Here is a 72,089-nt window from a genome sequence, read left to right on the forward strand (position 1 = left end):
TTTACAAGAGTACTGCTTACACCTGCAGTCACTGAAGAAGGATTTTCAGGATTGGTTCAAGGTTTTCAATGCTCTGGAAGTTCTGGACCGGGTAATTAACCCTTTCTTTGCAAGGTGGACAAACAGGAAGAGATCTTGCAAGAAGAAATGATCGAAATTCAGAATGAAGAAGAACAAGAAATACTTTTCAAAATTGTTGGCTTTTGTGGTTTGTGGCTACACTGTCATATGAAGTTTTCTGGTCTTTGGAGAAGAGCCAAACTGCTCTTTATTGCATTTCCATCCTCCCACCTTGTTGAAAGAGGCTTCAGTGCAGTGAACCACGTACTCTCTAAAACAGAAACCACTTGGACATTGTTACACATGGGGACTTAAAGCATTTGCTGTCACAACTTGAACCTGACATTCCAACCCTTGCAAAAAACCGTCAAGCTTAAGGATCACATTGATATTGAATCGACTGTACAGCACACAGGTACTATGAAAGCTAGGTTTAGAGGCAAATAAAAATTTAAATCAGAATCATTTCTTTCATGTTAGCATATAGTAGACATGTTTTAAAACTAAGGGGGTGCCGGAAAGTATTTGTGCCTAAGACGGGTGTTGGCAAATATGAAGATGCTTTAGGAGGGTGTTGGGCTAAAAAGGGTTGGGAAACATTGCTCTTAACTTTTCCTGTCAATGTACCCGCCATCCAGAGAATAATCTTCTCGCTGCTGCCATTGGGAAGGAGGTATGTGAGCCTCAGCTCCCACACCACCACGTTCAGGAATAGTTGTTACTCTTCAACCATCAGGCTGCTGAACCAGAATGAATAACTTCACTCACCTCAACACTGAACTGATTCAACCACATAGTGGACTTTCTTTAAAAGACTCTACAACTCATGCTCTCAGTGTCATTTATTATAATTTGTTTTTTTTTGTATTTGCACAGTTTGTCTTCTCTTGCACTATGGTTACTCTCAGACCTTGTATGTTGTTTTTCATTGATTCTATTATATTTTTCCTTCTGCTGGACCGTGTCCTCTCCAGGATGCAACCTTGGCTGGGAAGATTTGGAGAACTGGCTGTTGCCCATGCAGCGGGTTCCCCCTCTCCACGTCACTGATGTCGTCCAAGGGAAGGGCAGGTGCTGATACAGCTTGGCACCAGTGTCAGCGCAGAGGTTGCCAGAGCGAAGTTGTAAACAACATCAAACTGCCCTAGGAACTCTGGCTCCAGAGTTCTTCCTTGGGGCTTACTCCCAAAGCCTTTCCCATGGGTTGGTTTGGCCGCAAGGCAGCGGAGGTTTAATATCAGAGTTTTGCTTCTCCTAGGCGGGCTGCCGTCCAAGGCTGACGAGCCCCACCTGTCCAAAGCACTCACACATACACACAGTGGATTCCAGTTAATTGGACCATTCAACCACCGGATAACCAGGGCAACAGCTTATTTGGGCCAACTCTTAAAAACAAAAACTAATCAGGAAAATATCTACGATCCCCTTATTTGGGAGATTTAATTAGGACAGGTGACTGTTGCTGACCTCTCTCTAACTTGTGTCATCAGGTAAATTTGTAAGGCCATTAGACACTACACTGTACTCACAAGGAACAGTTTTTAAAGAGAGTGTTCATGTTCAAAAAACAGTGACATTTGTCACTGCTAGCTGGCTATAAGTAAGCACTCACACAATTCAGAACCTGTTTTGCTCACTGTGGTTTCCTGCATTCAGCCTTGGAAATTCCAGATACGGCTGGGAGGGATAAATGAACAATTTCTCTAATTCAACAAGTTCGGAACTACAAGGTATTTGAAGGTACCAACCATCACCTTGAATGTTACCTTTGGTCAATCAGCTCTCAGCTCTGCCTCCAAGTAGCTGTTTGCATGGTATGCTGTGATGACAGGTGGTCTGGACCAGGTTGGGGGGAGCTGGTGTATCTCATTCTAGCATGTCTGATGGACTGGGTGGCGATCTCTGCAGTGAGATCCAACAGCCTGGAAGGCAGTTCTGCAGCACTATGTGGAGTGTGAAAGGCACGACAATATGCACTTTAAATTTACTTTGAACATTGAACTGTCCAAATGTCTCTTAAACATTGTACATGTACCCGCATCTATCACTTCTATCTAGCAGTCTATTCCATATACCTACTGAGGTGGCAGGTGTTAGGTGAGACCAGGTGAGGGGGGAAGGTGGGTGGGTGAGTGACACTAAGAAGCCTTACAAGGAAAATATTGTCAGGAAGGTATATTTAAAAGAATATTTTTAACTATTGTCCATAGTCCCCAGAATGTCACTGATGATTACAGGCACCATCTTGAAAAAGAACTTTAATTGATTCTGTGATGGTTATAATTCTTAAAATTTATTGAGTATGCCTGCAAGAAATGAATCTCAGAGTTGTATATGGTGACATGTACATACTGTGATAATAACATTTGCTTTGAACTTTTCTATCATGTATCTGGGAGCATCAATGAATATTATGCAATGGTATAATTCTGCAGGCGTGGATAGATTGTGTTTAATCATGTGGTATCTGAACAGGAGAAGGAGAAACAAGAGAAAATCTGCAGATGCTGGTAATCCAGAGCAACACATAAAATGCTGGAGGAGCTCAGCAGGCCAGGCAGCATCTATGGAAAAGAGTCAACAGTTGATATTTTGGACCGAGACCCTGAATCAGGTTTATTATCACTGATATATGTTGTGAAATTGTTTGTTTTCTGGCAGTACAGAATGAGGTATTTAAAAATTAACTATAGTTAATGATGATAAATATAAAAAATAAATTGTTCGAAAGAGGAATAGAGAGGTAATGTTCAGCGGCCATTCAGAAATCTGATAGTGGAGAGGACAAAGCTGTTCCTAAAACATTGACTGTTTGTCTTCAGACTCCTGATGGTAGAAATGGGAAGAGGACATGGTTGGAATGGCAAGTCCTTCATGATGGATGTTATCTTTTTGAGGCACCGCCTTTAGAAGATGTCCTCAATGGTGGGGACGGTTGTGCCTCTGATGGAGCTGGCTGAATTTACAACCCTTTGCATTCTTTTGATACCCTGTGCACTGCAGCCTCCATACCAGACAGCGAGGAAGCCAGTCAGTATGCTCTCCAGGGTACATCTGCAGAAAATTGAGAATGTCTTTGGCTACACACTAAATCATTTGACTGTGTCTCACAACCAAACTTCCACTCCTGCTTCCAATGTCGATTCATATATGTAGCTACCATATACAATTGTGCACAGCAAAAGTTTGGAAGATGAATCCTTTGTCCATGCTGAGTTATCAGCAGCACGGTAACATCGTAGTTAGTAGAACACTATTACAGAAGCAGTGACCAGAATCCAATTCCACCAATATCTGGAAGAGGTTTGTACGTTCTCTCCATGACTTGTGTAGGTTTCCTCTGGGTGCTCCAGTTCCCCACCCACCCATCTACATTCCAGATAAGCAAAGTTAAGATCAGTGAGCTGTGGGCATGCTATGGGCTGTCTCCAGCACAACCCTTGGACTGTGTTGGTTGTCGATGCAAAACAACAAATTTCACTGTACGTTTCAACGTACGTGAGACAATTAACGCTAAACTTTTTCCCTCTCATAACGTTCTTAAGTAATATGATTCAGCTTCTCAATAAATAAACTTAAGAAATAGTAACAATAGTTGCACTGGAAGGGCCTGGAAGGGCCTGTTTTCTACCTCAAAATAAAATTTAAAAAAGATCTTCGTTAGGGTAAGTACAGGAACAATTAATATCAAAGGAAACACACACAAAATGCTTGAGGAACTCAGCAGGTTGGGCAGCATCTATAGAAGAGTACACAGTTCATGTTTTGAGTCGAAACCTTTATTCAGGACTGAGCAGGAAGGGAGAAGACACCAGGACAAAAAGGTGGGGGGAGGGGAAGGCAGCTAGTTGGAAGGTGATAGGTGAAGCCTGGTGGGTGGGAAAGATCGAGGGCTGGAGAAGAAAGAATCTGATAGAAGCGGAGAGTGGACAATAAGAGAAAGTGAAGGAGGAGGGGACCCAGGGGGAAGTAAGAGGCAGGTGAGAAGAAGTGAAAGATCAGAGTGGGGAATAGAGGAAGAGGGGTAGGAATTTTGTTCACCAGTAGGAGAAATCAATATTCTTTGCCGTCAGGTTGGAGGGTACCCAGATGGAATATGAAGTGGTGCTCCTCCACCCTGAGGGTGGCCTCATGTTGGCACTAGGAGGCCATGGATCAACATGTCGGAACTGACCTGCTGAGTTCCTCTAGCATCTTGTGTGTATTGCTCTGTATTTCTAGCATCTGCAGACTTCCCCGTATTTGAAATTAATATCACCCTCAGTCCCTCTAGTTCAGAATAGAAAAAAAAACAAAAATGAACAACCTGATTCACTATCTCACTGGCAGTACAATTTAAGAAAAGTATGCATATAGTCAAAAGATTGTGGATTCAACCCTGCTGCAAAGAATTGGTACACAGCTGACATTTCACTGTGTGGCATTGAACTTGAGATGCTGCAGTGAGGATGCTGTCCTGGTCTGGTGGATATAAAAGATACCAGGGTGCTATTCAAAGAGGAGCAGGGGAAATCTCCTTGCCAACGTTTATCTCTCACACAACATCAAAAATGTCTATCATCAGAAATAAGTTGTTCATTTATTTCACTGCGGGTTCCAGGAACTTGCCATGCATAAATTAGCCGCTGTGCTTCCTCCGTTACAGCAGCGACTACACAACGAAAGTACTTCATTGTCTTTGCAGAGCTTTGGGTCATCCTGCGACTCTGAAAGACTCTTTATAAAATACAAGTTCCTTCCTTCCCTTAAGGGATATGCATGCATGTGGGACTCCCTGTCCAGGATTGCCTGAGTCTCATTAACTCTCCGCCAACTGATCTCCAGTTAAAACAAATGCTCTCATTTCACTCAGTGGCCACTTTATTAGGTACAGGAGTGTGCCTAATAAAGTGGCCACAGGACAGCAAGCCAACGTGGTTTTCTGCCGTTTAGCCCATTCACTTGAAGATTCAACAGGTTGTGCGTCAGAGGCGTTCTTCTGCATACCACTGTTGTAACGTGTGGTTAATTGAGTTGCTGGTGTCTTCCTGTCAGCTTGAACCAGCCTAGCCATTCTCCTTCAACGTATCAAGACAATATCAAGACAGTATCAAGACAATTTCACCCGCTGAACTTCCACTCACAGGATATATTTCGGTTTTTGCACCATTCTCTGTTAAATCTAGGGACGAATGCATGTGAATAACCCGGGAGATCAGCAGTTTCTGAGATACTCAAACCAACCTGTCTGGCGCTAACAACAATTCCACGATCAAGGTAATTTAGATCACATTTCTTCCCCATTCTGACGTTTGGTCTGAACACCAACTGAACCTCTTGATGATGTCCGCATGCTTTTACGCAATGAGGTGCTGCCATGTGATTGACTGATTAAATATTTACATTAACGAGGTGTAAAGTGGCCACTGAGTGATTATGTTACTAACCACTAGCCTAAGATTTATTTTCTTGTAAATAAAGAAATACAATAAAATTTATGAAACAATCTATGCATAAACAGACAAAGCCAGAAAAGACAAACAAAGAATAAATAATACCCAAGAACATGATTGGTAAAGTCTTTGAAAGTGGGTCTGAAGGCTGTAAAATCAGTTCAGAGTTGACGTGAGTGAAATAATGCCTGATGGTTGAAGGGTCATAACTGTTCCTGAACCTGGTGCTGTGGGACTTAGGCTCCTGTACCTTCCTCCTAATGGTAGTAGCCAGACGAGAGCATGGCCTGGGGGGGGGGGGGCCTTGATAATGAATGCTGCTTTTCTTGTGGCAGTGCTCCTTGTGAATGTGCACAGTGTTGGGGAGCACTTTGCCTTTGATGAACTGGGCTGTATCCACCACTTTCTGTAGACGAGGAGTTCTAAACCTTTCTTATGGTCCAATACCATTAAACAATGGGTCCAACCAAGGATGACAGGTTAGGAACCTGTTCTAGACGGTAGTGTAGCAGAGGTCAAGTTGGTTGGGTCCTCTGGTGCTGCAGGTGATGTGCTGATGGTGCTTGGATCTATTCCCCTTTGCCCAGTCCACTGATTGCTGATCCATAGATTTCATGATCTTAACTTGATTTGCCACAAGGCTCCAATTCAAACAGACCCCCACTCTAAAGGACTGTGGACAGTCAATGTGTGCAGAATCCTCACACCGTAAGACATAGGAGCAGAATTAGACCATTCAGCCCATCGAATCTGCTCCACCATTTCATCGTGGCTAATTTATTATTAGCTTTAAGCACATCCAATGACCTGGCCTCCACAAACATCTGTGGCAATGAATTCCACAGATTCACCACCCCTTATCTAAAGAAATTCCACCTAACTGCTGTGCTAAAGAGACATCCTTCTATTCCGAGTCTGTGCCTTTTGGTTCCAGACTCCCCCACTATTGACAACATCCTCTCCACATCCACTCTATCAAGGCCCCAAATGAAGACAGACTCCTAAAACCAATCCAGCTGATCAGGCCATTAATATACAAGTTGGAAGTGTGAACCCACCTCCCCACTACCACTGAATGTCAATGACTGAACACTCCCCTCAAAGACCAGATCAAACCTTCAATGGCTGAACAAAGCTAAGGTCCCAATGTTGACCTGGGTGTTCCAAATGCTTCTGGCCCACCTCCCGCCACACACCCTCACCCCTTGCCGACTTCACCCACCCCATTCAGGACTTGTTAATGAGAGAGGCTAGAGGAGGATGGCCGGACTGGTTCCAGCTGACAGGACGGTGACAGGAGCTCAAATAAGAGTGGTGTACGGAAGAGTATCTCTAAATGGGGATTTGTACAGCAGCAGAAAACCACAACCATACACTCAGTGGCCACTTTCTTAGGTTCAGGAGATACCTACTATTGTGGTTTCTATGACCCCCCCTTTTCAGCTCACTTTCCTCCTTACGAACACTCTTTAAGATTTAATTCTTAGCAACCATTTTGTCAGCTGCTCCAACACTTGCAGAGCATATTTGCTTGATAATGTTCCTACAAAGCTTTGAAGACACCAGCTACAAGATGCTATTATGCGGTTTTGTTCTATGCCATGTTGTTATGCAATGCATCACATTTTCTTTTGCTGGGGCTTCACATTGTAACATACAGAATAAATTGAAGGAAGTAAAATATAGTCTTTCCCTCAGAAGTGCTGAAGTCAGCTCACAGGAAGTTGATTAGTTGCCAGGCCACCAAGACTCTTTTTAACACCTGAAAAACAACATCTCTCCCATATGCTCCAGGAAATGGGTGGGTCCTGCCCTTCTACTTCACACCAGTTATTATGGCTTCTAATTATTAACAACTCAGTGCCACTTTAATAAGTTCAATGAGAAAGAAACCAAAAAACCTTGAATGAATTAGAAAAAAGTGAAATTGTGGGTGATATTAACAGCTAATTAAATCCCACTTGTGATTTTTTTTTGTAGTCTTATCTTTTAGGATTCATTCAGTTCCTAAGCCAATTTTGTGATATATTCTGTTCCCCACTAGGTAACAGCATCTCAGCAACAGCAAAATCCAGCTGCTAGTCATGCGTTTAATAGCGTTATGACACTTTGTCATAGCGCACATGTGACCCAAGGCTACAGACAGGAGACCACCTTTCATTTACCCCTGTGTTTCCAGGCAACAAGGGATGCCATTGCTGAGATTTAAAAGTTACTGAGCTGTTGTTCCTGCTGTACACCTGTGCAGCTGGATTTTAAAGGTCTAAGGTCATTGAGAATAGTGTCAACAATTCAGATGTCAGATCATTATCAGCAAACTAGCGTACAAAACACATCCTGTATACTGACAGCAAGAGGTTACGACTAGTTTTGGACTCCTGATTCTATAAGCAAAGGTCAGACAAGTTAATCTGGCCGCAGCAATGCCCTTATCACTTTACAATACGAGTTTATCATCCTGGCATGTGATCATGACACTGTGACATGTTCTAACTCTAAATATTGACTGGTATCTCAACTCTGGACTTCTGATCCCAAGACTCGAGTTCAAATCCCACCTTAGCAGCTGAGAGATTTAGATTCAGTTCAATAAACTCTGGAACAAAATACAAGGTCTTGGTAAGGTTGACACATGACTGAATTACCATACAGATTCATTTGCTATCGTCAACACAAGAGATTCTGCAGATGCTGGAAATCCAGAGCAGCACACACAAAATGCTGAAGGAACTCAGCAGGTCAGGCAGCATCTACGGAGAGGAATAAAGAGTTCACATTTTAGGCCTAGACCCTTGAACTGCTATGTGGGACACCAGGCTTCTCAGCTGACAAAACAGGGTTCAGCAGTGACATCCACATGCTTCTGCAAATGAACATAAATAAATATAAGACAATTTAGCTGTGGTGAACTATGTGCCTGTCTGGACACGCCCCCTTCTGACTGCTCCTGTGGCTCCTCCCACAGGCCCCTGTATAAAGGCGATCGAGGTCTGCCTCATTCTCCAGGATGTAATATGATGGTCACTCACTGCTGGTTCCTTCTTCAGTCAATAAAAGCCGATATCTCGCCTTACGTCTCAGAGTGAGTTATTGATGGTGCATCAATTTTATTGACTGGACGTTTTAAAACATGGAAACCGTTTTACGTCCGGAAAGGTTGGATTTGGACCCTCAAGACCCTGAAGCAGCTCTTGCTTTTGAACTCTGGCTCGCATGCTTCCAATCATACTTGGAGGAGGTTCGTGTGACTGACGCTGCCGTTATGTACAGAATTCTCCTCTCGAGGGTCACCCCAAAAGTTTATTCCATTATCCGGGACCTGCCGACCTACGAAGGGGCACTGGACGCCCTCAAAAGACAGTACCTGCGGCCGGTGAACACCGTCTACGCAAGACATCGTTTAGCTACGCGCCGACAGCGGCCTGGAGAATCGAGCGCTGAGTTTCTCTGAGCACTACAGACACTCGTCCGAGCTTGTGACTGCAAGACGCTCACGGCAGAACAGCATGCGGAGCTGCTGGTGCGAGACGCCTTTGTGACGGGACTGAGGTCAGTGTACGTGTGCCAGCGACTGCTGGAAAATGCCGACCTTACCTTACGCTCGGCAATCGAGATGGCCAACGCTCTGGAAGCTGCGCTGCACTACGCCGACGCTGTCCAGTCGCGCGATTCCCTGCCGGTTCCGTGGACGCCTCAGACCCCGCCAACGCCGGCTCCCGCGAGCGAAATCGCCGCTGCCAGTCAAGATTCCACGAGCTCCCCGAACCCGACCACGGCGGTGGCCTGTCAGAAGCCTGTGCTTTGTTATTTCTGTGGCCACAAAAAGCACCCTTGTAAACGCTGTCCAGCGCGAGAAATGATCTGCTCCAGCTGCGGAAAGCGGGGCCATTTCGCCAAGGTCTGTAAGTCTAAACTGCGAGCGGCGTGCAGCGCTGCGGGTGAAACGTGGGGGCCGCCATCTTGCATGCCCGGATGTGGGCGGCCATCTTTGTCGGCGTCAGCATGCCCCACCCCGACGGTGATTCAATTCTGGCCACTGTGACCCTCGACCAAAACGCCCCACACCCGCTTGCAAGGTCCATGATGGACATCCGGGTGGAGGGGCACAGGACTAGATGCCTGTTTGACACCGGCAGCACTGAGAGTTTTATTCACCCGGACACAGTGCAACACTGCGGACTCGCAACACGGCCAGTAAGTCAGAAGATCCATTTGGTTTCTGGGTCGCATTCCACAGACATCCGGGGGGGGGGGGTTGTGTAGCGACATTGGTGGTGCAAGGCACAGAATACCGGAACTTTGCACTACTGGTCATGCCTCAACTGTGCTATTGGGGCTGGACTTCCAGAGCCATCTTGAAAGTGTGACTATGGTATATGACGGGCCCCTCCCACCACTCACTGTCCGGAATCCTCAGTTCTGTGGGACCTCATCATCACTGACCACACACAGCGACACACACATCCCATCCAACACGACAGCTGCGCTACCGACACCACTTGCAGTCTCTCCACTCTCGAGGTCCCTCCCCCGCCGCTGTTTGCCAACCTGACCCCGACTGTAAACCGGTGCAGTGGCTGCTCAGGGAGGGGATCATTGAGCCAAGCACAAGCCCTTGGAGGGCCCAGGTGGTCGGATGGCGGCCCCACCCCCCCTCACAAACTCCTATTCTCTTTTCCCAGGAAGTCTGTCACTCTACCAGTTTGGCTGACGTCCCCAGGGCCAGTGCTGCTCCGCAAACATGTGAGGAGCAATAAATACTCCCCGCTGGTCGAGAGGGTTCACCTTCTGCATGGTCTTACCTGATGGGCGGGAGGACACGGTCTCCATCCGCGACCTGGCGCCCGCAGGTGCAGCAGACCACTACCCTGAACACTCTCTGGTAACTATGAACCCTGTACCCGAGGTGACACCGTGCTCACCAGGCCCTACATGGACTCCTCATGACACTTCTATACCAGGTGCCTCGCACATGCATGAGCTGGAACCAGCACAACCTCCGTCTCCTGTGCAATCACCAATGTCGCCGGCATCAGCACAATCACAGCCGGTGCTACGTAGATCGCAGCGACAGATTCGACCACCTGATAGACTTGACCTGTACGAAACTTCGCCACATGGGGACTCTTTCAAACAAAGGGGGGGTGAATGTGGTGAACTATGTGCCTGTCTGGACACGCCCCCTGCTGACTGCTCCTGTGGCTCCTCCCACAGACCCCGGTATAAAGGCGATCGAAGTCTGATCCTCTGCCTCATTCTCCAGGATGTAATATGATGGACACTCACTGCTGGTTCCTTCTTCAGTCAATACAATAAAAGCCGATATCTCGCCTTACGTCTCAGAGTGAGTTATTGATGGTGCATCATTAGCATAAGGAGAAAGCTAGTGACAGTGTCCAATGTTGTGCAGACTCTAATGCTAGCCCCTTGAAAACAAAAGGACATCCATCAAAATACTGACTGGCATTAATACAGTTCTTTCAAAGTGACAAAACACCTCAAGGTTTCTCACAAATATGCAATGATATAAAACTTAACAAAGAACAAAGAATGGAAGAATGGACATAGAAATTAAGTTTTAAGAACAACATTGAAGAAAGTTGAAGTGGAAAAGAAGTTTAGGAAGGTAATTCTTAAATAGCCATTTCCAGTATGACCACATGTTAATAGCAATCTCTTGTAGATAAAATTAATTATTTGTGCTGGAATCTAATTTCACATAGGTCTTTTGAAGGATGAAAACAAATTGATTCAAAGTGAACCCCAATACGTTATTATTCTCATGTCAAAATGATTATTACATTGTTTTTTTTCTCTGTGCATATTGACCCGCAAGTCCATATGATATAGGAGCAGAATTGGGCCATTTGGCCCATCGAGCCTGTTCTGCCTTTTCATCACGGCTGATTTATTTTTTCTCTCGGCCCCATTCTCCTGCCATCTCCATGTATCCCTTCATGTCCTGACCAAGAATCTACAAACCTCTGTCTTAACGATACGTAAAGATTTGGCCTCCATAGCCACCTGTGACAATGAATTCCACAGATTCAGTACTCGCTGGCTAAAGAAATTCCCACTCATCTCTGTTCTAAAAGTATGAGCCTCTATTCTGAAGCTGTGTCCTCTGGTCCTAGACTCTTCCAGCATACGAAACATCCTCTCCACACACACTCTATCAAGGCCTTTCAACATTTAGTAGGTTTCAATTAGGTCACCTCTTTTTTCTGAATTCTAGTGAATACAGGGCCACAGCCATCAAACACTTTTAATATGACAACCCGTTCAATCTTGGAATCATTTTTTTGAACCTCCTTTGAACACTTGTCAGCACATCCTTAAAACTGCTCACAATATTCCAGCTGTGGCCTCAGCTGTGCTTTATAAAGCCTCAACGTTGCATCTTTGCTTTTATACTCTAGTCCTCTTGAATTGTAAGCTAACATTGCATTTGCCTTCCTCACCACGGACTCAACCTGCAAATTAGCCTTGAGTGAATCCTGCACAAGGATTCACTCAAGTACCTTCGTGCCTCAGATTTTTAAATTTTCTCTCCCTTTAGAAAATAGTCAGCCCTTTAATTTCTTCGACCAAAGTGCATGACCATACACTTCCCAGCACTGTATTTTTTTTGCCACTTCCTTGCCCATTCTCCTGATCTGTCGGGTGCATTAAAAGCATAGAATCAGAATCAGGTTTATTATCACCAGCATGTGACGTGAAATTTATTTACTTACCAGTGGCAATTCAATATAATACATAATCTAGCAGAGAGAAAATAATAACAATAAACAAGTAAATCAATTACATATTTTGAATAGATTTAAAAAACGTTCAAAAACAGAAATACTGTAAGTTTTAAAAAAAAAGTGAGATGGTGTCCAAAGATTTAATATGTATTTAGGAATTGGATGGCAGAGAGGAAGAAGCTGTTTCTGAATCACTGAGTGTGTGCCTTCAGGCTTCTGTACCTCCTACCTGATGGTAACAGTGAGAAAAGGGCATGCCCTGGGTGCTGGAGGTCCTTAATGATGGACGCTGCCTTTCTGAGACACTGCTCCCTGAAGATGTCCTGGGTACTTTGTAGGCTAGTACCCAAGATGGAACTGACTAGATTTACAACCTTTTGCAGCTTCTTTTGGTCCTGTGCAGTAGCCCTCCATACCAGACAGTGATGCAGCCTGTCAGAATGCTCTCCATGGTGCGACTATAGAAGTTTTTGAGTGTATTTGTTGACATGCCAAATCTCTTCAAACTCCTAATGAAGTATAGCTGCTGTCTTGCCTTCTTTATAACTACATCGAAATGTTGAGACCAGGTTAGATGCTCAGAGATCTTGACACCCAGGAACTTGAAGCTGCTCACTCTCATTGGGTGTTTGTAGACTTTTATGTTAATGGGTTATTTCAGGTTTCTTGTTTTGTAGCTGCCTTTAAGGAGATAGATAAATCTCAAGGTTGTATAATTTATACATACTTTGATAATAAATGTACTTTGAACATTTAGAGTAAGCTATAGGTCATTGGCTGACATTTCATAAAGTCATAACATATAGGAGCAGAATTAGGCCATTTTGCCCATCGAGTCTGCTGCACCATTCAATCATGGCTGATTTATTATTATTCTCCCTCTCAACCTATTTTTCCTGTATTTTTCCAATAACATTTGACAGCTTAACTAATCAAGAACTTATCAACCTCCACTTTAAATATACCCAAACTGACATCAAGGGGGTGCCACAGTAGCGTAGTGGTTAGCACAATGTTACTATATGGTTCGGGGTGTGAGAGTTTGGAGTTCAGTTCCGGCGTCCTCTGTAAGAAAGTGTATACGTTCTTCCCCTGTGCATATGGGTTTCCTCGTGTTGCTCGGGGCACTCCCGCAGTCCAAAGATGTACCGATTAGTCATTGTAAATTGTCCTGAGATTACACTAGGGGCTATAAAAACAAGAATGGTTAGGATGGGAAATGGCTTCTTCCCTCAGGCCTTTAGGCTTCTGAACTCCCTGCTGCATCACATTCGAAGTGTCAATGAATGTGTCATTTAATTTATGCACTTTAGTTTGTTTATTTAGGTGTGATCCATCTGCCGATTTCATTCTTACTTTTATTAGTTATTTTGTGTTATGTATACTACAGTGTTATATACCCTGGTTCGGAGAAATGTTGTCTTGTTTGACGGTATACACACATATATTTAAATGATAATAAACTTGACTTGCTGGGTCGGAAGGGACTACTCTAAATAAAGGCGATGCATCTCTAAATATAAATAAATAAACCCATAGATTTCCCCTGCAGAATTTTTCATACGGTATTGCATTAGGGAAAGGGAAGCATTCCTGGAATGTAGTGAGAAAAGGAGGCACTTTTAGAGTGCTCCTGTTTGATGAGATATTAATTCAACCCTCTGCCTATCCTCTAAACTCAATACAAACATTCCCATCACACTGTCTCATAGAAAAAAGGACTTCTCCATGGTGTCCTGGTATTTTTAACATTATAACATTGAAAAGATTTCTAAAATGTTTTGCTGGCCGAGAAGCAATTGGGGATATGCTTAGGCAGTGAAAGACAGTAGCAATGATATTGGAAAAAAATACGTATACTTAATCAAAGCTTTCAGAGAAAACTACTGTGCAATATTCACACATACTAATATGTGTGAAGTTTCCTAAAGTGTAAATGAAACCCAGTTGCAATATGTTTGATGACACTTTAAAAACATATAATCTGCTACATTCTTTCCTTTGCTGTATGAACATCATTCTCAAAAGTCTTGAAAGTACCTTTCAACCTTTATCCTGGCCAGGATTTATCCCTATGCTGGTCTAGGATTACTTTGGGTATGATGATTTTTAAATTAACAGATACATGATAAATACACAACGTTAAAAGAAAGTGAATGTATGGGAAAAACATTCTGCATTTTCATGGCGTTTTTCACGTCCCTTTCGCGAGGTGCCACACAGATGTGTTACAACTATTTAAGTACTTTTGAAATGTAATCTCTGTTGTAAGGCAGAAAAACAGAGGCTAATTTGCAAGTTACCACTGACGTCAATGTGACGTTGACAAAATCATTTGCTTTAGTGATGTCGATCGAGGGAAAAGTATTGGTCAAGGCAATAGTGATAACTCTAATATAGTCACTCGGGAATAAATCTCCTGGAAATAGTTAACTTTGTGAAACATCTGGCCAGAAATGAATCCATGACTTATGGTTTTACCAGTCACTGGAAATCAATTTCATCAAATCAAATCAATTCCATCTGTTGGCTTCACTCATTGAGTGAAGAATCTGATGATACCTGTCCTACAATTGTCCCTTAATTATTTGTACATTTTATCTTCCCATCCCTTTGCTTCCTTTCAAATTCAGGTCTATTTATCCCATGTACATCAAAACATACCGTACAATGCTGCTGAGTCCCTCCAGCATTCTCGGTAAAAGGCAGTGTTTGCGTAAATGACCAGCACACTCAGGTATGTATAGGGGCAGCCTGCAAGTGTCGCCACATATTCCAGCAACACTTCATCCACAGAACAACACAGCAGGAACAACAACAAAATGGCAGAGCAGTGGAGGAGTAGGGGTGTTTGGTGAGTCCTGAAAGGCTGTTGGCAGAATGTGAAAATTCTTTGCGTGCGTGCGTGTGTGTGTGTGTGTGTGTGTGTGTGTGTGTGTGTGTGTGTGTGTGTGTGTGTGTGTGTGTGTGTGTGTGTGTGTGTGTGCGTGCGAACATACACGTGAACAAAGTGTACTAGGGTAACAGTGTCCAACGTTTGTTTGAACTAATCCTATGGCGAAGAGCCAGGTTCCCATCTGTCCTGGCCCACCGTGCCATTGGCCATGGCGTAGTGGTTCTGCAGCAGCTAATTCATGTCAAAAGAAATCACACACAGGCACATCTCACCCCACAAAATGAAGTTTGAGCTCTGGAATAGAACATAGAACACTACAGCACAGTACAGGCCCTTCGGCCCACAATCTTGTGCTGACCTTTTAACATATGCAAAAATCAATCTAACCCTTCCCTCTTACATAGGCCTCAATTTTTCTATCATCCATGTGCCTGTCTAAGAGTTTCTTAAATTTGCACTACCACCACCCCGGTAGTGCATTCCACGTAACTGCTACTCACTGTATATAAACCTTACCTCTCACATGCCCAACACCTTCCTCAAATCATTTTAAAATTATGCCCCCTCGTTTTAGCCATTTCTGCCCTGGGGAACAGTCTCAGGCTGTCCACTCCTTCAGTGCCTCTTATCATCTTGTACACTTCTGTCAAGTCAGCTTTCACCCTCCTTTGCTGCAAAGAGAAAAGCCCCAGCTCGTTGAACCTACTCGTATGAGATATAATCTCTAGTCCAGGCAGCATCCTAGTAAATTTCCTCTACAACCTCGCTAAAGCTTCCACATGCTTTATATAATGGGGAGACTAGAGCTGTGCACAATTTTCCAAGGGCTCTTGTGGTGATCTTGTGGTATCCCTCAGCAGCAACTGATCTGAATTGTCAAACTAGCCAGAGAACTCAGCTGCTTCAAGCATTACGTTGCAATCCTTACTGAAAGAAATTAGGCTGAGATTGTGCTGGTACACCTGTTCCTGGACGGACCACCAGAAGGGGGGAAATGCTGCCTTTGTAGCACTGGCTCATCAAGGAGAATAGTTTGGTGTCACAGACGTCCACAAGGGGGCAAGTAAATGTCTCATCACCATCCTGCTCAGTAACAGAACCAAAATAGAATTCTTGAAGCCATTCAGCATGGAAATGGGCTCTACCACACATCAAGGCCACACTGGTGATCAGGCAACATCCATTTAATCTAATTCTACAGTCATCTCCCTTTTCCCTTCGTTTTCTGTCAAGTCCACCAAAATGTTACCATTCATCTACACCAGGATTCCCAACCTTGATTCCCCTTGATATAATAAAAGCTGTGAATCCCTGACCTACACATTAGGGACAATTTAGTGTGGCCAATTGATGGATCAATCTGCTCACCTTTGGGGTGTGGAAGCTGAAACACCCAGATGGTCACAGGGAGAACCTCTGAACTCCACATGGACAGCAGCTGAAGTCAGGGTAGAACTTAGGTTGCTGGGACTGCAAGGGACACCCTACATTAACAAATAACTGACCCAGATCCCAACTGGAGACAAAATGATCCATCTTGGTGACTTGAGTACCAAAATCAGAAGGAGTGCAAACCTGTGGTCTTCAAATCATCCTCGATTCCAAGGAAGCGCCAAAGAAATAGTCTTTGACGTGATAGGGGTTGCACATCTGAGGAGTACTACAAAAGATATCTTGGCAAGGTGTTGCAGTGAATGGGGACGACAACCTACGCCTTCTTTATGGGCAAAGAAGGTGGGGGGGGGGGTAAATAATTCCAATGGAATCCTGGGTTTTTGCAAGGTGATTGGAGGAAAGCATAGGGGGCCTGCCAGAGGTAGGTTTTTCTTTCACAAAGTGTGGTAAATGTGTGGAATGCACTGCCAGGGGCAGTGATAGAAGCAGGTACATTTGTGAGATTTTAGGCACATGGATGAAAGAAAAATGAAGGACCATGTAGGAGGGCAGTGTCAGATTGATCTTGGAGTAGGTTTAGCGGTTGGCATAACATCGTGGGCTGAAGGGCCCATATGATGCTGTAGTGTTCTGTGTTCTATGAACGGATTCTCAGCTGGACCAGCCACATAATTACCACGGTTACAAGAGTAGATCAGATATATATCCTGCAATGAGTGACTCATCTCCTGCCGCCACAATGACATTCCATCGTTTACAAGGAGTGTGATGTAATGCTCTTCACACGTCTGGATGAGTGCAGCTCCCACAGGACTTAAGGTGCTCACTATCATCCGGGACAGGCAGCCTGCATAATTAATACCTTGACTATCACACTAAACCATTGTCCAGGAATGGAAAAGTCTACAGAGAATGATGGACACAGCCCAGTCCCTCACCACTGCCCTCCCCACCACTGAGCACATTTACAAAGGGTGCTCACACAAGAGAGCAGCATCCAGCAAATAGAACCCTCACCATCCAGGTCATGCTCTCTTCTCACCACTACGTACCACACCACCAGGCTCAGCAACAGTTATTACCCTGCAACCACCAGGCTCCTGAACCAGCATGGATAATTTCATTCACCTCAATTCCGAACTGATTCAACAACCTAATGGACTTCCTTTAAAGGACTCTACAACTCATGCTCTCAGCATTATTCATATATTTGCACAATTTACCTTCTTTTGCACATTGGTTGTTCATCAGTCTTGACATATAGCTTTTTATAAATTCTGTTGTATTCATTTTCCTGTAAGTACCTGTAAGAAAATCACTGTAGTGCGATCACGCAAGTCGAGTATGATGTGCTTCTAAGGGGTTATCTATTGGTGGATCCTCAAGTGGCTGTAGATCCCAATCCTGAATCCACATACTAGGGATGTTACGATGGATTACCTTCATGGAGAAAGCCTGTGTGAGACTTTGTTTAACGTGGGGAGGCTGATGCATAGTCAAACACCACACAGTCCTTGGCAGAGAGGACCAGGGTCCAGTGGCTTGGAATGCAAGACACTTGCGACCCTTCACTGCTTCAACCTCCTCCGCCTTCACTGCCATTGTGATGCATCATCATCTTCTGCCACCTCCACCGTTGTAGGTGACTCTATTAAGTGGTAAACTCTAGATGCCAAACAGCACACAAAATGCTGGTGGAGCACAGCAGGCCAGGCAGCATCTATAAAGAGAAGCACTGTCGACGTTTCGGGCCGAGACCCTTCGAAGGGTTGGCCCGAAACGTCGACAGTGCTTCTCCCTATAGATGCTGCCTGGCTTGTTGTGTTCCACCAGCATTTTGTGTGTGTTGTTTGAATTTCCAGCATCTGCAGATTTCCTCGCGTTATCTCTAGATGCCATCACTCCTGGGATCTCCGGAACTCAGAACCCTCTCCTCCTCAAGTTGCTGATCCTTGAAGAAGGAATCTCAGTACAGTATATGTTAACATTTATGTTCTTTGATAATAATTTTACCTTGGCTTTGACTAAACATTCATTTTCCCTATCACTGATGCACCAAATACACTAATTATTGTTTAGAATCACTGCCTGATCATCTCAAAGTTCAAAGTAAATTATCAAAGTACATATATGTCACTAAAAACAGTAAAACCCTGAGATTCATTTTCCTGCGGCATCCTACAGAACAGTAACTATAACAGGATCAACGAAAGATCAACCAGAGTGCAGAAGGCAACAAACTGTGCAAATGCAAATATAAACAAATAGCAATAAATACCAAGAGCATGAGATAATGAGATAAAGACTCCTTAAAGTGAGATCATTGTTTGCAGTGAGTGTAGTTATCCCCTTTTATTCAAGAGCCTGATGGTTGAGGTCAGTAACTCTTCTTGAAACTGCTGCTACAAGTCCTGAGGCTCGTACCTTCTACCTGATGGTAGCAGCGAGAAACGAGCATGGTCTGGGGTGGTGGAGGTCTACTGGGTGGTGGGATTCATACTAGTATTGTTAGAGTGCCATGCTATGGAAGGTGGATAAGGCTTTAAACTGAAGAAGTGCTTATTCTGATTTACAACATACAGAAGTAGTTACACATTAAGAGTCCTCCAACTCCTCAATTCAAACATCTACCACATACAGCAAACACTGTTCCTGGAAGTTTCCTTTCAAATTCATGCAGCAGAAACATCACAGTCCCTTCATCGCTCAGCCAGGCCTCTGGAACTCCCTACCCAACATTATTGGGGGAATATCTTCACCAGAAACACCACAGTGATTCATGAGGGCAGCCCCAGCCCCACTCTCGGCTCAGGAGTATTTTGGAACAGGAACAAGGATGGCTTTCCCAATTACACCTGGATCCCAGAAACTAAATGAATACAGAAAAGTTTCCTGATACCAATAGATCTCGGCCTTCCAGGTTTGCACGTATAGAAAGATGAATGGACTATGCTGAGAAAAATCATTCAACTAGACATACCAGAGATTAAATGTTAACACAAGCAAAGATGGAAGGCCTTGATTTTTTTTTGATTTTCTGGGTTTGAAGGCCATTTCTCGGTTAAAATATTAAATTTTGAACAGCACATTTAGAATGGTAAATTAGTCTGGCTGGTGGATATCCGTCCCTCCAAAGCTGGAAACTGTACCTTAGTGCTCTGCTGTGCAGAGGTACCTTTGGAGGGCCATCACTGATGTGTCCGGAGCACAATGTCTAACTTGCATTCAGCGACATCTCTGCAAGCAGCTAGCTAAATAACTAGTGAAAGTGTTCGGAATGATGAACCCTGCTGAGACAACAGGAAGCACTTTGAATGGCATCGTCCGGTGTAAAGACATTCACCTGAATAAGCAGATGTTCCTATCGTCAACTGAACAGCTTCTGTAAAAGCTAACACGGTGCCAGCCCGCCAACAATGGCACTCTAAATTGGGCAGAGGAAGTTTTTAGCCTGAGACCGGTGAATCCATGGAATTCATTGCCACAGGTGGCTGTAGAGGCCAAATCACTGGGTATATTTAAAGCAGAGATTGACGGGTGCTGAATTAGTAAGGGCGTAAAAGGTTATGGGGAGAAGGCAAGAGAGCGGGGTTGATAGGGATAATACATGTACTTTGATAATAAATTTACTTTGAACTTTAAATCAGCCATGTTCGAATGGCGGAGCATGCTCCATGGGCCAAATAGCCAAATTCTTCTCCTATATCTTATGATGTTGAGCGAGTAATAATATTAGTTGGAATAATCCCCTTGCTCTTAAGTGATACGACGAGTTCGTTTACTTCCATGCGAGAGATCAGACAAAATCTCACTCCCTCAAAATAAAATGATGATTTTCAGTGATCACCTGGTACAATGCCAGCCTGGATTACTGTGCTCAGGTCTGCACAGATTTCTGAATGAGACGACCATCAGTGAATTGTGAGTGCACAGACGGAAGTCATTGAGTCAATCCTAGCAATCCGCTCATTCCTCATCGCCTTGCAAGTTAGTTTTTTCAAATACCTGTCCAATTGATTGTTTTTAACCATGTCTGTTGTCAGAGATTGTAACAATTCTCTGCATTTAAAAAAATCCCTTCATATGTTCTCCGTACGTTTTTTTTAAATGTTAACTCTTTCCCCTCCCAATTTTCTCTTTCGCTCTTTCTACCAAAGTTACAACTGGCTAAAACACAAAATTCACCTCGGCTGGAACAAAAACTGTTCAGTGAATGAAAACGGTCTGATCCAAGTCATTGCTGCTGAGTACAAGAATGGTGTATTTGTTGTTATTGGACGGTATATCACCTCTCCTCCCATCCCTCGTGTTTGTATAGTCCCCGATTCTTCCGGGCTGTGAAAAAAAAGATTGACAGCGACAGCACGCTAACAATAAACAGCGGCGATCGATACATGGCGACTCTTATCGGTTGGAAAAGCGCACAAGACCAATCGAAAGAAAGAGAGAGGAACTCCCAAGAACCGCTCGCCAACCTCCTTGCTCAAGTTTCACGGTGAGTGTCTCGAGTTCAGAAATTCTTAAAGCAATCCTTCCCTTACAGTGAGCGGGGCGGTAGATCGGTCATCTCCTGATCTCAGCCACTTTTAAAAGAAACGGCGCTGGAATTGATAGCACTTAGTACAAAGTTAATGTTAAAATCTAATCTGTACAGAACAGGAAAATATGCGTGCAAACTTCGTCTTTCAAACGTGCCGTTGTAAGTTTAGTGATATTTAGGTTGTATTTGTGCGTGAAAAATATGAATCCTCACCCTCCCTCCCTCCCCTCACACACAAGTTATGCATGTTCAACTCGTAAACCAAATTTTCTTTGCTGCGTACGCTCGCCAACACTTTTTCCTCTTGTTTTGGCAACCGCCAAGTCGGAAATAAAACAAAATAAAGATTGTGAGCGTTCTAATTTATCTTCTCTATAAACATCCGGATCCGATTTAATGGTTATGCAACATTATCATTCCGTCCTGTTACTTTAAACGTACTGTTAAATATAATTTTATTCTTCCTCGCTGTAAACTAAGACGCGTTTATTTTCTTTTAAATATGAAGAGACAATTTAACTCGAGGGATCTATAACGAAAACAAGAGTAGAAATATCAAAATATTGTTTTAATTCAAACCATGTTAATTGGTAAATGATTTTGCAGTATTCAGTCAGAGAAAATGATACGGTGTTCCATTCACAGCCTTGGTTTGGGCGTTCTGTTTTTTTTACTTTCAACTAGGGCTGTTATAACAAGTGAAAATGGCATTTAGCAGTTCCTAAGATTTTATTTCTGCATTTTAAAAGTTTGGACTTTGACCCGTGGATAAACATCGCAGCCCGTTTAAACGGATCCCTTTTTTCCTCTTCCTTTCTGCCTCTGTATGCAGGGGAGGAGTCGGGGTGGGGGTGCGGCGAAGAGCAGACAGTAGGATACTTTAGAGAAAATTACAATAATTTCCGTTCTGTGGTTTACTTACAAATGAACACATCCTGTCCTTTTGTGAGGCTCGGGGCGCCTGCCAGGCGGGCCGTCTGTATCAAGCGCTGCTTAAAGAAAGAATTCAGCTTACCCCTCCCAACACAGACAAACTCAGCCCATTCAGCTTCACTCTCCCGCACTGCTACCTAAATATTGGCCCCCGATCCCACAGTCTGTATTCTGACCTGTTCAAATAGACAGCGCAGACTTTTTTCTTAATAAATTAATTTACGTCGTCTAACTGGATTTTTTTTGGCCTTTTCTGAGTTGTTGCTCACCCTATTTATTCTTAAACGCGTTAGAATTCGAATATGTTAATCATTGTTTACTCTCTCCGATTGTTAAACAATCGCAAGCGCTTATTGTTCCTCCCGCCCCCAGCTCTTTGACGTGTTGAGAGATTGGGTCAAATTCCAATATATCTCTCCCTTTGCATTCGCACCAAACTTTATGTTTGCTAACTGAAAATATATTGATACATCAAAACATTTGAAGACATTCTGAAAGGGTGGAGATTACCAACCCGGCCATAACTTGACTCAGTAAGATATCCACTTTTGTCTTCAGCACACTCCACTCCCTAGTGAATGCCCTGATCTTGACTTGCATTTGCAAACAGTTGAAATGTAAAGCCCTTTACATGAAAAGGCTGATCCGGTCCTTTTAACCGGGGCAGGAGTCTATCGCGTTTTAAAATCACATTCCCTTTCTGCCGCACCGGATTCCAGGATTTTTTTTATCACAGCCTTTTTGGGGACTGGTTTACAGCATTGCCTGATCTTGTTGTTTATAATCAGGACCCTAGTTTATGGCGACCGTGTAAATCAAATCTCATTTTTTATGACATGGGATTCTGAAATTTTTATTAGTGTTTTGGACTCCAGTTGTGTCCCCAAAGCCTTGACTGTGATCAACAGTGATAGGCTCCGGTAACACATTTATAAAATGCACAGGTTGTGGGGTTTGTTCTTGGAAAATACACCTTTCAGAGTCGTTTGGACCACATTTTCATAGCAGGCTTCCAATGAAGGTCAAATCTTTAAACTTGTTTAAATTCTTGGTTACCATTCTAAATTAAAGAAACCATTATTGCCAAGGCAGTGTTGGGAGTGTGGTAATGTTAATGTAGTGATGGTCCAGTTAATGTATAAATATTAAACTTTAGAGGAAAGAAGTAATAAATGCCTTTTTATTCACTTATTGGACTTGTTTCTACAGCTCTGCCGTGGCTCCCCTGATTGGGAAAATGCCATGTAGTAGAGCTTTTATAGCGTTGTGAAGCCTTCCACAATCTTCTTGTCTGGTATAACCCCTTGTAAACTGACTGCTCCACATTGACTCTCTGCCATCCAACAGCTCCTCCACCTGCTCAATACCCCAGCTGCTCACCCAGAGCAACACACCACAAAATGCTCAGCAAGGGAGTCGGCCTGAACCGCTGACTCTTATTTTTTTTCATTTCCATGGATGCAGCCTGACCTGCTGACTTCCTCCAGCATTTTGTGTGTGTGGCTTTGGGTATCCCCCACCTGCAGAGTTTTATGATTTGCTGCCTATTTACAGAGCTGTGCAAAAGTCTTAGGTATATATATGTGTGTGTGTGTGTGTGTGTGTGTGTGTGTGTGTGTGTGTGTGTGTGTGTGTGTGTGTGTGTGTGTGTGTGTGTGCGCACTGCTGCAAGAAAGCAATATCTATCATCAGGAACCCCCACTGCTAGGCTATACTCTCTCCTGGTAGCTGCCATTGGGAAGAGGGTAGAGGAGCCTTGTGTACCAGACCTCCAGGTTCAGGAAGTTGTCATAGATAACTTCACTCACCTCAACTCTGAACTGATTCCACAAACAATGGACTCACCTTCAGAGACTCTACAACTCATGTTATCAGTATTATTTCTTTACTTGTTTATTATTATATTTTGTATCTGCAGTTTGTTTTCTTTTGCACGTTAGTTGTTTGTCAGTCTTTGTGTGTAGCTTTTCATTGATTCTATTGTATTTCTTTGTTCTTTTATGAATGCCAGGGTGTATATGGTGACATGCATACCTTGTAAATAAATTTAATTTGAACCCATAGAGATCAAAATATGGTTTTGTCAAAGTAAATTTGTTATCAAAATACATATGTAAGAATTTACTACCTTGAGTTTCACTTTCTTGCAAGTATTTACAGGAAAATACATACATTTTATGAAAAATGGTTCAAACTGAGCGTGCCTGTTACACCAGGAAAAACATGGTTGAGTTCCAAGAATTGCCTTGGTTCTGTTGAAATCTCATCCAAAATCTTTCTAATGTGCCAAGATAGAGTCAGAGAGTCATAGAAAAGTACAGCACAGAACCAGGCCCTTTGGCCCAACTAGTCTGTGCTGAGCCATTTAAACTGCCTAATCCCATCGACCTGCATCGGGACCATAGCCCTCCATTACTTCATATACTTGATATATATAATTTGGAGAATCAAATGAAACTTTTAACACTGTTTGTATTTTACAATTTTCTAGACTCCCTATTAAAAAGCAGAACCTTTGCAAAACCAGTCATATGCAGTCCCTACGCTAATCATAGGGACCTTCAGTGCCCTTGCAAAGAGCACAGTGAAAAATATGTTATACTGCTTGACGACTGGGCGAGTGGGTTATGTAAAGGAAGTAGCAAGCCACATGTATTCCATCTTTATTCTATCAACTGTGGTGACTCTGTGGAATTCTGCGCCCCAGATGGTTGTGAAGGCCAAGTCATTGGCTATATTTAAAGCAGAGATTGATCAGTAAGGAGGTCAAAGGTTACAGAAATAAGGCAGGAGAATGGAGTTGAGATGGATCAGCCAGTGATAGAATGGTGGAGCAGACTCGATGGACCGAATGGCATAGTTCTGCCCTTTGTCCTGTGGTTTTATGGTCTAATGGATCTCTCTTCAAATCTTTCAAATGTGTGTAATTTGACCCTCCTGATATGTCTGCAAGTTGGATCACTGCCATTTACCCCATTAATGCTAACAGGTTAAAAAAAAACATTGTTAATAGTTATTATGATAAATCTGACAGCCATTCACACAACTGAAGAAACACTTGAAGTCATTTCCGCAGTGGTAACCTGTTTATTGTTAGGGGGTGAAGAACACTGGGATTTTGCTGGGGCATGTACATTGAAGACATAAGCAGTAATAATTACTGCACTGTCCTGGCATTCCACTGGAATCAAACAGCCACTGTGTTAGTGGCAAACTCCAACTTATGTTCATAGTACCAGAAGATATCAGAGGAGTTTAAAAAATGTTTTAAAGTTGTAACTAAACATTATGCTGTGTTTTGTGTGGACTTTCAATTGACTTTACAATTGATTTTCAGCATTATGAGAGTTACACAGTTTTGGACTCTTATAGGGGGCTTTCAATCTTTAAGTTCACAAGTCTCCCAGTACTTCCTACTGCAGAGCTGGATGTCCTTTACTTGATATGCGAAGCCCTGCAGTTTTTCAACACAGTTGTTAACAACACTATTTTGAATAGTAAACAAAGGAAAGAGCTCCTATTTATTAAATGGGGTGGTGTGGTCAGAATAATGCCATTTTGGAGTCAAGAACCCGTGTTGAACTCCTGCCACTGTCTGTAAGGAGTATTCCCGTTCACCCTGTGACTGTGGTGATTTTCTCTGGATGCTCCCCTTTCCTCTCGCATTTCGAGGACGTGTGGGTTAGGTTTAGTGAGTTGATGGCATGCTGTTTTGACAAATAGCACGATCGCTTTACAGCGGCAGTGATCATTGATTGGGGTCTGATTTCCGCCACTGTCTGTGAGGGGTCTGTACACTCTCCCCACGACCGCATGGGCTTCCTCTGGGTGCTGCAGTTCCCTCCCACATTCCAAAGGTCACAGGTATGTAGATTAGTTGGTCACATAGGTAGAGTTGGGGGCACAGACTTGATGGACCCATCACCATGCTGTATCTTTAAATAAATTTAAATAAGTAAATGGTTCAGGGTCTGTTCAGATTTCTGAATGGACTATGAACCCATGACCACTGTCTCAAGTTTTACACTGGCCTTATTTATTATCCTTTATAGTTCTTATTACAACATATATACATATTTTTATGTATTGCACTGTATTGCTGCCGCAAAGCAACAAATTTCACAACTTATGTCTGTGATAATAAGCCCGATTCTGATTCACAATCGTGCAACGTTCAGAAGCACTTCAAAGCAAGTACCTTTGAAGCTCATTTGGTATTGTGTGGCAGCAAAAGATGCAGCAATTTGTATAGAGCAAGTTCCTACAAATAGTAGTGGGACAAATGCCTAGTTAATCTGATAAAGTACGACAAAAATATGACTGTTTTTGGGTGTGTCCAAGAATCATGTGTCTAACTGCCGGAGTATTTTATTATCTGCTCAATGCTACACCCCTCCATATTATTAACTTGATACCTTTCTGACTCTGTGTCAGAAACTCTATTCCCCGTATTTTAGTAACATTCGATATTGCCCTAATTTACAAGCATTTAAAGCATTTAGTTTATGTGTTCTCTTTTCCAAAGAGTATTATCAATCCCTGTTGATCTGTATTTAATTGTATCCAACTATTTCTGTAATAGCTTCAGCAAGTAATTCATTAAAGGCAGAATTGACTTCATAGTTTCCTGTTATCTGGTTAATAGAATTTAGTATTAATTTGGGCAGTTCTCTAAAGTTTCACAAACTTTATTTTAATGCTGCTTTTTGGCTCTGGAGGATACTGCGAAATTGAATACTTTTCCGTTCTTGGCATGCTAGGTTACCATCAATTACTGTCAGTTCAGATTATAGTGTGGACAGATGTTAAATAAATCTCTCTTTATGTCTCTCCCAACAACGCTCCTCCACCTCGGTCTCAGAAATGTACTCCTTCGCCCTGCACATCCTTTTCTGTACAATATTTCACTGAAACTGTTATTTTGGTTGCCTTGAGCTCTGGGCTCTTCTGTATTCTGGCTCAATTTGCAATCGAATTAGGGCTGGACCAATGGATTTAGATTAGGTACCTCAGATAGTGGAGAAAGAAAGTGGGAGATGGTGGTGGGGTTCCCACACTGGTCCGTCTTTTAGCTCAGGCCCCAAAGTGAAGAGAGTGCTAGGGTGTTACTTTAGCAATGTCTGTTGTTTAAAGCATCTGCAAAGTAAAGAGCAAAATTTTAACTTAATTCAGCATGTTTTGTTTGTAGTGTGGGAGCAACACAAGCACAGGAATAATGGACCAAATGGTTCTTTGCTTCTGTTGATATTTATTGGGGGGTGGGGGGGGGGGGAGAGAGAGAGAGTGAGAGTGTGTGTGTGTGTGTGTGTGTGTGACCACGTGGCTGGAGATAATCATAAAAGAGGTGAACTGAAGTTAAGAGCAGCTGCCTTCAAACAGTAAATATCTTTATGGCATTATAGTACTGTATTAATAATTAAGATATGAAATTCTGTCTGTGGAAAATTGAATGGGTTCATCATTTCATGTTACCTTAGCAGAAAATTTCACAATTCATGCAAGAGTGCAGATGCTTCCTTGACTGTACAAAGTTCCATCTCAGGCAACAAAAAAAAACTCCTGCTCTCAAGATGTTCTACTCTGTTTTCCTAATTATAGATCCTTAACTTCAAAGATCGCGGTGTCATAGTGACATCTAGGCAAAAGCTAATGCTTCCCAAATGTGCTTTATACACAAAACCTCTTCTGTGGCAGTCGGCAAACAGGTTAACGTCTTTTTTCTTCTCTCACCAATTTTCTTTTCCAATTTCCTTCCTTCCTCTGTTGCCTGGAGGCATCTGTGTCTTGCTCTGATGCGATTCCAAAGGTAACAGGCATCTTCCACATCACACCCAGAAAGGGATTATTCATGGTGCTCAGCACTCCTGTTTCTAAGAGAAAGGTGCTAATGTACAGTTTATCTAGAAGAATATCACTAGCTGGTTACAGATGGTGGCCTACTTTACTGTGGTTGATATGATATACATGTATTTTTCACTGAGGATGACTGGAGAGTACCCTGGACATTTTCCTTGTGTCCGGGGTCCTTTGAGGACCACTATTATCAACAAGACTGGTTTCAATACTGAGGGAAACATCACCTGGTCCGACTGTTCCCTTTTGGACAAGATGTAAAACTGGCTGGCAAACTAATCAAGTCAACTCAGTCCCAAAGCTGCCCTGACCATTTGGGCATGTGTTAAAACAGACCGTGAATATCCCAAGCCATTACTCAAAAAAATAAAGTCCAAGTTTTGTCCAATATCTTTTTCTCTTAGCCAATGCCAGACAAGAATTATCGCCACTGATACAAAACATTTGCTTTACTTGCAACAAAGCAATTCACACTGTGCATCTATATTACAACTGCAACACACTATATCTGAGAGGCAGGATATGCTCATAATTTTAATGAAATACGTATGACCAGTTGTGTTTAGATAGGACTATGTGGATATATATTGTCAATGAGCAGAGCACGTATCTGGTATTATTATCTCCAGCATCAGTGAAATAATATCAAGATAGTATATTTGTTCTTTGTGGGAGTTTTCTTCCTTCACAGCAGTTTTCGGTACATCACAATTTAGGGACATTCTGAAGTTTGATAATTGAAGTTTCTCTTTTGACATGAATAGTTTCTATTCAGAAGAAGCAAGATGCACGCCCAATTTTACGATCACTGTGAGTCGTCTAATCATAGTTAGTTAGCATAGTAATAGGTCCTTTGGTCTACTGATTACCGTCAAGTGTCCAACTAAAAGCTTACAGTAATTTCATATTTTGCTCCCTGTATCCCTCTTCCTAGGTTTTATCACATATTTCCATACTAGAGGCAATTTACCCTAAAAGGACCACCAAGTTCAAATTTCAGAGTAAATTTATTATCAAAGTGCGTATATGTCACCATATGCAACCCTGAGATACATTTTCATCTGGGCACACTCAGCAAATCTATAGAATAGTAACGTTAACAGGATCAATGAAAGATCAACCAGAGTGCAGAAGACAACAAACTGTGCAAATGTAAATATAAATAGCAATAAGTAACGAGAACATGAAATAACATAGAAACAAGCAAAACCTACAGCACAGTACAGGCAGTTCATCCCACAAAGCTGTGCCAAACATGTCCTTACCTTAGAAATTTCCTAGGGTTACCCATAGCACTTTATTTTTCTAACTCCATGTACCTATCGAGGAATCTCTTAAAAGACCCTATTGTATCCTCCCCCACCACTGTCGCCAGCAGCCCATTCCACACATTCAGCAGTCTCTGCATAAGAAACTTACCCATGACATCTTCTCTGTACCTACTTCCAAGCACCTTAAAACTGTGCGGCCTTGCGCTAGACATTTCATCCCTGGGAAAAAGCCTCTACCTATCCACATGATCAATGTCTCTCATCATCTTATACACCTCGATCTGGTCACCTCTCATCCTCTGTCCCTCCAAGGAGAAAAGGACAAGTTCACTCAACCTATTCTCATAAGGCATGCTCCCGAATCCAGGCAACATCCTTGTAACTCTCCTCTGCACTCTTTCTATGGTTTCCACATCCTCCCTGTAGTGAGGCAACCAGAACTGAGCACAGTACACCAGGGTCCTATATAGCTGCAACATTACCTCTCAGCTCCTAAACTCATTCCCACGATTGATGAAGGCCTATGCACCGTATGCCTTCTTAAACACAGAGTCAACTTGCGCAGCAGCTTTGAGCGTCCTATGGACTCGGACACCAAGATTCCTCTGATCGTCCACACTACCAAGAGTCTTACCATTAATACTAAATTCTGCCAACATACTTGACCTACCAAAATGAACCACCTCACACATAACAAGATATAGGAGTCCTTAAAGTGAGATCATTGGTTTTGGGAACTTCTTAAATGGATGAGCAAGTGAGTGTAGTTATTCCCTTTGTTCAAGAGCCAGATGGGTGAAGTGTAGTAACTGTTCTTGCACCTGGTGGTGTGAGTCCTGAGGCTCTTGTACCTTCTCTCTGATGGCAGCATCAAGAAAAGAGCATGGTCTGGGTGGTGTGGATCGCTGCTGATGGCTGCTGCTTTCCTACAACAGTGTTTCATATAGATGTGCTCAGTGGTTGGAAGGGCTTTACCCATGATGTACTGCACCAAATCTACTACCTTTTCGAGGATTTTCCCTTCCAAGGCACTGGTGCTTCCATACCAGGATGTGATGCAACCAGTCAACATACTCTCCATTGTAAGAACATGAAAAGATCACCAAGGGAGCAATAGAGGTCAGTATTGAACCTTTGCCTATGGATCTATGATGCAGCAGATCTACTAACTCTGCCTCGGTGCAGAATTATGGCCTATCAAATAAGTTTTTACTGGTCTTCAGTAATACCTAGAAAGCACTGGTGTGGGAGTTGTAGTCTAATTGGCCATTACAGATTGACACCAGTGTGTACAGTACTATGCAAAAGTCTTGGGCATATATATATATACTTTGGGAATGGAGAGGGTGTAGTGCCATGGCAGGGGTGTGGTAGTGACTGAGGAGTGTGCTTCAGGAGCAGGAAATGGTGCACATCTAGACACTTCCATCATTGAGACACCAGGCAAGGTCACTTGATTCAAAACAGTTGGTTTATTGATCAGTACAGAATGTCTCTCTGGTGCTTCCCACTCCCTCCCCACTTTCCCAACCATTATTTGCCTCTCCCTGCCCCCTTCTCATTCTCAGTCCACAATAGAGACCCATTTCAGAATCAGGTTTATCATCACTCACACGTGTCATGAAATTTATTTTGTTTTATTTTGTGGCCTGTTTCCATGCCAGTAGATTGTCTTATCACTTGTATGAAAAATGTTCACAAGATTTTGGTTTCAGTGGAGTCGTTCAAAGAAAAGTAAATTAAAGGGAAAATGGATATATTGCAAATATTTATGCATTTTCTGATTGAAAATTAGGATCCCTGATCAGAGATTTGCATTTCTTGCCAAGCTGGCTTTGAAATGTTGAAGCAGAACAGTGGCATGCACCCAGGTTGTGTCCGAAGTGGAATGGCCTAAGGTTGATTTTGATGTTCTGCAGGCTCTACTTATTTCAACTCATGACACTGCCTTTCAGGTTTAAGTATATAGTGTAGAATTACTAATCTTGGCTGGAACATTTCATGGCAAACTGATCTATGACTGTACATTGAAACGGAAATATTGCTCAGGAGAATGAAACTCAATTGAAGACCAGTTGGAATTTGGACTCTTATCTGTGTTAACATGTGATCTAAGGTGTTGATTGAACTTATCGCAACCATGCCCTTGCACATGGGCAGCAAATTCAGAAATCAGATTGCAAGGGGACTTGGGACTCCTCGTGCAGGATTCCCTAAAGGTTAATTTGCAGGTTGAGTCAGTGGTAAGGAAAGCAAATGCAGTGTTAGCGTTTGTTTCAAGAGGGCTAGAATATGAAAAAAGAACTGCACTTGGAGTACTGTGAGCAGTTTTGGGCCCCTTATCTGAGAAAGCACGTGCTGACCTTGAAGAGGAAGGATGGAGGTTCACAAGAATGATCCCAGGAGTGAATGGGTTAAAGTATAAGGAGCATTTGATGGAAGGGTCTGTACTCATTGGAGTTTAGAAGAACGAGGAGCGATCTCACTGAAACCTATCAAATATTGAGACACCGAGATAGAGTGGACAGGATAGATAGAGACCTCGAAGGTCAGGATGCTTCCTATAGTAGAGGAAATCTAGGACAAGAGGGCACAGTCACAGAGTACAAGGATGTTGCTTTAGAACAGACATGAGGAGGAATTCGTAGAATTCATTGCCACAGATGGTAGTAGAAGCTAAGATATTGGATATATTTAAAGCAAAAGTTGGAAGATTCTTGATTAATAAGGGTGTCATCAAAGGTTACAGGGAAAAGGCAGAAGAATAGGATTGAGAGGAGTAATAAATTGGCCACGATGAAATGGTGCAGCAGACTTGATGGGCTGAATGACCTAATTCTGTTCCTATGTCTTATGGTCCCACTGAATTTGCGGAGAAATGGTAAGTATTTTTTACATCTTTTCGGAATATCAAATTCAGTCCGATAATTACATCAAAATGTTGGATTGGCTCGGAGGTAGAACCAGAGAAAGGAAGCAGAAATTCTCTATCACCTATTCCACAGGATTCAAACCCAATTTTAAAAGACAAATGTGCTTGAAACACAACTGTTGCAGATAGAATCACTTGTGCTGCAGTTACACCGTGAACAATCTGCCACTTCAAAAAATATTTCTAATTAAATGGGTGCTTTCAATTGATGCCAAGTGGTGTGAGCAGCCCTGCTGTATGGCACGGAGATGGCATTGTTTGATGTGGGTGGGCTGAGCGAGCACAGTCTGCACACTCCCGCCCACCTGCATCCTCATTCTGTAGCTCCTGTTCGAGGCACAGAAGCAGTAGGCTCCCAGTGGCATCTGTCATTAGAGCTGATGTGTGGAGAGGTACGGTTGTGTGGATTACAGGGTGCATAAAGGTAAAAATGCTTTCATGTATAATACCTGCTGCAGAGATGGATTAGTAATTGCTTATTATGTGATGCTCTTTAAATACAAATGTGAAAAATATGTTTTTTATATGCCTATTGGTGCTCATAAACAATGACTGAATTTTTCTTTATTTTAAACTTAATAACAAGGAACACTGTGAGGAGACTTGTAAATCTTGCAGGCATTTACACTACCTAAGGGACCTGAGAGGATACTGAAGGATAAACTTTGGAACTTTAATCATTTCATTCTGTGAGTTTCTAAGGCACCTAAGGAAGAAATTAATGGCTTTTGAAACTTACATGTTATTACTCTGGAAATTTATTATAATGTAAACTATAAATCTTAATTTGTAGCTTAATATGGCAGTGAAATAGTTTTGGCAAAATTCTGAAAATATATTGAAAATATATAGTTTAAAAAGCGCAGCTTGATACTAAATGTATGCTGGAGTATCTTAAATGCTAATATTGGTAAACTTGTGCTGAACTTGTCCATCTTAGATTACTAAATTGAGGTCTGATTGTAATACAGTGCAAAACTTTAACCTTTAAATACCACTGCAATTCTTTTACTTTTTACTTTTTACCAGCTTTTTATACTTTGTCCACAGTGAGTTTTGCCTTGATGCAGCAAGAGGCAGACACAGAAGGAAAATTCCGCAGGCATTCAACTCTCACTCACTCCATTCCTTTGTTGATCTTCCTTGAATCTCTTGACTGCACCACGACCACTTACAAATGTCTATTGTTCTGACCTCAGTTGGAGTATGCCTCAATGTATTTCTCTTTGGTAAATATGGTAGCAAATTATTGCACATTTCATTCATTCAGGCCTTATTTCTGTCATTGGGCACCAGCCTCAGAAAGGCCATGCCTCAAAAAGGCGGCATTAAAGACCTCCATCGCCCAGAACATGCCCTCTTCTCATTGCTGCCACCATAGAGAAGGTACTGGAGCCTGATGACATACGTTTAACAGTTCAGAAGCAGCTTCTTCATCTCTGCCATCACATTCCTGATGGACATTGAGCCCATGAACACTACCTCAGTATTTTTTTAACTCTCTTTTTGCTGGGCTGATGCCTCCTGACCTGCTGAGTTCCTCCAACATTTTGGGTGCATTGCTTCGGATTTCCAGCATCCGCTGACTTTCTTGTGTTCATTATTTTATTTACTTTTCTTTATATATATATATAGATATACACTTGCTGTAATTTCTAGTTTCTATTATTATGCATTGTACACCGCTGCCACAAAATGACAAATTTCACGACATTTAACCTGATTCTGATTCCGACATTTCTGAAGATCCGGGTTGATAGTTACAAACTAATATTCACTTTAGTTAGAAAACATTTCAGGGGATAGTGTGAATTAGTCTGTGTCCTTTCACCTTAGTGTCATGTGCTCTCATCCAGTCAGCATTAATGGGAAGATATTCTCTCTTCTGTGTCCAATGTAAAGATTCTGTCGACTCTTTCATTTTAATATGCCGCTATTCTGAAATACATATTACATTATTGCCTATTTTGCTAAGTATATTTACCTGGGGACAAGAGCTATTGTGGAAACCAAATCTGCCATCAGGTTATGCTTTTTTTATACAGATTGATGTGGAAGTCTGGTTCAGGATGGTTGTGTCCTTCGGTGATCAAATCTCCTCGGCATGAGAGATGGGATCTCAACAACTCTAAAGGGGGCAGAATGATGCACATGTGCTGTTATACTCACCCCAAGTTACAAACCATTGATAATAATGAAAAGGCATGATTCCTTCACTGAAGTCAAGCCCAAAGAATGGCATTCTTGAGTTAACAATTAGAGGCAAATTCTTCTGAAGTTTAAGAGGGTAAAGTAATTATTCTGTCCTTCGTAGGAGGAGCATTTTGAAAGTGCTCCTAATAAAATCATTGGCCTTCAAGGCTAAATGCTGGAACATATGGTGAATGCATGCTCCTTGGGATCACACCTTTAGCACTTCTGTCTTGGGCAGTAAAGAGATTCAGAGTCAGATTTATTATCACTCACGTATGTTGTGAGATTTGTTGTTTTGTGGTAGTAGTACGTTGCAAGACATAAAAATTGCTCTAAGGTACAATGAGACCATTAGATATAGAAGCAGAATTAGACCATTTGGCCCATCGAGTCTGTTCTGCCATTTCATCATAGTTGATTAATTGCCCTCTCAGCCCATTCTCCTGCCTTCTCCCCATATCCCTTTCATAGCCTCACCAATCAAAAATCTATCAATCTCTGCCTTAAATATACCCAATGACTTGGCTTCCACTGCCACCTGTGGCAACGTGCTCCACAGATTCACCACTCTCTGGCTAAAGAAATTCCTCCTCATCTCTGTTCTGAAAGAACACCCCTCTATTTTGGTCTTAGACTCCCCCACCATAGGAAACATCCTTTCCGCATCCAATCTATTGAGGCCTTTCACCATTTGACAGGTTTCAATGAGATCTCCCCACAGTCTTCTGAATTCCAGTGAGTACAGTCCCAGAGCCATCAAATGCTTTAAAATAAATAATAAATAGATAGATAGAAAATAGAAAAGGGTAGTGAAGCAGTGCTTATGGGTCCCTGGACTATTCAGAAATCTGATGGTGGAGGGGAAGAGGCTATTTCTAAAACATTGAGTGTGGGTCTTCAGGCTCCTGTACAACGTTAATAATGAGAAGAGGGCTTTTCCTGGATATTGAAGGTCTTTAATAATGGATACCACTTTCTTGAGGCATCACCTTTTAAAGATGTCCACAACGGTGGGGAGGATTGTGCCTGTGACGGAACTGGCTGAGTCTATAACATTCTGCAGCCTCTTCCAATCTGCATATTGGGCCTCCATGCTAGGCAATAATGCAACCAGTAAGACAGCTCTCCTCAGCACGTCTGTAGAAATTTGCTAGAGTTGATGACATCTGGTGACATATCAAATCTCCTCAATCTCCTAAAGAAATATAACCACTGGTGTACTTTCCTGGTAATCGCATCAATGGGTTAGGCCTCAAAGATTTTGATTCCCAGGAAGCTGACGCTGCTCATCCCTTCCACTACTGATGAGTGCTCTCCTAGCTTCCCCTCCTGAGGTGCACTATCGGTTCCTTGGTCTTGCTGATATTGACCATGAGATATTGCTTGGATTCTGTTAAGCTTTGGTAGAACATGGATTTACAATGGAAGCTGCTAAATAGTTGATTAGAACATAATACTTATCCACATGAGAGAATGAAACAACTTCAGTTATTTTTCCTGATCCTGCATACCAATTGGAAAATGGCCGGGGAATGTAATGTTAAAGAATATTTATTTTATTTTGCACTTTAATCAGTTTACTTTGGTGATTCTTTGTAAAGTGTGTCAAGCTGGTTTTGGTTTCTAGTCAACATTGCAATTAGCTCGAATACTGCCTTGGAGGTTTGTAAGACCAGGGAAATGTCCTTGTTCCCCGTTCATTCAAGTTTTTGCATGTCTAAATGTGTGTCATTTTTCAAATTAAAAATAAGTAAAGGTTAATAATTGATTTTTTTTTGCTCAGAATGGAAAGATGTCCACTTCCCTTGCTTTCAAGATCATCCAACAACTTTGAAATTTCTATTGTAAAATAGTTTAAACAGGCGTAACAAAAATTAGGTTTGCTTGGCATGAACAATTGAGCAGTTTTGCAGTTAAGAGAGAGGTTGATATTTGCCCGCATGAGTGGGAGCACTGCTGGAAAACGTAACTGGCATTGTCTCAGATTCAAGGGGAAAATAATATGGAAGAGTCCAGCTGGGAATGATTGATTTATCTATCTATCTGCTTGCTTGATTACTCACTTACTTACTGAGATACCGTGTGGAGTCGACCCTTCCAGCCCTTTGAACTGCACTGCCCAGCCTCCCCCGATTTAACCCCAGCCTAATAACGGGACAATTTACAATGACCGATTAACCTTCTAACTGATACAGCTTTGGACTGTGGGAGAAACCAGAGTACCCGGAGCAAACCACGTGTTCACGGGGAGAACATCCCGCAGTCCTGATCGACTGTGATCCTCTGTACCTCCCTCTGCAATTGGATCCTCAGCTTCCTAAACAGAAGACCACCATCTGTGTGGATTGGTGATAATATCTGCTCCTCGCTGGCGATCAATGCTAGCGCATCTCCTGCTCTACTCCCTCTGTACCCATGACTGTATGGCTAGGTATAACTCAAATGCCTTTATAAATTTGCTGACGATACAACCATTTTTGGTAAAATCTCAGATGGAGATGAGAGGGCATACAAGAGTGAGTTATACTAACTAGTTGAGTGGTGTTGCAGAAACAACCTTATACTCAATGTCAGTAAGACCAAAGAGCTGATTGTGCAGATCAGAAAGGGTAGTAAGATGAGGGAACACAAGCCAATCTTCAGAGATGGATCAGAAATGGAGAGAGTGAGCAAATTCAAATTCCTGGTTGTCAAGATGTCTGAGGATCTAACCTGCTCCCAACGTATCTATAAAAAAGGCAAGACAGCGGCTATATTTCATTAGGAGTTTGAAGGGATTGGGTTTGCCACCTAAAACACTCAAAAACTTCTATAGATGTACCATAGAGGGCATTCAGACTGGCTGCATCACTGTCTGGTATGGAGGTAGGGGGGCTACTGCACAGGACCGAAAGAAGCTGCAGAAAATTGTCTAATTAGTCAACTCCATCTTGGGTACTAGCCTTTGTGGCATCCAAGACATCTTCAAGGAGCGGTGCCTCAGAAAGGCAGTGTCCATTGTTAAGGACCCCCATCCACCCAAGACATGCTCCCTTCTCATTGTTACCATTAGGAAGGAGGTATAAATTAACACATTTCACGATACATGCTGGTGATAATAAAACTGATTCTGATTCCTTACAGACTGTGGCAGGAATTGACAGGGCCGCTGATACTGTAAAGCATTGTGCTAACCATTACAATACCATGCCCCACCCTTATCATCTTTACTAGCTAATTCCACCATGTGCCTGGTATCCTGATCGGGATATCACGTGATAGTAAAGAAAGGAAGCAGAAATACTTCTAGTACTTTTCATTGAAGAAGTGGAAAATGTCGTTGAGCACCTTTGCTAGTGGGACTCTCCTAGTTATGTGGGAGGTGAATAGTTGGGTAGGCGGTTGTAAAGGTGTGTCAGTTACTTGCCTTTGGTAGTCTGGGTTTTGGACGTCCACCGGCAAGCTAGACTGAGTTGTTTTTATGGGTCATTGAACGGATTGTAATATTCTGCAGTGAAGAGATCCAGGAAGCTTTCATACTTCTGGGTGCATTGGCACTGCCCAGCCACTGCAGGTAGGCTTGAGAGGTGCTGAGTGCTGCTAAATGGGAGTGGAATACATAGATAGTGTATCTTCGTCAGCACAGACATGCAAGAGGGTCAAGGGATCTGTTTTGGTACTGAATGACTCCAAGACTCAGGGCAATGTCCACAGTTACCAATCCCAGAACATGACGTACTCATAGAAAAAGAGAGACTGATGAGGATCATACCTGAGATACAGTACTGTGCAAAGGTCTTATGCACATACTGTATATGTAGCTAGGGTGCTTAATACTTGTGCACTGTACTGTAGTAATTTTATGTATTGCACTGTAGTGCTGCCATACAAAAAAACAAATTTCATGACAGGAATAAGTGATGATAAACCTGATTCTGTTATGGGTTTGTATTCCGGACTGAGTGGGAAGGGGGCTGAGGGAGAAGAATAATGGTTGGGAAAAGGGGAAGGGATAGGGAATGGAGCAGGAAGCACCAGAGAGACATTCTGCAATGATCAATAGGCCATTTGTTTGGAATCAGCCCGATGAAGCGTCTCGGCTCAAAACGTTGGCTACTCTTTTCTCACGGAATCTGCCTGACTTGCTGAGTTCTTCCAGCGTTGTGTACGTATTCTCTGGTGTCTTAGGGGTGGGTGTGTAGGCACCTGCGCCACTAACACCGTTTCCCCCCCCCCAACCCCACCGATCCAGACACTTCTTCTCTGTCACCTGACTCACTTGGCGCTCCACCCTTGCCATTCCCAACATCCTTTGCTCCCGCCAGATTTACAAACTTGTCTGCTGCTCCATGTTGAGCAGTACAGCACTGTGTAAAAGTCTTAGGCACCTTAGTTTGGTGTGCCGAAGATTTTTGCACAGGACTCTATGAGAGGCAAAGGTTTGCAGTGCTGACTGATTGGGTATCGGGGAGGAGATTTTCCCCCTTCCTTTCCAATCTGAATGAGGGTTACAGCTGGAAACATCAACTGTTTATTCCTCTCCATAGATGCTGGCCAGATCTGCTGAGTCTCTCCAGCACTTTATGTGTGTGCTAGGAGAGAAGGTGTTTATTACCAAAGTATTTATGTAGGTCACCACAAAGTTGAGAAGGATGTGACATGTACCACAAAGGATAATTCATTATAAATAGCTTGAGGGGAAGGAGTCATTTGTTTAGAGCAATCCACTATCCCCCTTAGCAATTATTTCAGAGGAAAATTCCTTAATTTGCTTGGGATGATATAGCATGTTTCAGGATGATATTGCTAAAACAAGAGAGCACAGATAAATTGGAAGGCTTAAGGGTCAGCATGAGCACTGATATGAGGTAGTTTTAATTGAGTTTGGCACACAATGTACTAATACCAAGGGTGAGATTCTGAGTTCTAAGGAAGAGCCCAGCATTGCGTAATCGTTAACACTACACTTTACAGTACAAGCGACCTGGGTTCAATTCCCGCCAGTGCCTGTAAGGAGTTTGTTTGTTCTCCCCGTGATCGTGTGGTTTTCCTCCGGGTGCTATAGTTTCCTCCCACAGCCCAAGACGTATCAATTCTAATTGGTCATCGTAAGTTGCCCTGTAATTAGGCTAGGGTTAAAATTGGGGCATTGCTGGGTGGTGTGGCTCAAAGGGCCAAATATGTTTTATTTCAATAAAATTGAAAACAGCCTGCAAGGCTTTCCTTCGCAATGTTGCTAAAGGGAGAGAACCAATTTTATACCGAGTTGGCTGCTTTGAAAGAACTACACTGCAGCGTGGAGGCAGTTCAACTGCTCTGAAGATCCAGCGATGAATGTTGCAGCAAACACGGAGATAATGAAATGTAACCACTGTGGCAAGAGAACTCGAAACAGTCTGGTAGAATGGTGAGCTTTGGGAAACAACCCCGAGAGGGAAAGTCAAACTTTATGACTTAAAGGTGGCTACAAGAAAGAAGTGTCGACAGGAAGTCAGAATGAGAATTAAGATATAAGATGGTGAGATGGCAGAGATGACGAGACTTAATGGGAAACCAGCGGAGGAATACTGTTGGGCTGAAGAGCCTGTATCTCTGCTGTATTGCTCTCTATTACTCTGTCTCTAATTGGCTCATTACTGACAATCATAAGCTCAATGTATACTTTGTAGATGTTGTAACAGTTAATGCATTTGAAGCCTATATATATTAAGTTTAATTTTGATGTTTAGAACATGTATTAATTGCATACTTGGATACAGACAATGGTTGCAAAGCAGGATGTGAATCGGAATGTGTACGAAAACTCTGAATAAGTAATTACTGGAATTATCAATACTTGTCACAGTTACTTTAGAGATATGAAGTGAATGACTTATTTGTTTGTCAAAAGACTTCGAGAGGTTTTTTTAGTTTGTTATATCTCGAGTTGTGTATCTGTCTCTATAAATAGTTAATTGTATAATTAATGTGTACGCAAGTTGTTAATTCATGGCTTTCAGGTAGTTTTTCTTTGTGGAATATGCCCTTCCGGCCCTTTGAGCTGTGCCTCTCAGTGACCCAGTATTTAACTCTAGCCTAATCACAGGACAATTTACAATGACCAGTTAACATACCAACCCATTCATCTTTGGACTGTGGGTAGAAACTGGAGCACCTAGAGGAAAACCCATGTGGTCACAGGGAGAACGTATAAACTCCTTACTGGCAAGGTGGAAATTGAACCCAGTCTGCTACTGTGTTACCATGCCGCCCCAGAAAGTTATTAGTTTGTATGATTTTGTCACTACTTTGAAATTGTATAATGCAAGTGATTGTGCATGCAGCCTTAAGGACAGACCGTAGAAAGTAACGTGGCTTTTGATAGATTGTTGCTGGTATTAAAAGTTGACTGTCTTCAATAAAAGCTGTTTTATTGGCAGCTCTGTCTCTATTATGTCTCTATTATTTCACTTAGTGAATAACAGCACCAAAGGGCCTCTAGATATTGCTCCTATATCTCTGGTTTCAGGTGGGTTAGCTCAAGGCATGACATTTATTATATATATTTATCAGAATAGTTGTCAACAATTATAACTCTGGGTTATTCTGATCTAGATAAAAAATAATTTTCCATTAAACTAAGTACAATCCACTGTAGCTCTGGACAAGGTTATAGCTCAACGTTGGGATTTAATTGTAAAAATGAGATTTCCGCATTTAGCAAAGGTGACTGTCCTCCATTGTGCTTGAGAAAGAATTATTAGCTGAGCGAGGGGAAAACCCTCTTAACGGGGAACGTACACTGTTACAACAAATGGTAAAGAAGGTATAAACCTTCATACAATACTGCATTTTGACCGAAGGATTCAATGGATGTGGCTGATGGAACAGTGCAAAAAGTCGATATCCCTTTAAGGCACATCTGTCGTTGTCGTTCTCTCTCTCTCTCTCTCTCTCTCTCTCTCTCTCTCTCTCTCTCTCTCTCTCTCTCTCTCTCTCTCTCTCTCTCTCTCTCTCTCTCTCTCTCTCTCTCTCTCTCTCTCTCTCTCTCTCTCTCTCTCTCTCTCTCTCTCTCTCTCTCTCTCTCTCTCTCTCTCTCTCTCTCTCTCTCTCTCTCTCTCTCTCGTTCTCTCTCACTCTCTCGTTCTCTGTCTCCATTCTTTAATTCACAACAATCTCAGAGAATATATCAATGAACACCTTCTGTCCAATAAGAGTGCAAATTTACAGGCCCATTCCTAGTTGCCCAATCAGCTTTCACCGGATGCGGCAGTTCCTCTTTAATTATCCAATCAACATCGCGTGTCTTTACTTACAGCCAATAGTAAACTGGTATGCAAATAAAACCGTGGGAAGCGGAGGCGTCCTGCAGTGGGTGATGGGAATTGTAGTCCGAGTGGCTCCAGATCAGGGGAGAATAAATGGTGGGAGACTACATAACCCATAGTGCACTGCAAGTAAGCCGCCTGCGCACTGTGCTGACCTGTGCCTCTTCATTCATGAGCGCCGAGCGAGAGAAAAAAAATGCATTTCACAGAAAGTGGGGCTGATGGACGGTACTGAGTCGGAGACTCTGCAGTTTATCAATGATTCAGCCACAAACCCCACTGTGAATCTGCAAAAGCAACGACTGCATCTTCTATACTCCCAATGCTTAGCACTGGGGTATCAAATTCATTTTTATAAATTTGTTGTTGATTTAATATATTATTAAAGAAAATACTACCCTCCCGGCTACTGCCAAACGCTTCATTCACAAAAATTACGCAGGATCTGCCACTGTGCGCCCTCACGCCGAGCGGTACTGCATCTACAAAGCAGAGCATCCCCCAATTGCACCTGGGTGTTAACGGAACTTGTTATTATTCTGGGGACGTTTAAAGTAAGTATATTCTATTTATTATTGTTTAGCACATTACATTCATGGGTTAAGTACATGATTCCGATAAAGATCGTATTAAGGATAATATCAGACTTATTCCTCTTTTTTTAGACAACGGATTTTAAAATTGATACTAAATTGCATCGTTTAAGCGAATTTCTGTCAGAAAATTAGTAAATGCTTAAATCTTGAATACCGAAAACGTCTATTTATAAATTCTACAGTGCCGATTTTGCTTCAAATCCTCATACAGTATGTTATATTTCGACGAGATGCTGTTTCCGCGACCTGCAAAAACAAAATCGCAATGTATTTTCGGTATCTGAACATTGATTCTGTTTTATTAACTAAAATGGAAAACAGGGACCTAGAGTCGAGTTTAATAACATTTCCGAGGTAATCGTTTTAAATGGTAAATATTGAGTTTATTGTCCGAACCCGTTTCTTGTAATTACAAATAGGGGTTATTTTGAAAATATGTTTCATTGTATCCTTCAATGGCTTGCATCGATTATTCAAATTGATGAAAAACGCATCCTAGCCTCCCGGAGTGCGGCCAAATTGTTCCATTCATTAATCGGCAATTTTATGAATGAAATTCCATTATTGACTGCGCCCAGATGCAGACTCGCTGCCTTCACGGTTAAAATTATAATAGTGATTCATCTTTCGGTCTCTTTTTGTGCTTGTTCAAATGTCGTATTATTTAGAATACAACACATTGCCGTATATAAACCATGTCCCTGTGTAATGTTTAAATAAATGGAATAAACATCTGTTTTCGTGTGAGGGGCGTTTTAGTTCATAAAATATTGCTAGAGTAATCCAGGAAGGCATTTCTAACCTCTTAATGAATAAAGGAACGGTCTAATCTGGGGCACTTTGAAGATATTATTTTGCCTATTCTTCCTTCCTTGGGTCGGTGTGTGCGAACGATCTCCGGTTTATTCGGGATACATGCAGCCTTTTTATACGTCTGTAGATAATGCACGCACAGCCTAGCCCTCTCCGTGGGATACTGCGCCAAGTCGGGGTTATGAATAGAAAACCTGACAATTAAGCACCCCAACGAGAGAGACTGGGAGAGAAATCAAAGGACAAGGCGGTGGAGATACGAGCAGGGAACAGATCCCATGGCTGTCATAACGTTAATGTAACTGATCACTTTAACTGTAGCAGAGCGGACATATTATTGGTTTGAAGGATTAGATAGTTAATTGCTCGTCTGTATTGCTTATGACTCTTTAAGGGTCTGGGTTAGTTATACGTTTGTCTCTTTCCCAGCTCCACTTTCGTTTTTTGTTTTTTTTTATTTATCACATGTGCTGGAAACATACAGTGAAATGCGTTCACAAGCAGCACAGACTTGGTACATAAATGAACAGAAACGGGCAAATCCGGAAATCTATTTGAATCTAAGAATAGATCAGGACTGTGGCTTTGACTTGAATGGTCTTGGTGGGGTTCCCAGCACGAAGAACGTGTGATTTCGATAACAAGAATACTCGGGGAATAGTCCCAAATAATAAGCTAAACCGTCCAGCACCAGGAAGGCAACGAATTAGTCCTCGTGTCCTTGACCACAGATATCCGTTAAAATAGCCAGTGCTTCCAATTCAGTGGTAATATTTAAACCAAGTGGAGTTTTACATTGTCTCGGCCAGGTGCATTGTACATTGATGAGTTATAGTTGATTTCAATATGACAACATTTTAAAATAATACGCACAAAATGTTGAAGGAACTCAGCAGGCCTGGCAGCATCCATGGATGGGAATAAAGAGTCGATTTTGCGGGCAGAAACCCTTCATCAGGTCACGGCAGGTCTAGATGAAGAATCTCGGCCCGAAACGTCAGTTCTTTATTCATCTCCGTTGATGCTGTCTGACGCGCATAGTTCTTCCAGTATTTTGTGTTTGTTATTCCTGATTTCCAGAATCTCTTGTGTTTAATGTTTTAAAATGTTAATGGTTCTTTGTTGCAGGGAGTGGAATTCGAGTGCGGATCAAGAAGACTGAGGCAAATGGAGTCTCGGATTTCCCTCGGGAATGCTGGAAGCCCCGCTTCCGTGTTCCAACCCTTGCTGGACGGTCGCTTGCCCTATGGCAGATTGCAGCAAACCACAATCCTGCCCATGGACCAGATGAAACCAAACCGCCTGGAGAACGATTATGTGGAAAACCCGATCGCCACCCAGCCCAGCAGGAACCCGAGTGCCCACAGCAGGCCGCCCCATCAGGAGAGATCCGGTGGTCACCGCGACCAGGGCTGTGACCACCACCAGCTCTCCAGCCACAGTAGCCTGTCTTGGACTTCCAGCAGCAGACCTGGTTCGATTAGCAGTAGCAGCAGTACCTCGTCTGATCAGAGGCTACTGGACCACGCTGCCCCGCCGTCCGTGGCCGATCAGCCTGGCTGTGAGAGGGCCGTTCAATCACAGCCCAAGTCGTCCGGCTCCAAGGCCATCGATCTTAAGGAGACCTCCCAGCGCCAGGAGACTGGCAAGCACGTGTTACTCTGCGAGGGCTGCGGGAAATGCAAGTGTGCTCGCTGCACCTCACCCAGAACTCTCCCCTACTGCTGGGTCTGCAATCAGAGTTGTCAGTGTAGCCCGCAGGACATTGTGAACTACGCGACCTGCATGTGCCTGGTCAAAGGGATTTTCTATCACTGTACCAATGAGGACGAGGAGGGCTCTTGTGCGGACCACCCATGTTCCTGCTCCCACTCTAACTGCTGTGCCCGCTGGTGTTGCATGGGCACCACGTCTGTGTTCCTGCCGTGCTTGTTCTGTTACCTGCCAGCAACTGGGTGCGTCAAGCTATCGCAGAAGTTTTATGACACAGTCAGCAGGCCGGGCTGCCGGTGCAAGAACTCCAACAGCGTGTACTGCAAGGTTCCGGAGGTGTCGGCCTGCAGTGCGGACAAGCCCTCATGATGCAGGGCTGCCCTTCCCATTGCTCGCATCTGTACTTTATTGGTTCAGCCCTTTGCAAGTTTTTTTTTGTTTATTTTTTTAAGTACATGGTTTATTCAGTACTGAGTGGGCAAACCTTTCCTGCAGCTTTCTGAAAAGGACCTAATATATAATTATGTGAAGCCTTTTAGAAGCAGCTAAATATGGGGTTTTCAAAAGTTCTTTCAAATCCCCGTCGTTTCCCCTGATACTCCTCTCAAAAACTAAAGGGTTTCATTTTTTTGTTGTCGTTGATGTGGTGGGGGTGTTGGGACAGTGGGGTGGGGGAGGGGAGGTGGGGGTGAACGGGCAAAAGGAATTTTAAACAGTTTACATCACTACCTCTAAATCCTACCATGTAGTATATCTGGCTGAAACAGTGCTCAGGTGTTTCAGATCCACCATTATCCATTGCTTTTAAAACAATATATATAAACATCTCATACTGAATTTATCCAGACACCTTTTAATATTTTCCAGGGTTACAGAAGCAGGTTTTTGTTTTGGAATACAATCAGTTGCTACTATTCCTTTAAATTTCCCAGATGACACACATCCCTCAATCAGTCACCCTTAGAATTATTGACCCATGTTGTGCCAAAACATATGAGTGAAGGGCATTTAAAAGAAATGATACTGACTGCAAAATTCAGTGTACTGTCTGATTGACAATGGTACTAGTGGATGGAGATATAACAAAACCTTGCTAGACACTGTAGGCTGGAGTCTTGAAGCAATATAGCAAACTATTCTTGTGTTTTGTAGGTAAGGATTCTCACTCTCTACCCAATGGGTCACTTAAGCTTTTGACGTGTTAGGATATTTAACTTTAGGGAACAGGAAGCCATGCCCTCAACACTAGAAAAGGGTCCACGATTAAGAGTTTTGAAAAATATTTTTTATGCATGTTACTCATCTTCAACAAAATTTGGTTTCCTTTTTTGTTCCTAATTAAATCCATGTCTGTTCTTTTATTCGGTCTGCCTCACAAGACTTTTTTAGTACACCATTCATGCCAGTAATTAGTGGGATTATTTTGTTGGTGTGAGAGATTTGTGCTTTACAAGCACCAAGAGGCATGGACAGATAGCAATAGTTCCTTTCAGAATAAAATCAACTTGCTAACAATGCAAGTCACATTTTACTGGATATCAAAGTAATAACATAATTATTACTATAAATATGGTTGTGGGAACAGAAGGCACATGTGATGTCTTTGTATTTTTTAACAATTTTTAACTGCCAATACGATACAGATTTGGGCCATTATAGGTAACTTGTACCACCTTCTGCTTAAGCCCATCTCCCGTTTTTTTGCCGGGGCATAGGCTGCCGGCAGGAGCTCACCAGAGTCCTCTGATCCGGGTTGAAGTTTGATTGGCCCTGTGGCTACTGCTTTCATCAGATGACTTCATACGTGTGCTAGGAGAAGGTCTTTCCTCTCCCAGGGATGAGGACTTTGGAGCTTCTGTTAGCATCTCTGTCTCTCCAGTTTTTAACAGGATGGAGTTGTTACCCACCACCCCCCTCCACATGCCCAACCCTCCTTTTGCAGCTCGGCTTGGGACCACCCATGGCGGACCCCCAATATAGTGTAATACTCCTAATCAGCACGATGACGACTGTGTAAGAAGGCACGGATTGTCAACATTAGCACCTATCATACCAGGGAGGCTGTGTAAGACCTTGTGATAAACAGACCAGGGGAGCTGATAGGACAAAAAGAACAGGAAATTGCACAACTTGAATTGTGAAGAAAACCCTCCCACTCAACCTATTCAACTATTCTCATCTGTGCTTAATATTCACAAGGTCTTAAAGTCTTTTTTCTAAAAATAATGAAAAACAGAAACATTCTTGAACTAAATTTTAAAATATATGTGTTCTTGATAGTAAGTTATTTAAAAACAAAGGTTGCATTTAATCAGAGACAGCACCTGCCATTCTGCTATCTACTCTGATAAGTCATTACCCTACTGGGGCACAGGCAGCTGACAGCAGCTCGCCCAAGACCTGTGTCCTGGGCCACTCTTTTAAGTTGACCCCAGGTGTATCCCATCTTAAGCTCCTTCCTCTCCCAGGGATGAGGTCTTTGGAGTTTCTGTAGCTCTGGAATTTTACAGGATGGGGTTGCTCGCCCCATGCCCAATCCTCCTTTCACATCTGGGCATGGCAGTGTCTGTGGCAGAATTGATAACTATGGGTAAAAACAATTTAGGGCAATGAATTATTTTAACATGGTTAAAATCCTGACTGACATGATTATTCCATCTAGAGAATTAGAAAAAGATTGGGACAAAACAGAACAGATGGTTACAATTGATAATATTACTGGATCATGAGACTAAGACTGTGAAGTACAGTACACACAGAATGCAATGCATATATATTTTGCAGAATTGATTATGCATATTTATACTGACAGTTATTTATTGAGAAGCTCTATAAGAGTAGCTTTAAAGGTAAATTAAGCAGGTTAAACTCCGATTCTGCCCTGAAAGTTGCTGGCAAATGAAGCAAGTGCAGTGTTTGCTATTTGTGGTGTGATGACCCACAGGGGACAGAACTCCAGTTTCCAGACCAGCATGACTAATGGAAACAGGATGTTCATGGCCAACCAGAATAGTGATCAGAGAGTGAATAGAATATTGCTCCAGCGACGCTGCCCTTGTTGTTGTTCTCAGCCCGGCAAGGGAAACCTCTGGCCGCAGTGTTAGTCAGTCCAGGGCGCTACCACGCGCTGGAAAGAAAGGCAGTGCAGCCTCGCAGTGCTGAACACGAATGTTGAAAGAACAAAGCCAACAATCTGAATGGAGGATGTGAAACGACAGTTTCAGTAATGTGATGTTCCATAGACAGGTCACAGACAAGCCTCTTTGTTGCTGCTTCCACTTACCCAAACTGTCAGCCTGTTGTAATTCAATTCACAATGTACAAACGTGTATTGTGTGCCGTTTTCTTTGACCGGAGTCTTGTTGGTGGGGGTTAAGGGACTTCTTGCCCCCCCTTTATATTGTCCTCTGTTTCCCTGTCATCCCAAGTGAAATTCAGATCCCAAACTGAGCCAGGCTAATGCGTGGCAATATACAGGTGCCTCTGCCCACAGCAGAGTTCCACTTTTTTGTTTAACTAAATGGAATGTAGGCTCTTTATGTTGGATTGCATTTTCTCCACATCTGCCCAGCTCAGTCTGGTATCGCTGTTCCTACTACGTGTTACTGTTTGTAAGTGTACCTGTATGGCTGATACAGCCTTAGAAATATTCCTCCCTTCTGTTGAATGTAACATGCCACTGTGGAATCTGTGCACGTTCCTATTTGTTCTGTAAATACAGTAGTTCTAAAGGCAGGAAGCTTTCTTTAAAAACCGTCCCATTGGCAGAGATGCTTTTTTCTTCCCTACAACCTGTTCAGTGTAGTGAGGGTGTTCCTGTTATAGTGATTGGTGGTATATAAGGCACTTTCTACAAAGATATAAATGTCTGAGAAGAGAAGAAAGGCTTAGATGCAAAGCTAGTCAGAGGTCCGAGAGCATTTTAGGCTCTCCTCATTACAGCAATGTTACTGAATGTTAAAGACAGGTCATTGGGTCACTTGGTGGTAGCCTTTCTATCAGAAAACAAATGTCAGGGATGGCAGATCCTCATCAGTCTCTTCTATGTAAACTACCATCTCCAGTCTTCCCCAAACATGTCAGTTGTTATTAGTTAATAGGGGACGGGTTTAATGAGCCTACAAGGACAGAGCAAAAATTACTCCTGTGATTGATAGTTAATGACCCGTGTTAGAAAACCCTCGTGTGTGAGTGGCGGTCGAAGGAAGTGCTTGGGTTCATTTAGGACGTTACTAGTTGATTGGAAGGGATCGCACAGCACTCTGTCTGGGCTTATATGTGACCACTTGGGTAAAGTGCACAAGGCAGTCAGAGACATCAGAGCCATACCTCGGTATATGTCAGCACCTTAGGCAAAACAAAAGGTTTAACGTTGTAACAAAACCACCAGAAGACAGTTAATTCTTCCCTGTAATATTATGGTTCAATATGAGTGAGGATTCCTTTCCTGAGCTTCTCTATACTTCATTTGCATGGGAGAGAGAGAGAGAGAGAGAGAGAGAGACGGAAAGCAGAATTAAATGAGACACAAATGAGAATTGAAGTTCATCCCTTCTAGTTCTCGAATAAAAAAAACCAACTAAGTTGGCACCTACCAAAATCTCCATTTGTGTGGTACTCTTTAAGAAACAACTTGAGTAATTGTGAACTTCATTGAAATTCAAGCTATCAGTATCAGTCATTACAATTTCCTGTTCATGTTTAACTTGGCACCTTTGTGTTAACATGGAAAGCTGTGTGGAGTTCTGTTTCTGATTCTGTTGGAATAGGGTTCTTGTAAGAATATTTATTTGAAGGTTCTATTTTATAGTATTTATTTTAGATTTTCTCTTGTTGTGAGATTTCTTTGATTGTGTAAAATAAAAGGGGAAAATGTGATGTATGTATGAATCAGAAAAATATATTGATGATAAAAAAACTGATTTGGTCTTGTTAAGGATTTTTTTCTCCCAAAGAATGCATAACTAGTGCAGTTTTGAATTAAACTTTCAGTGATAATTCAGGGGGAAGTGCATGTCTTCCCAATAATGATGGGGGTAATATACGCTCCGACTCAGTTCTCTTCTTCTGGGTTGGTTGTGTCAATATCAAGGGCCTTTGCGTTTCCAAGGCAAAATTGAACGAGGGTAGCTTGGCCTTTGCTGTGGTGTCCCATGGGGCTGGTCTCAGCTGCGTCTGTTTGGAAGCCAATTGTTCTCACCCTGATCTTCACACACACAGACACCTCTTGTTATCTAAGCAGAACAAGTAAAGGTGAGCTTTACTTATCACAGGTATATCAAAACATTGAAAAGTACAGTGAAATGTGTTGTTTGGATCAAGGATGCACACGGGGCAGCCCGCAAGTGACACCGTATGCCAACATAGCATGCCCACAACTTACAAACACTAAACACGTCTTTGGAATGTGGAAGAAAACTGGAGAACTTGGAGGAAACCCACGTGGTTATGGGGAAAACGTACAAACCCGTTCCAGACTGGCAGGAATCGGAATCCCAATCTTACCGTTGACACTATGGAACATTACACAAACCATAGCCGTTGTGCCACCTCATAATTTCATATTTGTGTAAAACATTTTATTCCTCTTTCAAGGTATCGCTTAGTGCGTTACAGTTAATGAAGTACAGACATTTTTGAATTAATGTCTAATGGGCAATTTTTCAGGAATCGACACGCAGTGGCCACTTTATTGGACACATCTGCTTGTTAATGCAAATATCTAATCAACCAATCATGTGACAGCAACTCAATGACTGACTCTGGAATGATTGATGGTGCCAGATGAGGTGGTTTGAGTATCTCAGAAACTGCTGATCTCCTGGGATTTGCATACACACCAGTCTCTAGAGCTTACAGAGAATGGTGTGAGGAACAAAAAAACATCCAATGAATGATAGTTCTATGGGGAAAATGCCTTGTCAATGAGAGAGGGCAGAGCAAATGGCCAGACTGGTTCAAGCTGACAGGTACATGACACTAACTCAAATAGCCACATATTACTAAAAGTTAACTAACAGGGTGAGTTGGCAGTAAGGAAGGCAAATGCAACGTTAGCATTCATTTCAAGAGGACTAGAATACAAGAGCAAGGATGTAATGCTGAGGTTTTATAAGCCATTGGTCAGACCACACTTGGAGTATTGTGAGCAGTTTTGGGCCCCTTATCCAAGAAAAGATGTATTGGCTTGGAGAAGGTCCAGAGGAGGTTCATGAGAATGATTCCAAGAATGAAAGAACTAATGTCTGAGGAGCTTTTGATAGCTCTGGGCCAGTATTCATAGTTTTGAGGAATGAAGGGGGATCTCATTGAAACCTAACAAATATTGAAAGGCCTAGATAAAGTAGATGTTGAGAGAATATTTCCTGTTGTAGGTGAGTAGACCAATAAGTCTGGCTCCTTTAGGTTAACCAGAATATTTATATATTTTATATATAGTGAATTATTTTTACAATATAAGGGTAGGTGAATCTGAAACTGGAGGGCATAGGTTGAAAGAGGAGAACAGTTGAAAAGGGCTTGGGGGGCAACTTCTGCACACAGAGGGGTGATTTTAAGGAGTGAGCTGCCAGTGGAAGTGGTGGATATGGACTTAGAATTCATTAGAACAGGTAACTGGATGGGAAAAATTTAGAACAGGGGATCCCAAGCTTTTTTATGCCATGCAGCCTCTACCCTAAAGCAAGGGGTCCGTGGACCCTAGGCTGGGAACCCCTGGTTTAGAGGGATACAGGACAAACAAAGGCAAAGAGGCTGGCTGAGGAAAAACACTTGGATGAGTGGGTCAAAGGGCCTGTCTCTGTGCTGTAATACACTATGACTCATTAATTATAATTTATAACAAATTTCTATGCCAATGTGAGGGACTAGAATACTAATTCAAATTTAATACAAAGGAAAATCAGCTTCAGCAACTTTGCTTTCCCCTGAGCTGGACCAATAGTCAGGGAGATACAAGGATGAATGCAAGAGATAGGTTTTCACATAATGCGATTCATAGTTGTTGCCAACAAAGGCTATTAACCTACCAATAGAGAGTTCATTCTTTCAAACAACATTGGTTACTGAATCTATCATTCCTGCCGATAAAAAGATCCATGCCTCTTTGTAGAGATGAACCACCTTCAAAATAAACCTGCAAGCTCATTATCAATGGGACAGAAGCCAGCATCAGAATCAGGTTTATTATCACTGACACATACTGTGAAATTTGTTGTATTGCACATTTATGTGCAATACATAAATATACTATCAATTATAACATATCTAAAACAATTATATATATATAAATAATACATATAAAATGAGATAAGTAGTGTAAAAAGAAAGCAAAAAATTGTGAGGTAGTGTTCATGGGTTCATTGTCCATTCAGAAATCTGGTGGCAGATGGGAAGAAGCTGTTCCTAAAATTTTGAGTGTGTGTCTCCAGGCTCCGGTACCTCATCTCTGAAGGTAGCGTGAGAAGAGGGTGTGTGCTGAGTGGTGAGGGTCCTTAATAGCTGATTAAGCCTTTTTGTCATATTGCCTTTCATAAGTGCTCTTGATGGTGGGGAGACCCGAGCCCATGGTTACAACATTTGCCCGTGCCTGAGTTTAAAACTCTCTGTAGCTTTTTCCAATCCTATGCAGTGGTCCCCCTATGCCAGACAGTTAAAATGCTCTCCATGGTACATCTGTAGAAATCTGCTAGAATCTTTGGTGATAAACCAGATCTCCTTGGAGACTTGTTAGTCAAACTAGAGAAGACTTAAGGACTATCTGTAGACAGCAGTTGCAAGAGAGCCTGTTTCCAGAATTCAGCAGGTTTGAAACTGCACTTAACACAATTAGATTAGCTTACTCTTTGCCAAGGACATAAGGGAAAAGCAAGTCTTAAGTTAATAAGACTTTCTTCATTAATTGAATTGCTAAATACCTAATAACTAGTTAACTACAAATTTTAAAACACAAGTTTCTACAGATGCTGGAAATCCAGTGCAAAACACAAAGAAGGCTGGAGGAACTCAGCATGTCAGGCAGCATCTATGGAAGTAAATAAACATTCGATGTTTTGGGCCAAGACTCTTCTTCGGGACTGGAAAGGAAGGGGAGCAGATTCCAGAATAAGAAGGTGGGGGTGGGGGGAGTAGAAAGATCACAAGCAAGAAAATGATTGGTGATGGGTGAGGGAGGAGGGATGAAGTAAGAAGCTGAGAGATGATGGTTGGAAAAGGCAAAGGGCTGGAGAAGAAGATATCTGATAGGAGAGGGGAGTAGGTCATGGGAGAAAGGTAAGAAGGAGGTGGTAGGCAGGTGAGGAGAAGATGTAATAGGCCAGAGTGGGGAATAGAAGAAGAGAGAAGGGGGAAGGAGAAATTACTGGAAGTTGGAGAAGTTGATGTTCGTGCCATCAGACTGGAGGCTACTAGACAGAAAATGAGGTGTTGTTCCTTCATCCTGAGAGTGGCCACATCGTGGCAGAAAAGGAGCCCATGGAACAACATGGCAGAATGGAACATGGGATAGGAATTAAAATGGTTGGCCACTGCGAGATTTTGCTCTTTGTGGATGGAATGGAAGTGCTTCACAAGATTCATCCCAATTTATATCCGGTCTCACCAATGTAGAGGAGGCCACATCAGGAGCACCGGATAAAGCAGATGACCTCTGCAGAATCACAGGTGAAGTGTTGCCTCATCTGGAAGGGCTCTTTGGGGTCCTAAATGGAAGCGAGAGTGTAAGTGAAAGAATTTACAGTTGACCTGCACATGTACATTCTATGATATGATCAATGTGATCCCTATCTTGTTGAAAGAGACTCAGGTACATTGTCAGTTCTTCACTTTGAGCATGCAACCAGTCAATTGTTTATTGGGTCTCTGCAAATATGTGTGAACCCACAAATGTGGTTTTGTCAAACTGAACATGATGAGCCCGCACATAAGCATTTACTGCATAAGGTGATAAATGTGAAGATGACTAGAATGTCAGCAATGGCAGATGTCTCTGATTATGATCAAAGGGAAAAGAGGGATCTCACTTAATGTTTCATCACCATGTATAAATATATCGTGTGTGGGGTGGCTGAGTTGTGAGTGATAAATTTAGTTGGGTGCTCAATGTAAACTCTATTTCTAAGTACATATATGCCACCACATATAACCCAGAGATTCATTTTTCTGCAGGAACACTCAACAAGTCCATAATGGAATAAAAAACACACTAGAATCAATGAAAGACTGCACTAACTTGGGCGTTCAACCAGTGTGCAAAAGACAACATATTGTGCAAATACAAAAAGAAAGAAATAATAAGAAGAAATTAAGAAGAAGCAGATATTGAGAACATGAGCTGAACAGTCCTTGAAAGTGACTCCATAAGTTGAGGGAGCATTTCAGTGATGGGGGAAAGTGCAATTGAGTAAAGCTATCCTGCTTGGCTCAAGGCCCTGATAGTTGAGGGGTAACAGTTATTCCTGAACCTTGTGGTGTGAGGCCTGAGGCACCTGTACCTTCTTCCCGATGGCAGTAGTGAGAGGAGAGTATGACCTGGGAGGTGGGGTCCCTGATAATGGATGTTGCTGTCCTGGGACAATGGTGCTCAGTGGTGAGGAGGGCTGTACCCGTAATAGACTGGACTGCACACTCCTACTGTTTGGACGATTATAAATCAACCAAGATGGAATAATGGAGCAGATTTGATGGCCTAATTCTGCTCCTACATATAATGGTCTTATTTAAAGCCTCTTTTACTGTGATTATGGTGTCTTGAGACAGAAAGTAGCTGGTTCTCAGCTCCACTCCAGAGACCCGACCATCTAACCCAGATCAGAACCATCAATAAATGGCCTCAATGCAGTACAAGGTTCCATTCAGCTGGACCCTGCCGCGCTACCTGTACTTCAGAGAAGTGTCTGTGCAGGAAAACATCTTTGACTACAGGTCCATCAAATAGTCACCACTGTGTAAGAGCAAAGGATTGGATTAATCATGGAGTAGGATTACTGAACAAAGGTCAGCACAAGTGAAAATGAAAGGGAGGCCCTCCCCATCATGTACACTCGGGGCCTCAATCCCATCGCATACTACCCTTGAGAGAGCTGAGGAGTGGAGGAAATGAGGAACAACAGCTTGTCATGGTGGGCAAGCTTGTGAGTTCCTGCGTTCCCGAGACCGATGCCGTCTGGTGTTTAGCCCTCTGGCACTTAGCTCGTGGTAGGGTCACCCGTGGTGGTAAGGTCAAGAAGGAGGTTCTAGACAAAGGGCGATCCAAGCAAGACTTCAACAGTGCGAGATCCAGTTATGGACCGTGTAAGAGCGAAGGGTTGGATTAATTGTGGGGCAGGATGACTGAACAAAGGTCTGCACAAACTTGTGGGTTGAAATGCCTATACAGTGCAGTGCTGTATCGTTCTCTGTCCTATGAAAGCTGCCGACTGACACATTGTAGGCGGCAGCTGCCACAAAGGTTTTGTGGGGAAGGACCACAGCCTAGGGGCCTGCCATCACTGGACACTGAGGCGCTGGGTCCTGTCTAAATAGTCTTTCAAACACATAATGGGTGTATTGATTAAGGGGAAGATATGAGTGACACTGATGCAAAGAAATCTATTGATTTAATATCACAATGTATGTGAGGCCATAAAACCATAAGACATAGGAGCAGAATTAGGCCTTTTGGCTCATCGAGTGTATCCCATCATTCAATCATGGCTGATTTATTATCTCTCTCAACCCCATACTCCTGCCTTCTCCCCACAAAATTTGACACCCTTACTAATCAAGAATTATCAACCTTCACTTTAAATACACCCAATGACTTGACCTTCACAGTTGTCTATGGCAACAAACTCCACAGATTTACCATCCACTGGCGAAATAAATTCTTCAAGATTGACTTGTAAAGGACTCCTGATTCAGTGGATCATTCCTTGAATGTAGAGAAAGACATGCCCCAATAGTATTCAAATTACATGTTATGAATAAAATATATTTTTGGGAATGAATCTCCTGGCATCTGGACAAATTCAGCAGAAGGTTTTTTGGAGATATGAAACTAGGACCCACTAAAAGTGCAACATTGTCAGGGTGAAATAAGTAGAGGGGACGCCAATCTTCGAACATGAGGTTCTACATCTGTGTTGGCTTTATGGAAACTCATTTATCAATCTGAAGCAGGCCAATTATTCCACTTGTTTCAGATCCTGTAAAATAGGTGAGAATTCTGCACAGGATGAGCCTGGAGGGTCTCGGTCAGTTTCAAAGTGGTACATGTACGTATATCCAGCACTGCATTCAATCTATTCATTCCTAATCTTCTATTTGGATAGCCTCCAATCTGACAGGATGAACATCAACTTCCCCAAATTCTGGTAATTTCTCACCTCTGCCCGGTCTCTCTTTTTCCATTCCTCTTTCTGGCTCTCCTCTTACCCCTTTGCTTCTCACCTGCGTATCACCTCCCTCTAATGTCCCTCATCCTTCTCTTTCTTCCATGGTCCGCTCTCCTCTCTTTCCTTTTCCTAAACCCTCTTATTCTGGCTTCTTCTCCCTTTCCTTTCCAGTCCTGATGAAGGGTGTCAGCTTAAAACATCAACTGTTCATTCCCCTTCCATTGATGCTGCCTGGCCTGCTGAGTTCCTCTAGCGTTTTGTGCACAAACTCTTGTTTACAGTCTTCTGTAGACAGATAAGATCCAATCGAGGGATAGAGTTGTGGTTTATGGTATGGTTTTGCAGTGGAATGGTTAAAAAAAAGAGGCCGGAAGAGAAATTATTGCTTTAGATTATACAAGTATTTCAAAACAGTACATTCAGCAATGTGGAGTCATGATTCATAGGCCAGAAGGAATATTTTGAGCTCTCACCAAAAGAGTTCAGAACCACTTAGACCATAAGCAATGCTGAGCCTGGGTACAGACTGTTCACTCGAGCTTTGCAGGTGTCTCATTCTGGGATACACATGTGTGCATATGGTGTGCATGCACACATATTTTAATAGATGCAAAGGAAGTTCAGATCTCAAAGGATTATTTATGTTAATTTCCTCTGAAAAAGGAATAAACTGCAAAAAATGTCAAGAGCATTCAGGATTACGCAAAACACCTCCCGGGTACAAGTGGATACAGGATGTGTAGGATATCCCAGTGATGACTTGGTTGTATTTCTGTCAGAATGGAAGAACAATGGGATTCCAGCAGCATTGATGCAATAATCTATTTATTTTACTGACGCATATTTTTAAAGTGAAGCTTGCCTTAGATCAAGAGGATGGAAGTTAAAGCTCTGTCCTGACTTCAGGACTGTGCTGTGGAATTTAAATTTGACCATCTTTGACAGGACTAGTTAAATCCACACAGGTTGAACATATATATGGCTTTGCGAACATTTGGCATGACATCCAAAACTTTGACAAACTTCTGTAGATGTGTTGTGGAGAGTATATTGACTGGTTGCATCACAGCCTGGTATGGAAATGTCAATGCCTTTGAATGGAAAATCCTGCAAAAAGTAGTGGATGCAGCCTAATATCCATCACAGGTAAAATCCTTGAGCACAACTATGCCGTGTTGGAGGAAAGCAGCATCCATCATCAGGAACCCCACCACTCAGGTCATGCTCTCTTTGCTCTGCTGCCATCAGGAAGAATATACAGGAGCCTCAGGCCCCACAGCATCAGGTCCAGAAACAGTTACTACCCCTCAACCATCAGGCTCTAGAACCAGAGGGGATAACTTCACTCAATTTCACTTGCCCCATCACTGAACTGTTCCCATAACCAATTAACTGACTTTCAAGGTCTCTTCCTCTCTTGTTTTTGATATTTATTGCTTACTTATTTATTACTAATATTTTAATTATTGTTACTCTTTCTATTTGTGTTTGTACAGTTGTAGTTTGCACACTGGTGGTTGCCCTGTTGGTGCAGTCTTTCATTGATTCTATTATGGTTATTGGACTTATTGAATATGCCCGTAAGAAAATAAATCTCAGGGTTGTATATGTTGACATATATGTACTTTGGTAATAAATTAACTTGGAGCTTTGAACTAAAAGGTTTAGTGTTTTTCAGCCCTTTGTGTTTACTACCTGTCTCCTCTTGGCTTCTCACTTCATCCACCTTCACCCCACCCAGCCACCTGCCAACTCACCTGGCTTCACCTATCACCTTCTAGCTTGTACTTCGTCCTCTCGCCTCACTTTCTATACTGGCTTCTTCCCCTTTCCCTTCCTGTCCTAATGAAGGGTCTTGGCCCAAAACGTCAACTGTTTTTTCCCCTCCATTGATGGTACCTGATTGGCTAATAATCCTGACAATGTTCTAAATCAGTGGTTCCTAACCTTTGGTCCACAATCCTCTTGCTTAATGGTATTGGTTCACGACTTAAAAAAGGTTGGGAACCCCTGTCCTAAATGGAGAACAAGAAGTGGAATAGGAGTAGACTATCCAACTCCTATTGCCTCTTCTGCCTTTCAATAGCATCGTGTATGATCTGTTACTTCAGCATCACTCTTCTCCATAGGAATATCTCCCTGAATCATTGAACCCCTTAATATCTCAGAGTCTGTCAATGTCAGTCTTGAATATCCCGATTGACCTGGTCAGTAGTGATTCAGATTCAGATTTGAGTTCATTTACTCACCGAACCGTACAGTGAAATATGTTGTTTGCGTTAACATCCAAGAACGTGCTGGGGGCAGCCCACAAGTGTCACCACACATTCTGGCACTCAGTTTGCATGCCTGCCACGTTCAGCACAACAACACTAGCAACAGCTTCAACAACAAGTTGTGCTTGAGCTCGATTTCAACTGTTTAGGGGAAGTTTGGATAGGTATATGCATGATAGGGTTATGGAGGGTTATGTTCCCAGTACAGATCGATGGGAGCAGGTTGAATAGTTCAGTACAGATTAGATGGACTGAAGGGCCTATTTCTGTGCTGTACTTTTCTATGATTCTATGACTCTGCAACATAATAACAGCAACAAAACAAAGCAACAGCAGCAAAATATGCTTCTTTTCTCCTTCCAAACCACCCACTCACAGACGCTGACAATGGTCCAACCCCAGGACAGGCCACCTCTGGGCATCAAACCGATAGCCCTGGCCCAGACTCACAGATATCCAAAGATTCTTCCAGTGCACTGTCCTGCTCCAGGAAGGCCTACTTTCAACTTTAGAGAACAGACTTGTCTGCTTAAGTTCTCTTTCTCTAACAATTTCTATTTTGAAAAGCAATCTAATAAGCTTTCACTACTGTGCCCTCCCTTATGTAAGGACAGCAGAAATGCGTGCAATATTCCAGATGCAATCCCACAAGGGCAGATCGACACCTTTTGATGTGCATCTGTCACGGAAATTGCGTCTGTCCGTTGCACAGATGTGACTCAAACTGGCAAGTGTGTACCTGAATTTCCAGAAGTTATAGTGAAATGGTCTTAATCATATTTCACTCAGGGAAAAGTTTTGTTTCTGTTGTCAGTGCCACATGATCACATTTCTGGTCTTCCGATTTTCACCCCGTTGAACAGTTGCAACTGCAGTGGCAAGAAAGCATCAGAGTGACTTTGGAATATAATGAAATTACTAATAATAAATTGCTCCAATAGAAAATTAAAAATAGAACCCTGGTTGCTATTCATTTCTCAGTGAGTTACTCTAAAGAAATGTGCATTGAGCATTTTCTAGCTTCAGACATCCTCTGTGCCAAGAGATTAGTAACAAAGCTATAAAAAGAATGACAAACAATTGAAGGAACTCACTGAAGGAACCAATCCTGGGGGAAAAGTAATTTTTAACTTAAATGTTCTTGACCATCCGGAAAGTGGTAATAAATAGGAATGTTTCCCGTTGCCCAAGAGATGGTGCAGTAATTTTACATTTTTTTTGAATGGTGTGTTTTTTCTTGCCAACGGATTACATCAGTGCTCTGGGTTTCTGTTTCGGTCTCAGAACATTTCTTTATTAAAATTAATATACAACAGATTCCAGTTAATTGGGGCACATTGGGACCAGTACATTTCAGCCCAATTAAGTGGCTTTCCTGCTTAGCCAAAGATTCATGGAAATAGTTAAAAAGGAATAAAAATAGACAAAATACCATTTAATTGAGTACCAAATTATATATTTAAATGAAATGAATAGGTAATTGCATCCTCCAAGTCTTTATTCAAGGTTGATTGCCGATACCTTCAAATTCCTCTTAGTCCCAAACTTGTTGAAGTAGTGAAATGGTTTCAGTTTTACTCCTGGCCGTTTCTGGCATCTCCAAGCCTGACTGCATGAAACTGCAGTGAGCAAAGCAGTTCTGGATTGCATTACTGCTTAATTCGCAACACCTATCAGAGACAAAAATCACAAAAAAAATTTTTGAAAACAAACACACGCAGCTGATGCTATTTAAAAACTGTTCATGCTAAGCTTTGTGTAGCATTTAGCGATCACACAAGTGCACGTTACTGGCGCTAGTCAGAAACTTCCGCAACAGATTCCTGGCCCAATTAAGTAACATTGTGACCCAAGTAAATGAAGGGAATCCCGGCAATTTTCTCGATTTGCTTTTGCTCTTTTGGAGTTGTCCCAAATAAGTGGCTGCCCCTAGTCACTGATAGCCCAATTAACTGGAATTTGCTGCATTTCATCTTTTATCCTTCTGGGACTGCCAGACTGCTTGGCAAGAAATGTGTTAAACAAGATCGTGTTTGTAGAAGTCAGAATCAGAATCAAGTTTATTATTACTAACATGCAGGTATGCTGTCAAATCTGTTGTTTTGTGGCAGCAGTACATAAGAATTGCAACGTGAAATTTATTATATACATCCTCCTTCCTGGTGGATGGCATAGTAGTGTAGCAGTTAGCATAGCAGGGACTGTAGGTGTTGTAAAGCGTGGCAATGGTTTTCACTACCAGCAATCGCCAATGGGAGTTCAATTCCTGACGCTCTCTGTAAGGAGTTGGTACATGGTCCCCATGACCGTGTGGGTTTCCTCCTGGTGCTCTCGTTTCTTCAGACACTGCAGAGGCACTTGATGAGGGCTACTGAGTTGTGGGCACGCTATGTTGGCGCTGGAAGCATGGCAACACTTGTAGGTTGCCCCCAGCACCAACCTCGGCCTGTGTTGGTTGTTGAAGAACATGATGCATTTCACTGTATGTTGTAACAAATAAAGCTAATCTTTATCTCTTCCCTGATGACAGTAATGAGCAGAGGGCATGTCCTGGATGGTGAAGGTTCCTAAAGTGAACTATACTCTGATTTGACTCTTTTAATTTAAGGTTGTCTAGAATTTTCATGCTCGTGGAGTTACCCAAACCCACCATGGAGGCCACTTACCGAGACCACCCTGCACTGAATCAGGATCAGGTTTAATATCACTAGCATATGTCATGAATTTTGTTGTTATGCAGCAGCATCACATTGCAACACATAATAATAAAAATTGTAAGTTACAGTAAGGAATTAAGTAAGTAGTGCAAAACAAGATTTAAAAAAGTAGTGAAGTAGTGTTCATGGGTTCAATGACCATTCAGAAAACTCATGGCAGAGGGGAAGAAACTGTTCCTGAATCACTGAGTGGATGTTTTCATGCTCCTGTACTTCCTCCCTGATGGCAGCAATGAGAAGAGGGGAGGTCCTGGGTGTTGGGGTTCCTTAATGATGGATGCCATCTTTTTGAGGCATGCTCCTGGAAGATGGGGAGGCTAATGCCCATGATGGAGCTGACTGAGTCTACAACTTCCTTCAGTAGCACCCCCCCCCCCCATACTAGACGGTGATGCAGGTGATTAGAACACTCTGCATGGTACATTTGCAGAAATCTGTGACCGCAGGGTCTGACTGAGATGACCTGCTGTACCTGACAGGCATATGCAGTGTGGAGCAAGCTTCATATCGTGAAGAGGCCTTAGGGATTGGCTAGTGAGGCAATGCCCCAGAACACACTAACTGCCTTTCACAGCTTCTTCCCCATGTCCTGAACTTAGTAAAGATTCAACAAAGGAGAGAAGTCAACACATCTGACTTACAGCTTTTGATGGTCTGCGTTTGGACATACATGTTCAAAGGCTTGAGATGAGGGGCAGTTGAAAGCACACATTCTATAATTGTCCTTTGAGCATTTTCAAGTAGCACAGCTTGAAAATTTAGGCTTCAACCTGAATATGACTCTGCAAGATGTTGCTTCACCAATGGTATGGAGGGGTGACTAAACTGGGATGGAAAATGATACAGAACTATGTAGACTCACCTAGCTCCATCATGGACACTAGCCTCTCCAGCACTGAAGACACCTTCAACAGGTGAACCTCAGAAAGACGGCATTCTTCATTACGGACCTCCATCTCCCAAGGCATGCCCACTTCTTATTGCTGCCATCAAGGAGGAGGTACAGAAGCCTGAAGGCACACACTCAGTGATTCGGGAACGGCTCCTTCCTCTCTGCCATCAGATTTATGAATGGACAATGAACCCATGAACTCTTCCTCAGTATTTTTACTAACCTCTTTTTTTGCACTACTTATTTATTTTTTATACTGTATACACTTATTGTAATGTTTAGCTTTTATTATCATGTACTGCAATGTACTGCTGCCTCTAAACAATAAATTTCACATCGTGTGCTGGTAATATTAAACCTGATTCTGATTCTGAAGGTGTAATGTAGGTAACCAACGCAGTCCCAAGCGAGGCCTAGGCCCTGCTGGTATTGTCTCCGTTCTGTCTTGGCCTTGTCCACTATTACAGTTGCCAGCTAATCCTTTACTTTATATATACAAAGTTTATTCAATGACTACAATATCATTGTCTATGAGCTTGAGAGAGGATACAAAGGAGATATACCAGATTAGGGAGCGTGTCTTATGGGGATAGGTTGAGTGAGTTAAGTTTTCCTATGTGGAGCGAAAAAGGACGAGAGGTGACTTGATAGAGGTGTTTAAGATGATGAGAGACATAGCTTGTGCAGGTTTGTTGTATTTCCTTTCTGCACATTGGGCAGTAACCTTGCTGTTTCTTGTTATTTTTTACGAGGCCAAGTCACTAGCTCGATGCTCAACCCAGCACAGATGGAAAGCGTGCACGGAGCTGGCCAAAATCGAACCCAGGTCCATTTGCCACGACACCGCTATAGCTTGTGTATTGCCAGAAGCATTTTCTTAGGGTGGAAGTGAACGGGTATAATTTTAAGGTTATTGGAAAAAAGTATATGGGGGATATCAGAGGTAGGTTTTTACATAGAGAGTGGTGAGTGTGTGGAATGCTCAGTAGAGGAGGTGGTAGAGGCAGATACATTGGGGCATTTAATAGGTTCTTAGATAGATACGAGGGTGGTAGAAAAATTGAGGCCTATGTAAGAGGGAAGAGTTAGGTTGATCTTAGAGTAGATTAAAAGTCGGCACACATCATGAGCAGAAAGGTCTGTATTGTACTATAAAGGTCTGCATCCTAAGTATAACACTCTCGAACCCCTGAGGGTCTAGCCATTCCCAGAAATCCCCCACCGTGCCTGTTCTCATCCTGCCAAAACTTCTCCTATTCCCAACACTACCTGACACTCAAAGTCCTGCAGCTGCTCTGTCGTGAACTTCTTCACCTTGAACATTAAACAGGTGTATTATATACAAAATGATATATGCCCGGTAGTCAGTTACAAGCCTGCAATTCATATCCCAAACCACACGAACAGAACTTGAGGAGCTCACAAATGTCAGCAAGACCACAAGGCTGAATAGCTGCTTTGAAATACACTGTTAGACATTTGTTATTCCTTAGAATATGCAAGGTTTAGTTTATTTTATGTAATATCTTTATTTTAGTGTTTTCAAAATTGTTTACCAGGCATGGGGAATGCGGTATCAATGAGAGTAGGCGAAAGGGTAATAAAAGGTCAGGAAAATAGGAGACACGATGTAGCTTTGTGGAATCACATGACCAGTTTCATGGTCATTTTTTTTCACTGACAGAACGGAATGAAAATATACTTTACTTTTGGTAGGACAGATAACATCACGTTGTGTTAGGATTCAGTCTACACTGCATTCTGTATACTACAAAGGATGGTTAAGGTTATTTTAGAATCAGAATCAGGTTTAATATAACAGGCATATGTTGTGAAATTCAATAACTTTGCAGCAGCAGTACATGCAATATGTGATAAGTATAGAACCCTCAACTACAGTAAGTGTGTATACGTATATTAAATGTTAAATTAAAATGAGTAGTGCAGAAACAGAAAAAAAATAGGTAGTGAGGTAGTGTTCATGGATTCAATGTTCATTTAAAAATCGAGGGCAGAGGGGAAGAAGCTGTTCCTGAATCGCTGAGTGTGTATCTTCAGGCTTCTGTACCTCCTTCCCAATGGTAGCAATGAGAAGAGGGCATGTCCTGGGCGCTGGGAGTTCTTAATGACGGACAATGCTTTTCTAAGACATTGCTACTTGAAGATGTCCTGGATACTCCAGAGGCCAGTGCCCACGATGGAGCTGACTAATTTTACAAGTTTCTGTGGCTTACTTCGGTCCTGTGCAGTAGCCTCCCTCCCTCATACCAGACGGTGATGCAGCTGGTCAGAATGCTCTCCACCGTACAGCAGTAAAAGTCTGTGAGTGTTTTTGGTGACAAACCAAATCTCAGACTCCTAATGAAATATAGCCGCTGTCTTTGAATTTATAGTTAAAATAAACGATGTTTTGGAATAATTATGTAAATTAATGTTGCAAATGGATCCTTCTTATTGGCTAGCACATTCACGGGGGTTCAGAAGTTAGCAGGTACAAAGTGTGATCCAGGTGGATGTCCCTGGTTGGAATGTGAGGATTCAGGATTGTGCTGAGCAGTGGCGAACACTGCGTGAATGAACAACATGCTGATGCTTGCCACGAGTTACACCAAGACAGTGGGCTCCGGCGAGAAGATGCAGCAGTCCGGCGCATTTGGCAGAACTCTGAAAATAAAAGGAAGAGAAAGAAGTGTTTGCCAGCTAGATATTTGAGAACAAGATGACTGGGGGTTCGCGTTGGATTGCATTAACAAACACAAAGTCTTAATTTGTTTTCAATTAATTTTGCCATTTTGCCATAACGTTTTTTGTTATGGGTACAAAAGCGGAATTTCCTTGAATGGTGGGTCACTCATGGGCTTGATTGTGTTGTAGGTAGTTATAAGCATATTTTAATTTCAGATTATAAATTTATGAAGTGCTGAAAGTTGTATAATAGGGTATTGGTGTGATATTGTAGTCATTTGAATAAACTTTTGTTTATAGAGTCATAGAAAACTGCAGAGTAGAAACAGGTCCATTGGTGCTGAACCATTTAAACAGCCTAGTCCCATCGACCTTCACCTAAACCATAGTTACCCATACCAGTCCCATCCATGTACTTATCCAAACTTCTCTTAAACATTGAAATCAAAATTGCATCCACCACTTCCAGGGCAGCATATTCCACACTCTCACCACCCGCTGGGTGAAGTTTCTCCTCATATTCCCCTTAAACACTTCACCTTTCACACTTAACCCACGACCTCTAGTTGTAGTCCTGGTAGTGGGAAAAGCCTGCTTGCATAGTTTTGTATACCTCTATCGAATCTCCCCTCAATCTTCAACATTCTAGGAATGAAGTTCCAACCTATTCAATCTTACCTTATAACTCAGGACGTCCAGTTCCAGCAATATATATATATAAATACACACGCATAATGTGTTTGTTTCTATTTAATCTGTTCAATTATTCAGCTGTGAATAATTTCCTTTGAAATGTATAAAGCAGCTGTGCTCTCTGTTTTGGTGGAGTTTGTTAAGAATGTACTTCCAGTAATGGGCTGGGCCATCCCAGGCTTGCTTTCCCCACCGATGAAACCACCGGCTCTACTTTTTCACCTTCAAAACGGGACTGTACCACTGCATTCTAGGCTAACCGTCCTTGCACTAGTCACTGTAAACTGAGAAGGTAATAATTCTAATTGCTCTTTTCTCACTGCTGTCATCAGGAAGGCAGTAGGAGTATTAGGTCCTACACCGCCGAGTACAGGAACAGTTATGACTCCTCAGCCATCAGCTCCCGAACCAATGTAGATAGCTTCACTCACACCAAATGATTCCATAGCCTATAGACTCATTTTCGAGGACACTGCAACTTGTGTTCTTGATATCTATCTGTCTATTTATAATTTTAGTTTTTTTTTCTTTTTTGTATTTGCATAATTTGCTGTTGTTTGCATATTTGTCTGTCTTTCTTTGTGTGTGGCCCTTCATCGATTCTATTGATTCAAAGGCTATGGGAAGAAGGCAGGGGAGTGGGGATGACTGGAAGAATTGGATCAGCCCATAATTGAATGGCAGAGCAGACTCGATGGGCCGAGTGGCCTACTTCTGCTCCTATATCTTATGGTCTCATCACCTTATTGTGTCTTTTTGTATTTACTGTGAATGCCCGCAAGAAAAAGAATCTCTGGTTTCAGTATGGCAACATAAATGTACCTTGATAACAAATTTACTTTGAACTTTGAATTCCCATTTGATTATTACCCTTGGCTTTGTTGGTGTTCTAAGGCTTCCTGTTGAGCTACAGCTTGATTTTAAAATTCCTGTCCCCTTTCAGTGGCTTGCCCCTCTCTCTGGCAGGCACATCCCTCCCTACCATCATGAGGTATCTACAGGAGTCAAAACCTGAAGGAAGCAACGTCTGTTGTCAAGGATCACCGCCATCTGGGCCATGGGGCCTGACATTCCATGCTACCCAGTGAAAAGAACAGTTATGTCCCTTCCTGAACCAACCTGCAAATTCTGATCACTAGGGTTTGGCAACACCATGACAGCTTAGATCTCTTTGCACTGCAATTGACTTTATTTTTGTTCTAACTGTGTACTTTCTTGTAGAAATTGTGCTCAATTTATGTTTTCCTTGTGAATGCTGCCAATATGTGCATGTGATGCTGCTGCAAGTGCAGTGTATATACAGTATGTATGTAGTATATATACACTGTATATACAGTATGTATACACTATATAGTATATACACAGTATGGTCACTGTTTTGTGAACTGCAGACTAGGATCAAGCTCCTTGATTCACTTCCTTGTAGCTTTGCCTTTCCTCCTGTGTTGTCCTATTTCAAAAGGGGTCAGATGTCTCTCTGTACCTCTGGCACAGGGCAATTAAGCTGCCCAAAAGAGTGAATGTCAGAAAGCTTGTCACCTAAAATGACAATTATAGTCAAACCCAAAGTCTTTCTCAGTCAGCTGCCCCTATTTGAGTTGTTGAATCCTGATGCTTTTTTCAAGTCAAGTCAAGTCACTTTTATTGTCATTTCGACCATAACTGCTGGTACAGTGCATAGTAAAAATGAGACAACGTTTTTCAGGACCATGGTGTTGCATGACACAGTACAAAAAACTAGACTGAACTATGTGAAAAAAAACAACACAGAGAAAAAAAACCACACAACAACTACACTAAACTACAGGCCTAGCCAGGACTGCATAAAGTGCACAAAACAGTTCAGGCATTACAATAAATAATAAACAAGTCAATAGGCACAGTAGAAGGCAGTAAGTTGGTGTCAGTCCAGGGTATTGAGGAGTCTGATAGCTAGGGGGAAGAAACTGTTACATAGTCTGGTCATGAGAGCTGGAATGCTTCGGTGCCTTTTCCCAGACGGCAGGAGGGAGAAGAGATTGTATGAGGGGTGCATGGAGTCCTTCATAATGCTGTTTCCTTTGCAGATGCGGCGTATAGTGTAAATGTCCATAATGGCGGGAAGGGAGACCCTGATGATCTTCTCAGCTGACCTCACTATCTACTGCAGGATCTTGGGATCCGAGATGGTGCAATTTCCAAACCAGGCAGTGATGCAGCTGCTCAGGATGCTCTCAATACAACCCCTGTAGAATGTGATGAGGATGGGAGGTGGGAGATGGACTTTCCTCAGCCTTAACAGAAAGTAGAGACGTTGCTGGGCTTTCTTTGTTATGAAGCAGGTGTTGAGGGACCAGGTGAGATTCTCCGCCAGGTGAACACCAAGAAATTCGGTGCTCTTAACGATTTCTACCGAGGAGCCGTCGACGTTCAGCAGGGAGTGGTCGCTCCGTGCTCTCCTGAAGTCAACAACCATCTCTTTTGTTTTGTTCACATTCAGAGACAGGTTGTTGGCTCTGCACCAGTCCATTAGCCGCTGCACCTCCTCTCAGTATGCTGACTCATCGTTCTTGCTGATGAGACCCACTACGGTCTTGTCATCGGCGAACTTGATGATGTGGTTCAAGCTGTATGTTGCAGCACAGTCGTGGGTCAGCAGAGTGAACAGAAGTGGACTGAGCACACAGTCCTGGGGGGGCCCCCGTGCTCAGTGTGATGGTGTTGGAGATGCTGCTCCCGATCCGGACTGACTGAGGTCTCCCAGTCAAGAAGTTTAGGATCCAGTTGAAGATCCAAAGGCTCTACCAAGGTGAAGAATAAGACATAAAACTTTTTGCTAGTAATGTTACTTAGTGATACAGCACGGAGCAGACCACTCTGGCCCTTCAAGCCATGCTGCCCCGAAAAATCCACAACCTTGATTAACCTTAACCTATTCACGGGATGTTTTACAATGACTAATTAACCTATCCGGTATGTCTTCGGTCTGCAGGAGGAAACTGGAGGACCCAGAGAAAACCCACATATTCCATGGAGAGGACGTACAGAGACTCCTTAAAGAATGGCCTCTAATAATGTCACGGAAACCGCTATGCTACCATGGCCCCAAATTTAATTGAGCGTTACAAGAATAAAGATGGAGGAGCCAAGAGAACAAAGAAAGGACAATGGAAAAAGCCGTTGCGCTCACCTCATACTCAGACTAGAGAAAACAAAATCCCAATGATAACAATTAACCTATAAAATAGCCAGATTCAAGTGGTGAAACATCTGCTACTGAAAACGAAGAAGCTTCTAGAAAAACACAGAAGCAACTGTACTGTTATTGTTAGAAAATTATATGTATATAAGTGATAATATAAAAATACAAGCAAGCAGAGAAAAGTTAAACTACAAGAAAAAAAATACAAAGAAAATAGCAATTCTACACCCTAATCCAACAATGCTGAGCTGAATATGCAAAGATGGCAGTACCTTATCTCTAGGCGTACAAAATTAGGAGGGGTACATAGATAGGTTAGATGAAAGCAGGCCATTAAGGTTGGGTGAGACTAGAACTAGAGATCATACATTAAGGGTGAAAGATGAAATATTTAAGGCAGAGGATCCCAATCTTTTTTATGGCATGGAGCCCCTACCATTAGCTGTGGAACTCTGCTTGGGAAACATGATTTAAGAGGAATGTCTTCACTCAGAGGGTGGTGCAAGTGTGGAATGAACCACCAGCAGAAGTGGCGGATGTGGGTTTGATTGATTATGGGTTTCGATAAGTGCATGGACGGGAGGGATGTGGATGGCTATGGTGCGGTTGCGGGTTGATGGGACTAGGCAGAATAGCATGTCGGCGTGGACTAGGTGGGACAAGGGGCATGTTTCTGTGCTGTGGTGCTCTATGCCTCTAATATGTTCTTTTAGTTCTTATGTAGGCGTAAAGATTTATTTCATGTTTGATGTCTAAGTAGGGTACACTTTCATGGGAGGACAAATGAACGCTCGAAATTATAGCATAGAACCAGGACAAAGCGTATGCTGATATGTCAGTGCTGTCCTGAGGGAATGATGAATTAACTGGATATACTGACATTTGTTCGACCACAGCCTGGGCTGCATTCTGGAGTGGGCATAAAACACTTGCACAGGACTATTTCCTAAGCTGATGAGTTCTCCCAAAGTCATGGTCAACATTTATGCCTCAACTAACATCTTTAAAACTGATTATACAGTCCCAAATGTACTATTGCTCTTTGTGGGGGATGTACCATTCTGATTATGCAGCATCTGTATAAATTATGATAGTGATAACTGTTTAAAAAGAGCTTATTTTTCAATAATGCGTTTTGGGGTCAAGAAAACATCATTATGATTGTAAGGCTTTTAGTTCCATTAGTTATTGGGATGCATTCATAGATTATTCCATTATTTGGCTTCTTGAGGACATGTGTGGATGAGTGTGTATTCACAAAAACTTTCTGGATCTTCCCCAACCAGAAACTGTGGATGAACCAAGAGATTCATAATCTGCTGAGGGCTAGATCTGTGGTGTTCAGGGCTGGAAATCCCGAGTCATTCAGGAAGTCCAGCTGTGAATTCTGGAAGGCCATTGCAAGTACAGAGAGGAAATTTCAGACTAAACTGGAATCACAGATGGACACTTGACAGCTGTGGCAGAGCTTGTGCAATGTAACTTCCTACTAGGTGAGATCACATCGCATAAAGGGCATCAATTCCTCTGCCCCAGATGAGCTCAATGCTTTATAGGTACACTTTGACAGGGAGAATTATGACATTGATGCACAAGCCCCCACTTCTCCGGATGACCCTGTCATCTCAGTCTCTTTCAAAGGGCTAAAAGACATCTGGTTCAGACAGCATACCTGGTCCAGTGCTAAAGCTCTATATAGACTAACTGGCTGGAGTATTCAACCTAGTGTTTTAAAAAGACATCTATTGTACTTTCGCCCAAGAGAAGTATGATGACCTGCATCAATGATTACTGTCAGGAAGTGCTTACATCAACTGTAGAAGTGCCCCAGGATGTTGGTTATGTCGTGAATCAATTTCTGACTTGGATCCACTCCAATTTACCAATGTCACAACAGGTACATTATCTCTGACTCTTCATCCTGCTCTTAACCATCTGGAGTGTGTACATCAGGGCACAGTTCATCAACTACAGGTCAGCATTCAACACAATCATCCCATCAAAACTTATCTTCAAGCTTCAAGACATGGACCTCTGTACCTCCATCTGCAACTGGACCCTCGACTTCTTCATTGTCAGACCTCAGTCAGTGAGGACTGGGAAAAACATCTCCCCCTTGCTGTCCATCAACACAGGTATATCTCAAGGCTTCGTACTTAGCCCCCTTTTCTATTCTTCTTACACACATTACTGCATTGGCCAGCATAGCTCCAATGTCATATACGAACTTGGCAATTTGTACATTGCTCAAGATTTCCTACATCAGTAGAATCTCTTGTGCTGAACCAAGGGCCTTTGTTGGACAAATCACTGATGATACAAGTTATCTTACTGGGGCGAGATAGGACATCTGACTGAGAGATGCTACAACAAAAACTCACTCGGCATCAGCAAAGCTAAACAGCTGATTATTGACTTCAGAAAGATGAAGGAGGGTGATGCTGGTTGAGTGGGCTGAGTGCTGGAGAGTCAGCAACTTTAAAATCCTAGCTGTGAACAAATCAGATGGTCTGCCCTGTGCTGTACTCAAGGGTGCAAACACAAGGAAAGTGTGTAGGCATGCTTACTTTCTTGGGAGATCAAGATGTCACCAAACACTCTTGCAAACCTATGGATGTACTGTTTGAAGTGTCTGACTGGCTGTATCATGGTCTGGTGCAGCAATTCAAATGTGCAAGAATGTAAGAAACTGCAGAGAGTAGCGGACAGTGCCCAATGTCTCGAGGGCATGCCCGTCGCCACCATCAGCAGTACCTACAGGAAGAGCTGCTCAAGACCCTCACTATCCAGGCCATGCCATTTTCTTGCCGCTACTACTGGACAAGAGGTATGGAAGCCTGAAGTCCCACACCATTAAGTTCAAGAACAGCAACTTGCACAGCCTGCTTACTAGAATAAACTCTTCTCGGTCTGCCAGCCGGGTACAGGTATCGATTATAACTGACAGTTCGATGAAAAACTCTGTCATCTTCATCAGCAATGATGCCTGGGCATGTCTAGTCCGGTAGTATTTATGCCCCCCGTAGTCCGTCCCTCCTGATTGGCTAGTCCTCATCCAATCAGGTTTCCGTTCTAAGACTAGAGGACAAGAATTTTATACAAAGAAAACAGTCTCACTAAGTAAGAACTGGAATGGAATTCAATTGTAAATAAGGTGGGAGAGCAGAAACCTAATGAAGAGTCTCGGCTTGAAACATCGAATGTTCTCTTTTCCACTGATGCTGTCTGGCCTGCTGAGATCCCCCATCATTTTGCTTGAATCTGTAGATTTTCTCTTGTTTGTGACTATCACCACTTTGATTACTTTGTACTAAAATGGCTATTTTTTCCATTCTAAATGTGTTCCTGTAAAGACTGTATTTAATTTATATTTTTCTTATGAATGCTGCTTATATGATGCAGTATGCCGCTGACCACTGCTGCAAGTGAGATTATCATTGACCTGTTAGACATGTACTCATGCATATGACAATAAACTTTGATTTTGAAGGGAAGTTGGAACTTCCAAGATGCATGCAATTGGGAGTGGTGGTTCACCATGCCAGTCACCGAAGTGATGTTTGTAGTTATCAGTGTATTTAGGAAATTTTCACTAACTGCGTTGCCTGTTCCAG

General features: G+C 42.5%; 1 protein-coding gene across 2 annotated transcripts; it reads left to right on the forward strand.

Annotated features, from left to right (window-relative positions):
* The first annotated feature begins 20,858 nt into the window (after positions 1-20,858).
* On the forward strand, positions 20,859-45,306 carry spry4 (sprouty homolog 4 (Drosophila)). Of its 2 annotated transcripts, none has more exons than XM_059990490.1 (2): positions 20,859-21,024; positions 44,075-45,306. In XM_059990490.1, the coding sequence occupies exon 2, from the start codon at positions 44,114-44,116 to the stop codon at positions 45,026-45,028; it is 915 nt and encodes a 304-aa protein (XP_059846473.1). In that variant the 5' UTR covers positions 20,859-21,024; positions 44,075-44,113; the 3' UTR covers positions 45,029-45,306. The 2 variants fall into 2 exon arrangements, with proteins under 2 accessions (XP_059846473.1, XP_059846475.1); XM_059990492.1 differs by lacking the exon at positions 20,859-21,024 and adding an exon at positions 41,571-42,091.
* The last annotated feature ends 26,783 nt before the right edge of the window (positions 45,307-72,089 follow it).

The sequence above is a fragment of the Hypanus sabinus genome, chromosome 15 (assembly GCF_030144855.1).
Source record: "Hypanus sabinus isolate sHypSab1 chromosome 15, sHypSab1.hap1, whole genome shotgun sequence".
Taxonomy (NCBI): Eukaryota; Metazoa; Chordata; class Chondrichthyes; order Myliobatiformes; family Dasyatidae; genus Hypanus; species Hypanus sabinus.

Coding starts and splice junctions, on each gene's coding strand:
- spry4 (XM_059990490.1), top strand. CDS start 44,114: ATGGAGTCTCGGATTTCCCTCGGGAATGCTGGAAGCCCCGCTTCCGTG.